The 72,089-nt window shown below is 37.5% G+C and overlaps 2 pseudogenes; one reads left to right on the forward strand and one right to left on the reverse strand.

Moving 5' to 3' along the window:
• Window positions 1-11,209: 11,209 nt before the first annotated feature.
• LOC128779358 (non-histone chromosomal protein HMG-14 pseudogene) lies at window positions 11,210-31,812 on the reverse strand (annotated as a pseudogene).
• A 138-nt stretch (window positions 31,813-31,950) lies between these two features.
• On the forward strand, window positions 31,951-45,677 carry LOC112322881 (glutathione S-transferase Mu 1 pseudogene; annotated as a pseudogene).
• The last annotated feature ends 26,412 nt before the right edge of the window (window positions 45,678-72,089 follow it).

Below are 72,089 nucleotides of genomic sequence, written 5' to 3' on the forward strand. Positions count from 1 at the left end.
GAGAAAAAAAATGAGACAACTGTAATAGCATAATCAATACTTATACTTGAAAAATATACATGGTCTAGTGGCTAGTCATATACCAAAAATCACCCAGAATATTACAATGCTTCCCAGGGTACCTTGAGTATAAAAGTGTCTCTGGCACATAATAGTCACTAAATAAATATTTCTTAAATAAACAAAGTGCTAAAATGGGAACACAGACGTAATCTTGGGGAAGTGGAAGTACTAAGCCTAACTGAGAGACTTGGAAGTGTGCTTTAAAATGGAAGCAGTGTTGGAATGGACTTCTAAAGTTAGGCTGGAATTTCACAACATAAGAGATGAAGAAGAACAACAACAGCAGTAGAATTCTGAGTGAAGGTACCACTATGTGCAAAAGGTCTGGATATTTAAAAGTGCATGGGCATTAAAACAGGAGCAAAGATTTCATCAGAACTGGACCATCAGATAAGATGAGGTTACCTGGTGAGGGGTCTCGAATAGCATGGAGACTGGATTTTTAGTTGAAATGCACCATTGAATTATTTGCACATGATTAGGCGCTGCACTGGTCACAGGGAATAGGGATTAAATCTGTCTAACTCAGCAAGAGGGTGGCCCTCACAACCACTATATTTCCTTTCATTTGAGTTTCCTCCAGGCCATCTGGGCTACTCTGAAACTCCCATCAGCATAAGGTTCCCTTTCATATACTAACAATATGGAAGTGTGCTCAGACCTATTGTATTGGATTGTGCTTCAGATCTTATCATTGTTATGTTAGGGAAATAAAGGCTGGAGCATGGCAATCTCTTGCTTATAATTAAGAATGATCTCTGTAGACTGCTGAGTACATTGCAAACCCCTTAACATAGTTACTCCCACCCAAACTTTTGATGTCTCATTCTCAACCATAGCCCCTGTGTATGTTAAGTCTGTATATCGCTTCTTTTTTTCAATGATGAAAAAAATAAGTGTCAAGGGAAAATGTATTTCACAAATCAAAATCCTTCTCACATCTCACAAAAATAAGTAGTTATTTTTTCCTACCCTGGTTTATTATAAACAGGGGCTTCTATCATGGTTTTTCTATTGACAAATCTAGAGGCCTTTTATTACAAGCTGAACCACATAAGTGAGGACCGATGAGTAATTGTGTCCTCTGTTTCCTGGACTCTGGACAGTCATTCATAAGTATGAATAAAACAAGGTGCATACAGAGAGCCCAGATGCAGATGTAAGGGTGAGTCCTTTCAAAAGAAGAAAATCCTGTCTTCTGGGCAGGGTATAGGCACCCAGAACTCCCCTGAGCTCCAGTCTTTTTCTTTTATTAGAAGAAACAGTACATTTCTGGTTTAATCTCTCTAATTAAATAGCAACTCCTTCCACAGCTCTGGAGGTGGTTAAATCCGAAAGCAATAAAACCCCGGATTCCTTCACTCAAAGAATCTCCCTAGTTATCTGTCTTCTAGGTCACATATCACAGGAGAGACCCTTAGGGCTGAATTTTTAAAAGACAACTGGGCTTTTTCCTGTGAAGATGACAGGTGTGTTATGTATTACATTGGACAATGACATAAGAATTTCCAGCATGAAAGATTCCTCCTACCCCGTCCTACCCTCTTGAAGTGATCAAAGGCTTAAAGAATATTCATGCCCAATCCCTTAATGGTGCTGAAATACATGTGGAGGAGATACTTAGGAGATTTTTTTTAAAAGGGCTGTGAGTAAAGTTCGCATTGTCGAAGCTCAGTAAAGCTTGCATTTTGGATGGTGTCTTGAAATGAAGAAAAAACTTCAGGATTGATTGGGTCTGCAATTGCCAGGAAGTTGAAACTTTTCCTAAGTTCTCTTGGATTGTTCATGGACCTTCACTTCAGATCCGCCCTTATTACATTGCTCCTTACAGTTTTTCCTGCCTTCTGACAGCAGGTTAGGACTTCCTTTTACATGCTCTTACATTCGCCAGTGTCCTTGCCTAGTACGCAGGTAGGCTTTAAACTTCTTGAAGGCAGAAACTCTGTCTTGTCTGCCAGCATCAAACACATGAAATGTGGTGAGTACTTGAATTTTCCTTGACAAATGAAATATTAAATAAGTTGATGGTATCCATAATGATTTAGGTAGGGTTTTTTTTTATTATTATTATTAACTATCGTTATTTCTAACATGGTATGAGAGGAGAACTCAGTTCTACTCCACACATAAAAAGTTCAAAAGATTGGCTGGTATTCATGGAAGGCAGGCTAAAAAAATTTTTTTAGGATTTTGAGTGGTCCCAGCTTTTTTTGTCTGCCTACAATCCTATGATTGCCATAATTGAGGGAATTAAAAAAAAAAACTTTAAAAGATGCATATTTGGAATTTCTGTCTTTATTTCTGTATTTTAAGAAGTTTAAAAAATTGTATAGATTTCCATATCTCGAGATAAAGCTTCTACTGCACCTAAAATTTTTCCTATTGTCATTAATAATTAAATTTTCTGGCTACAGGAAGATTCCACTTTTTTTGTGGTTATATCCGGTTAAGTGGAATTATCCCCCAGAGAACCTTCTGCACCTTTTGAATCTCTGTCAACACACTTGATGATCAAAATTTTAGAGCTAGAAACAATTTAGAGAAAATGTATTTAAAATATCCAATTTTAGAGATGAGCAAAATGAAAAACATAGATGCCATCTAGTTGACTAAAGTTCACAAAGTTACTTCTAGCTAAGCCACTACTGAAACTCAATGCCCCACGATGTCCAGTGGTTAGGAAGCTGTGGAGAGTTTAATGAGTCTGAACCAGATGCACTTGGATAAAATGCTTCCGTTACACTAAGGCCAAAGTCTCCAATGTGGTCCCCAAGCCCTATGTCCCCAGGCCTCCCCCTCTTCTCACCCTCCTCCCATCTCTTGTTACATTTTGTGTCCCTGTCATGCTGGTTTTCCACTGTCATTGGAGAAATCTTAATCACTAGTCACCCAGACCAGCAAACATGCTCTGGGCAGAAACCGCCCTCAATGCCTTTCCTGAGCTACTCAATGCTCAGTCATCAATTAGGCTTCAATATACGAATCAGTTTCTCAGTAAGGTATTCCATTAACTCTGTTGTTTCCAAACACTTTCATATTGTGGTATGTCTAGAAAATGATAAAAAGAAACAAGACACTGAAGTAAAATGAGAAGCTGCTTAGAGTAGGGACAATTGTTTCTGGATCTCCATCCAGCCTGAGTCCTACCCAGTCACACTGAGGGCAACGGAATCAAACTTTGGGCACAGCTGTGACTAATGTGTACCCCACCCTGCAGAGGCAGGCAATATGGCTAACCCCTCATCTCTTTCTAGCAGGTGCAAACCAAACCATCCTGTCTTAGTACATCTCGTACCTCTTAACGTGTTATAGAGTCAGGACTTTTCCTTTAGGCCGTTAGTCTCATAGAGGCAAGGCCAGTGTACTGTGTACTGTTTTAGATCTAGAAACCTTACATTCTTAGTATTTGTTGACTAGGTTAACAATAGCTCCAAATACCCAGGCCCCCCCAATGAATACATGGAAGAGGTGGAATATAAACCCAGGGATGTCTAGATTTAGAAACAATGTATTTAAAACTGTACTATGTTTCCTCTGCAAAAACATTTATCAACATTATGTGGCAAACAATAAAATACAGTTTCAATACAAAAATTTTTAAAGATGGCTATCCTTCAGTTACTTTGGAATTTTGCATAACCAGGAAATCCCATCTGTGAATATCTATAGCCCTCAATATACACTTGTAGCAGTCAGTTTTGCTTTCTCCTGTGTCCCAGGTCATGTGCTCTGCCACACATCTTCAAAAATGTGTGTTGTGAATAACTCACTAGGCGTGCACTTCTGTCCACCAGTAATTGGACTTTATTTATATTTTTATTGTTTAAAGATTTCATTTATTTATTTGTAGAGAGAGGGGAAGAGAGGAGAAAGAGAGGGAGAGAAACATCAATGTGTGGTTGCCTCTCATGCGCCCCCCTCCTGGGGACTTGGCCCACAACCCAGGCATGTGCCCTGACTGGGAATCAAACTGGTGACCCTTTGGTTCACAGGCTGTCACTCAATCCACTGAGCCACAGCAGCCAGGGCAGTAATTGGACTTTATTAATATAAGTCACCACTAGGAGACACTCACTTTATTGGAGCTTACTCCCAGAGCTATTTCTTAGCCCTGTTATAAAGTATGGAAAGTTTACTCTTTTTGCACCCTCTCCATCCCTACTTTTTTGCACCATTTCTGTTGAGGACAGGTCTTCTCTGGAGCCTAAACCACATTGTTCCCATCCGTCCTACCTGTACTCTCTTGCTCTCTAAACCCTGCTATGAGTACACAAAGAAACCTCTATGTCGGGGTATAGATGGCTGATTGACATAAAACATACAGTATTTTTAAAGGACACATGAAAAAGATGATGGTTAATACAAAGATGTAAAATAGACTGAGATCTATTATGGACTTGGGCTCAGTGTGGACACCAGTTTGGGGATTCATTTTGAGGCTCAGGGTTGTCTCCCTAATGCCTGTCAAATCAAACGGCACCAGCGGCTGGCCGCCAGGGGCCACGTCAGTGCTGTGCTTATCCTGGAGATAATAAAACACCTAACCCACATTCCCTAGACTCTTTGACAACGTGCAGACTCATTGTTTTTCCTTCTTTGTCTTGCTCACTTTCAAATTCCCTTTTACAGTTCAATTAAGCTCCTTTTGGACTCTGAGGAGTTAAAGAGCTTCTCTAAAGAATCATGACAGAAATGAGGACGAGAAGAAAAAAATTCCTTTGAAGAAAACTTTTTCTGCCTTCTTTTATCCCATAGAATCCCAGCTGTATCCATACTCTCTGTCTATATATACACATGTAGGAAAAGGGTGAAGATGGATATTAGCATGGGCACAAAAATATTCCCTGGGGAAATAAGGTAACTTTAATAAAGGCTGTTATGTTTGGGGATGAGCATATGTGTGTGAGAGAGAAAACAAAACAACCCAGAAACAGGAGAGATAAAAAAAAATTAAGACAAAGAAAAAAGAAGAGAAGAAAGGGAGATGAAGGAGGGATGGAAGGAACGAGGGAAGAATGGGGGAGAGGAGGCAGAGGGAGAGGTCAGCACCAGCTCCCCAGAGATTCCCCTAATGGTGAATTTATAATAAGAAGATAAGTCTGCTAAATGATTTACCGCTAATCCCATAGAAAGAGCAGGAGGAGGTGAAGGAACAAAGGTTTACAGTCCCTTTGGAGATTTGTTTCATCTGCACATCAGCCTGCAATTAATGGCCATTTAGCTGTTGTTCTCCTGCTGGACACTGGTGGATTGATTCAGTAAATAAAAGTGACAGAGTGGTGTCCCGTGGAGGCAGGCAGCAGAGTCCCTGCACCTGTTATTTGTGAATCTCCACTTGCCAGGTCGTTGACCTTTAGAAGCTGGTGAAAATTAATAAGTGAAAGCACAAAGCTGCTTGTTTTTAAAAAATGTGGCCGAAGGGCCCAGGCAGCAGTTAGGCTGTCCTTCTTAGGAACTGGCCAGTAGCCTCTGAAAAGATATCGCTTCTCCATTTTCAGACCAACAGCATCATGGGAGGTGAGACTGCTTGCTAGTCAAGCGCCTCCCAGCCACTCTCACCATGTGGTCCAAGAAGGACCAGCGAAGTGAAAATTGTGGAGATCCTTTGAAGTGGAAAGCCACAGTGCATCCTGCCAGTTGGGCTTTGGCCTGCCCTGTTCTTCCCGAGGCTGTTGGGGGGCAACAGGGGAGGGTGGTGAGTGGCCCATCCAAACTGGGCTGGCGCATCCGAGCAGCTGTGCTTGGCATGGCTATCTGGTGAGCAACAGCTGCAGTGGGTAACTGATCATTTGCAAATAGTTAATGACAGATTTGTCCTTTGTGTTCACTGCCATAGAGGGGAGGGAAAAAATGGCTTCTGCTACTGCGATCGCTGCTGTTACTAAGGTTGTATTGAAAGTGATAGGAAGGTCAAGCAAAGTTAACAGGGTTTGCGCTTCCTTGGGGCAGGCTGCCTTCAGACCCTAGGCTGTGGGCAGACCACGGTGGTCAAGGAACATGAGACCTGTACAGCCTGAATCTGGATGCACCAGCCCAGTGTACTTTTACTTTCTTCTTTATTTCTCTTACACCCATTTTTTGTAACCTGGCTTTTTGTTATGTGTTTTTCAGTAAATTGCAGTCATTTAGCAAGCATAATTAGCCTTTGTTTGCTATGCAGATGAGGAAAAACCTGGATTTGGTTGAGCTACTGAGCATTAAATAGTGCACTCAATTCACCTATGAGTGTTATTTGTGGGATTATAAAAGACACCTGCCCTAACATGCCCCTAAATAGAATTGTGCGTTATCAATGCACTCATTTGAGTTAAGGCATCTCAGATTTAAAGAGTACTCCTCAATTTTGTTTAACTGTTATTCTATTACAGTTGTCCCGGTTCCCCCCGCCCCCCACCTTTGCTCTCCTCTGCCCAGCCCACCCCTGCTCCCACAGTCCATCTCCACACTGCTGTCCATGTCTATGGGCCATCCATACGTGGTCTTTGACTAGTCCCTTCCCCTTCTTTCCACCATTGTCTCCCTTTAAATACCTAATTCCACTGGGGCATAACTCACTTGTTTTGTTGTAATACACCTAATCTATCACCAGGTGCTAGAGACCCTGTACCCAGACATGTGCTGAATCTGGCCACTTCCGTTTCCACTGCTTTAAACGAGCGAGTGGAGCCGTCCTTGTGTCTTGCCTTTATTTCACATTATATCCCCAACGGGTCTCACGTTTTCCTTAATTATCCCTTGTCATCTTTCTCCACCAGAAACCAGAGTCATCTTTGAAATCAAATCATGCCACCTGCTGAAAACTCTCCAGCAGTTTTTCCAAGCACTTAGAATAACATCCAAATTACTTACCTTGACCTGCAGCCCTGAATGTACACCCTCCATCTCCACACACTCACTATTTTGTAGCCTCTCACAGGTTTTCTGGCTTTTGCTTTAACATGAGAAGCGTGGTCCTACCTCAGCAACTTCGATCTTGCTGCTTCCTTTTCCCCTGGAACTCTTCCCAAGATCTCTACTTGGCTGATGCTTTTACATTGTGGTCTCATCTCCAACTTCATCCTAGAGAACAGGCCTTCCCCAACTACCCTGTGTAAAGTAGACTTTTTTCCTCCCTGCAGTCACTCTTACAATGCCCTGGTTCTCTGCATATCTGTCACTGAGAAAAATACTCTCTATATAGTGGGGTTCAGTATGTCCTATTTGAATACAGAAACTAAGATAATTAGGAAAATTACTTATTAGTGTTTAAGAAAACTGACACTGAAGGATGGAGGAAAGAATTAATTCTTCTGATAGAAAGTAACCATGGGAAAGGGAAAGAGGAAGATGTAGGATATGGAATTTACGAGGAGCTGGGTGTTCAGGGGGCCTGGCCATGCACTACAGGGACAGGGAGAAGCCCTGGAAGTCCAGGGGCCTTTGGGACAGATACGTGAGGTATGAAAGGGCATAAAAAGCGAGAAGTCAGAGGAAATAACATGTGAGAGAGAAATAGGAACTAACTTTCTTTTCAGAGTTTTAAAGTTTTCTTTAAAGTTTTAAAATTTAAAGAAGTTATAAAGTACTACAGGTTTGGTTTTTTTTTTCAGCGAGAGTTATTTAATGTGTACTGGATATGAGTGTAGGGCAATTAGTCAGTCGTTACTAAGCCAGGATAAACACTCTCCAGGGTCTTAACATTGTGAAAATATCCAAGTTGTTCTCCAGACTTCTTCAGTTCCCCAATTCCTATGTTCATTAATGTCATTAGCAGCCAACAGTTTAAAAAGGCACAGGCTCATAAACCTCGTCCCAAGCCAAGAAGGAAGGGACCATTTCGTGGCCTACAAGTAGCTCAACTGCATCATCTGCCCCAAAGTGCCCTTGAAGGTGGGATCCGGTTTCCTAGTTCGCTGATGCCAGATGGGTTATGGAACCCCAGAGAACGTGAGAAGTATCTCTGTGAGCCACAGAGCCTAATACCTGGTAATTATCAAGGCCAACTCAAGAATATTTATAGGTAGAAAAGTAATTTCTTAAAAACCCAAATCAGTTGAGGGCTGAACCGGTATGAAAACTGAGTAGGCAGTTACCTGTGCAATGCAATATCTTCTATGTAATAAATTCTTCAACCTTACCATCGCCACAGACACAGTGACACGCCACACCCTCACACCCACACATTTCCACATCAAATAGCCTTTGTGATCGTATCACGAGTCCCGTAGGGATCCTGGGAATCTGGAGGTTTGTATTTGGCTCTAGAATGTTCAAAGGCTTTATCAACCTCAGGTCATCAGGGAGTTGTTTTGAAAGTAGCTGAGGTGTAGACACAGTGAACCAACGCAGGGGGATGAGATCCAATAATTTTCCAGGAGGAAATATATTCCAAAGTATGGCAGGAAATAAACAGTCCTAAAGTTTCTTTCATAAGTCACGAGGTGTAGGGGGGGTTGCTAAAAATGGGCATTTCTACCAAGTTTCCAGATGATGCGGATGCTATTGTTTTCTAGGTTCCAGCCTTTAAAAATCACTTGGCCCTAGTCCCTCTCCCTAATTTGACAAATGAACTAACTTAAGTCTAGAAAAATTTAAAGGTTCTGAAAAGATTTAAGTATTTGCAGAATAAAAGTATTTTTTCTGCAAATATTTATCAACCACTCACTGGTGCCAAATGTTCCTGCTACCTGTCGCATTAGCAGAATGTGGCACGGTGACAGTCCAGAGTATTGAGGGGATATTGTACTTGTGCCAAGTGCCCTTACGGTCATGTTCAGAGGACTTTTGCACATCTTTCAGGTTAAGGAGGAGCGATCTGGCACCCAGTGACTGACCCCAGTGGCCGGGCATCCTCCCACTGAACCATCTGCCAAGAGGCATGGCCGGGCCCTGCCTGCTCTGGCTCTACAGCATTCTCCTTTCTTGGATGCCTTCTTCTCAGGCAGGGAATTTGGCTGGCAAAGAAACTTTGTTTAAGTTTCTCTTTGTAAACACCGGCCTTCCTTTTTATTATAGCAAACTTGTTCAGAAAATTCTGTTAAAAGCTGAGAATGTGACTCAGATCCCCAGGTGTGTGACTACTTCCTTCCATGAAGGTAACTGTGGAATGACTTGCCCAGCAGCTGGACAACCTGGGGTGCTCGAATTGGCCCCTGGTAAGGAGAACACTAAGGCAAGGTTTTGGTCAGGAGAGCTTATGCCCAACTAGGGAGATTGCTTCTAAACAGGCTTCACTGTGCGGTCTCCTATTAGGATGATTCCAGACAACAGGTCAATTATTTCTCACTCAGATGCCGAAACCAGTGGAAAGGAGAGATCAAAGGGTTACAGCAAGAGGTTAATGACTGAAATAAGTTTAACAAATACAGGGGGGAAAATTGTTCTCTTTACACAGCATGGAGTCAACCCCTAAGAGTCACTTGAAGAATAGGTCACAGAGTCAAATACTGCAGAGCTGTGCTGTAGAAGGGCTTGGCAACTTTATATGAATAATGGTGTTTATATAATATGATGGGTTTGAGCTGGAAGCCAAGGGCTATAGAGATCAACAGTAAGTACTGACCCCACCACCCGTGAAAGAGTCTTATTGCTTTTTGACCCAAGTGGGAAGCTCAGTGTCCATGCAGGCTTATTTCCAGATCTGCATTAATCTTCTCTCATTATCCCAGCTTCCTTTCTGATTAGCCAGGGGTCAAAGAACCTGGACTTGTACATGCTGACTATCTGGCCTACTGACATGCATGGCAGGGGCAGAGCCGTCTTCAGACCTGAGTTAGGAAAAGCCCCTCTTCGATGTCCTCATGGGCTTTAACTCCAGTGACAAATTGCAGGGTCAAGATCCGCTGACTGGAAGGAGGTGAGGTTCTTTACAAAAGTCTTCCAGAGCAAATGCGTTTGCATGACAATCTGACATAACTGCTCACATACTTGTGTGCAGAGAGAGGGACTGGAGTGTGTGTGTGGTACTGGGGCTGGAGGGTGAAGAGACAGTCTGGTGAAGGATACTTTGGCAGAGAAAAGAATCCCTTTTACAAGACTCAGGGGATGTCAAAGGTGATGCAGCTTTTGTTTTTGAAAAACAGGAGGCCTACACGTCTAGAGTGTTGTCCTCAGAAAATGTGAACCGCAGAGCATGTACACTTCTAACGAGCCTACATTGTTGCACTGTAGCCTTCAGAGCTGCTAACGCATTCTCTTCAAATGTTACTTATTACAAAAATGTTTCAACATTTTCTATAAAAAATCATGATTAAATGAAAACATTTGTTTATTCTGTCTCTGTCTCTTAAAATGGGGATGAACTTGGACAAGTCACTTAACTTCTGTGTGCCTCAATTTCATGATTTGTAAAATTAGAATAAAATGGTACCTATCTCTGAGACATCATTGGGAGAATCAAACAAATTAACATACAGGCCTACCTTGCTTTATTGTGCTTTGCTTTTTTGCACTTCTCTGATGTTGCATGTATTACAAGTTGGAGACAAAGCCGTCCACCGGCAAAAGGGTTGTGAATTGTTTTATTTTAACACATTTTGAGCTTGCTTTATCGCAGGGGTTGGGAATTGAATCCACAATATCCCTGAGATATGCCTGTATATTAAAAGCTTCAAATAGTGCCTGTGATAGGGTAAAAATAAGTAAATAAAACTTTAAAAATTAGCCAATATTGAGACTTTAAAAAAAATGCAGGCAGTTAAATTGAGCAGTACATTTTTTGGTGCAATACAGTTGGTGAGACAGGTGCCATGAGACAAACTTTTGGAGTTCATATGGCAAGAATCATTCTCTACCACTTTCCCCACTATTTTCATCAAGAGGCTCTTTGGTCAAACTTATACATTACAACAAGGGTGAAAAATTCTCTAGCCTGGGGGAAAGTACCTCCCAACTTTATAAATTTACACTGATACCCCCTTCACATTCATTTAGAAAACAGCTTAATGGAGTGTTCAAAATTTGTAACATTTCCCCATGCCCCTTAGATAAATAATAACCTTAAAATTCAGCAGAAAACAAGTTGTTTTTTATCTTTGGATTTGTTTTCCTTGAAAAGCCACTGAAAGTTATACTGACCCAGTATTTTAAAGCTTATTTATTACGTAAAGAGGACCCAAAGTCAGAGTGTCTGTTTTGTGCAGGAGAGTCAAAAGGATGTCCTCTATCTTTAAAAAGTATCACTAAAACAGAGGGCTGAATCAAATTTTCGGCTATCCAGGCTACTGAACACCCTTAGGAAATAAGAGCAATTTAAAACCAATGTAAAAATCTTATAAACAGTCAGGTATTTTATATATATGTACATACATGGTTAAAAGACAGAACTAAAAATAAGCAACTTAGATGAAATTTGGCTGGCATTGTGATATACTCTGACCTAATATCCTGAAATAATAACTTCAAATCCAAACTGATAGAATAGCATGAGTAATATCATTTTCTCCCAATTAACTCAACTTAGCACTAAATAAGGGTGGGTCTCTTCTATAAAATTTTAAATACTTCCTCTTGACCACCTGCACACATTTCCCTGATTTGTGTTTACTTGATTTTAATGTTTTTGTTTGTTTGTTTCATTTCCTTGTGTGTTTTTATTTGCTAATAGAGAGGGATGAGAAGTATGAAATGGGAAATTGCTCCAAAATGCCCCAAATCACATTCCTTCTGCACACCTCTGAGTCCACTCAGTGGGAGAAACAATTGCTGAGGTCAGAAATTGATTCGTATTTTCCCGAAACCCTCCTCTTTTGAAGACTAACACATGAAAATCTCACAAACAAACCTCTCACAATGTTTTCTCTTCAAAACCTTTTCATAAGTGAGACTAATTTTTATTTTGAAGATAAGTACACAGACATTTCAATTTGTATACAATTCTTAACATGTGTACCAAAAATGTAAAGTCATGTAGTTGTGACCCTTACCTGAAGTTATTCCAGTGACCTGCTGGCTTAAAATTTGGAGACTAATTTTCTTAATAGAATATCAAGCACCAATCCCTGAAAATGTTGATATGCTGTTACATCAAAGGCTGACTAATTCATAGTTATAACATCACATATACTACACAATCACATTTTCAATCTTTCACACACATTAACGCAGTTGCTAGGAAGACTGGACCACTACAACAAAGATGGGAAGAGTGTACCGAAGTCTGACAAGGAGAGCCAACATCCAGGAGTGGTTCTCCTTAGGAAACAATTCTACCAAGAACATGAGAAGAGAAGTAATTTAAAACGTTCAAGATACAGTGAATGCACGACTAACTCCAAATTGCCGTTTAGTGTGCTTGTGTTACGGGATACACCGACTGCCCCTATCCGTGAAGTGCTAAGCTGATACTCAAGACAAGCAAAGCCTCCCATGTTCAATCCCCCACTATGTTCCGGTTGTACCAAATAATAAACAACCAGCAACTGAAGGCACCTCTTAAAAAAGCATTTACACTTTAGAAAATGGGATGAGTTGTAATTCCCTCCTTCTTAAAGACGTTTCTAGAGCTACTAAAAGACTTGCATTTACAAAATAGATGATATAAAGCTTCCTCTGGATTGTACAGGAAGGGAGACAGGGACCACTGATAAGACATGCTATAGGATACTGATCAGACTTGACTGCTTTTTCTCCTGCTTCACCTGCAGCTGAACTTTTCCCATGTTAGTTTCTCAGTTTTCTGCAGGTAGATCTTTCGGTTCCTGGTTCTCCATGACGTCCTGCTTCCCCTTTGCCCCCCTTCTCCCTTTTGTTTGCATGTTGTTGTCTGAATATTTATCCTTTCCTGCTGCCTTTTTTTGGCTTGGTTTCCACTTCTGCAGGAGCAGGTTTAGCTGACAGCCTCACTGATCTCTTGTCTCCCCCTTCGCTGCCCCCATGATGGAGCTGACCTTCCTCTTGGGCACCACGGCTGGGGCTGGTGTGTGCAGATTGCCTGAGGGCCACAGCACACTCAGAACCTTTGCAAACCTGACCTGCCTGGCTGCTGCCACTACAGAAGTTTTAAAACATTATTCGGGCACAGAACTTTTCGGAAAGAGATTACTAAATTTTATGGTTTGTAGTATTCTTCACGATAAATAAACTCAGTATCCTAGAACCAAGCAAAGAAACAAGCTATGTGAAACAACATAAAAAAAAAAAAAAACACTAATGACTTTTCCCAATTTAAAGAAATGTCAATGGCAAACATATAAATAGAATGCAATCATATGAATAATAATAAATAACTATCATGGGTACTGAACTTTTCATCAAAGTTTTGTTTTAGTGTTCTGACATATTCTAACATTTAAATATTTCTAAAACTTTCAACATATGTGTAAACAGAGATGAATTAAAGTGCTTTGGGGGTGGGTGGGTGTTTAAAAGATGAAAGAGTTACACACAGAGCCAGTGAAGTGATTCACTGAATTAGTACCTAACCTGCACTACATGTCTGAAGGAAAATGATAGAAAAAAAAAGCAAAAGAGAGAGAGAGGAAGGAAGGAAGGAAGGAAGGAAGGAAGGAAGGAAGGAAGGAAGGAAGGAAGGAATCCAAGATGCTATTAAAATGTCTTTCCAAAATCCAACACCAAAAAATCATTTACAGAGTTATCAGAGGCCAAGGATGCCACCAAAAGCTAGCATTTACATACCTAATGTTTACATTTACTCTTCTGAACTTCTAGTTTACTCCTGTTTCGGTGAGCTAGTTTCTTATGAAGCAGATTCGCGTGGAGAAATTAGGAAAAGAAATGGAGAACAAGGAACAGAATACTCTCTGCTACCCCCACGTTATTTTGCCCTCTGTATAAATAAAGCAAGGAAAGTGGTCGTGAAAGAAGTGAACATGAGGAGGCCTGAATGTGAGCCTTGACTCTGCGTTCACAGGTTCTGCAGTTCTCAATGAGTAATGTGACTTCTCTGGGTCTTATTTTAATTTTGTCCCACATGGGGGTTTGGAACCTACTGTAATTTCCTTTTCACATTGTAATTATGAAATATTTTAAGAATATGGAAGTGTGCCAAATGATATTACAATCATATGTCTACTATAAATATTTAACAAATACTAATTTTTGTTACATAATTTGTACATCATATAATTGGTCAATTGCAACTTTACAACTCAGAGATTTGTTAGCAAATTTAAATAGTTTAGAATATTTTCATTACCCTCAAAAGACCCCTTGAATGCCTTTCACAGTCAATCCCCATTCCCAGATTTGCTACATCTGGGCACCTCATATATGAAATCATCACTAAGTGGCCTTTTGTATTTGGCTTTTTCTCTTAACACAGAAAACAGCAAACTGGCCCACAGGTAAATCCTTTATAACCCCTATTTTGTAAATAAAGTTATACTGCTTGTTCATTCACGTAATATCTATGACTACTTTCCCACCACAAGGTCAGAGCTGAGTGGTTGCAAGAAAAATTTTATAGACTGCTAAACCTAAACAATTTAGGGGTTTTATCTGGCCCTTCAGGAAGTTTCGCTTATTCCAGATTTGACATGTCTTTAGTTTTATCCCACTGTAGTATGTTTCAGTACCTCCTCCCTTTATTGCTGTTGAATAGTATTTCAGCATACTCGCATACCACATACCACATACCACATTTCACATACCACACACCACATACCACATACCAGGTTTCACATACCACGTTTCACATACCATGTTTCACATACCACATACCACATACCACGTTTCACATACCATGTACCACATACCACATACCACGTTTCGCATACCACATTTCACATACCACACACCACATACCACATACCACGTTTCACATACCACGTTTCACATACCACTTTTTATCTACCCATTCACCACTTCATGGCATTGTTTTCAGTTCTTGACTGTTATGAATAACGCTGCTATAAGCATTTGAATATGTGTCTTTTTGTAGACCTATGTTTTTATTTTCTGGAATTGATACCTAGGGATGGAATTGACGGTCATATGATAATGACCATCACTATGGTCATTCAATATGACCGATTGATGGTCATATGAAATATAATTCATATTTAACTTTTTAGGAAAGTCTGAAATCATATTTCAAAGTGGCTGTTCAATTTAACTTTCCTTCCAGGAATGTAGGAGGGTTACAGTTTTTCCACATCCTCATCAATACTCGTTGCCTGTCTTTTTATTTTAGCTATTCTAGGAGACACAAAGGGGCACAATCACTGTAATTTTAATTTGCATTTCCCAATGACAAATTATATGGAACATTTATTTCCTGGGCTTATGGGCCTTTTGTCTATCTTCCTTTGTGAAGTGTTTATTCAATTGCCTATTCAAATTCAAATTCTGGACACAGTCCTTTATTGGATTTACGATTTGTAAATATTTTCTCTGAATCTAACATATGCTTTCAATTTCTTAATAATGTCTTTTGAAATGCAGTTTTTAATTCTGATGGAGTTTAATTTTTAATGAATTGTGCTTTGGGTGTTGTGGTTAAGAAATTTTTTCTAACACAAGGTCATGAAGATTTTTACTAAGTATTATTTTAAAACATTCATTGTGTTAGCTCTTATATTTAATTCTATTATCCACTATAATTTATTTTTGTGTATAATGTGAATTAAGTATTTAAATTCATTTAGCATGTGGATACGTAATTTAACTAACAAAACTTGATAATAAGACTATCTTTTCTCCATTGAATTGGCTTGGTATCTATGTCAAAGGTCAATTAACTGTAAGTGTAAGACTTAATTTACACACTCTCAGGTCCTCTCTAGGTCTATGCGCACGCCAATGCACACTATCATGCTTATGGTACTTTTATAGTAAGTTTTCACGTTGAAAAATATGTTTTTTTAACGTAGTTCTTGTTCAGCGTTGTTTTAACTATTTTATGTCCTTTGTATTTACATGTAATTTTAGGATCAACTTACCAATTTCTGCCAAAAAACCAAGGAAACAAAACAAAAGATTGACTGTATCTATAGATTAATTTTGGGAGACGTGCCATCCTACTGACAGTGAGTCCTCAGATACACGAACGTAGAGTGTTTCTCCATCCATTTAGACTTTAATCTCCTTCAGCAATGTTTTATACTTTCAGTGTGCAAATCTTACATGTCTTTCATTAAATTCATTCCTAAGTCTTTCATTCTGTTCGATGTTATTGAAAAGTGAAGTAACTCACCTTCATTTTCTTATCGCAATTGTAATATCATGTTGAGCATTTTTTTAATCTGTATTGAGAAGGGATTTTGATATATAGGTTCTTATTTTAATACTGTTTTTGGCCTTGGTTTAAGAATAATATTGACTTCATAGAACAAATGTGAAGTTGTTTTCTCATAATTTTTCTGAAAGAGTTTCAGAAAGATGGCTTTTATTTCATTTTTAAATATTTGACAGAATTAATTAATGAAGCCATCAGTGCTTGGGCTTTTATTTGTGAAAATATTTTAATTACTATTTAATTTAAGTACTTGTTTAAGTCAGTTCAGATTTTCAGATTCTTCTTGGTTCAATATTTGTTAATTTGTTTCTTTCCAGAATTTCCTCATCTAAGTCATCTACTCTGTCAACATAAACTTGGTCATAGTATTCCTTTATGGTGCTCTTCGTTTTTACAGGGTTTGTGCTGGTGTCCTCTTTTTCTCTCCTAATGAGAGCAATTTAACTTTTTCCCTTGTGCTGTCTCGTTAAATGTGTCATAATTATGATCTTCTCAAATGTATAAATCTATATACTTTGGTATATATATCAAGTATATACTTAGTTCCCTATAGCCTTGTCCATAAAATTTTTCTTAATCTTTTATATTTTGGCCATTTTGGTAACATGAAGTATTATCAATGTGATTTAATATGTTTTTTTCTTATACATGAGGTTGAGTGTTTCCCAGGTTGAAGAATTGTTATTTCTTGTTTAGTGAACTATTTTTATGTTTTTTTCCAAATGAAATTGTTGACAGATTTTTATCTGATATTTAGAAGCCTTGGTACACAAAGGTATAAGCCCACTGTGATGTAAGTTGCAAATATCTTCTACTTTTTGTTTTTTTCTTTTGGACTTGTATATGGTGCTTCAGCCATACGGTTTCCCATTACAAAAAGGTAGTCAAATCTCTCTCTCTTTTTTATTACCTTCTTGCTTTGTTTGAGTCATAATATTTTCCGGGGTTGCAGATCATGATAGAATTTTCTTATTTTTTTCTAAACTTCCTTCATATTTAGTTACATTTAGACTTCTGATTTATTTAAAATATATATTAGTACATAGTGTGATGTTTGGATGTGATTTTATTTTATTTTAGATGATTAGTCAATTGTCCAATTTTAAGTTGTTGATTTGAGATGGCTACTTTATCATATACCAAATTATTAAAAGCACAAGTCTATTTCTATGTCTAAACTCCTTCCATTTACCTCTCCTGCCAGCTGATAGCTGAACAAATACTGTACTTTTTATTTTGTGGAGGCTCTATGATATAATTTGATTTTTATCTGATCATAGTACTTGATCTTTAAGGGATTATCTGGCTATACATAGGGAGTGCATATATATATGTATATATGTGTATATGTACATATATACCCCTTATGTATATATACTCTATCTTTCTAATATGTATATATATATAATCTATGTATAAAATCTACAAATCTATTATAGATTTAATATAAATCTAATGTAAAACCTGCAAATCTAAAATATATAAAATCTAATATGTAGATATAAAATCAACGTCTCTGTAGAGATCAAGTTGAACCCCCCAAAAACCGACTAAAACTAATTAAGTCTTTTTTTGGTACAGCTGAATGATAATATACAAAGACAAGCTTTTATTCCATTATTTTCAAAAATAGTTTGTTTCAGCAGTGTTTAAGTTTTCTTTATGAGTTTTGCACATTTACTGTTAACTTTTCTCCTTCATATTTCACTAAAATGTTTTGGAGCTAAGATCTGTGTGTTGAATTTTGTCAAGTACTTGTAAGAACGTATCATGATCATTATATTATTTTCTCCATAAACCTATTATATTAAATTATATTATGTGTTTTGTAATATTGAAAAAGTATTACATTCCTGGAATTGATCTGAGTTTGTTCACATATATTTTTAATAGGTATTATCTCTGCTTATATTTTCTTTAATATTTTGCAGCAATATTGATATTTCAAATTTGATAAGTTTTATTTTGTGTTCATTATCAATAATGATTTTGCATCTACAGCATATTGGTTTGATAAAATAATTTAGAAGTTTTCATTAATTTTTCTCTTTGGATTATCTGATATTTGTAGAATTGATAGAATTGCCCTGTGAAAGTTTCTGAAACTTATTTGTGAGCAATGTCTTTTACAGTATAATTCCTTAAATTGTTTTCTGAGTAGGTTTGTAGGTTTAGATAATTTGTACTGCTAGTTTCTCGAAATTATATTTTTCTAGAAAGTTATCACATCATCTAGATTTTCAAATGTATAGAGTTACTGATAATTTTTATGAAGAGTTCCACTTTTGTATGTTACTTGATGTTTTCTTATTTTTAATTACTATATCATCTTCTTTTTTGTTATTTAAACTAGTTTTATATTTGACTGATTTTTAAATGTCATCTTTTTATGTATTTATCAAATCTAAGCTTTATATTTTTCTGCTCATAATTTCTCTGCTTTTTTATTACTATTTTCCTTCTGCTTCCTTTTGTTTTACTATTTTGTTCTTTTAAATTTATGAGTTGGATATTTAATTTATTTTTATTTATTGTTACATCTATTTAATGCTACAAGTTTTCTTCTAAGGATTGCTCTAGCAATATCCCATAGGTTTTAACATGTCTTTTTTATTATCATTATTTTCCAGAAATTCTGAAATTTTGTTTTGATTTTCCTTTTATTGTTCCCAGAGAATTTAGCAGAAATTTTATACAGTTCTAGTAGAAGGACATATACAATTTTCTATTATTATTATATTTTCTGATTGCAATTTTTGTTTCCATGTTTAATTTATTCTGTTTTTTTTTCTCTGTGGTCTAATATATAGGAGACCTTATTTGTAAACATTTTTATATATACTGAAAAGGAGGTGTATCTACTTTTTTGATTTCTAGGTTTGACATATATTTAAAAAATATAGTAATTAAATTAAATGAAAAATGATTTCACATAGGAATATGTATTGATATAATTCAAAACACTAACAGATTAAAAGAGAATGATTTTAAGATGACTTCAAGAAATATAGAAAACCATAGGAAATGGAGAAGCCAAAGAACTCATATGTGCAACCCATGGACATGAACTAAGGCAGGGGGAATGTTGATGGGAGGGGGGTGCAAAGCAGAGAGGGATAAAGGGGAGAAAAAATGGGACAATTGTAATAGCATAATCAATAAAATATACTTAAAAAAGAAATATAGAAAACCATATGATAAAATCCAAATGCTTTCATGTAAAACAACACATCCCTCAATACAGCAAGAAATGAGGAAACACGTAAAAGGATATTTAGTCTTTTCACCTATTTCAGACACAACTTGTTTAGTCGCTTCCAAATTTGTCATAATTCTGTATTTGAGCTTTCAATAGTGTATATTTGATATAATAATGTCTTCTTTAGTGTAACCACTTCACTCTCACTTTTCTCTATTGATTATTGAAGTATAGAATTCAAAGTGAGAAGGTCACTCAGAAATTTGAAGCTTGATTCTAATACAAATTCTATTGTCATGTAATCGCTGTCTCTTGCCAATAATCTCTATTATACATGATATGTTTTCAGGATTTTTATTTTGCTTTTTTAAAAAATTTTTAGTCTATAATGCCACTATGATACATGAGGCAAAAACACTTGGTATCCACCAAAATCTATTCTTTCCTGCTTTTATAGCAATAATACCATGGCTGGAAACCTGAATAGGTATCCCTATTTCCCAGCCTCCCTTGCAGTTAAATGTGACTAAGGGACAATTTTCTCTACGGTAAAACAGCTTTTAAGAAAGGATGTATGCCTTCCTCATGACCCTTCCCATTCCACTGGCTAGTTATGGATGGCAATAAGTCTTCCCGAAGGTGGAGCTACAAAACGGTGGGAATAGGGTTCTATAAACATAAAGAGGGCTACTCATAAACCAAGAGCACCTGTCCTGGATGGTTTGGTGAGGGAGAAATAAGATCCAAAAGAACTTAAGCCACAATATTTTAGAATCTATGTATAGAACAATTTAATCTATTTTAATAAAATGATTTTATAACTGAATTATTTTTATTTATCCTACCCAGAACTCAATGTAATCTTTATTCTGAAAACCCATGTTGTTATTTGGTTTTTTAAAAATTGTAAACCACTATATTTTCAAACACCTCTCCTAGTCTGTTCTATGAGATATTTTAGAACATCTTCAACTTCTTCTTTTTCTTCTCCAGGTCTTTTAACTATTTGTTTTCGTTTGAGAATCCTGAAAAGCAGAGTCTGAAACAAAGAGGAAATTGTAACTTGTTTCTTATAGAATGATCCCAGTAGGACTGAGGAGATTGGACAAAGAAGTATTATGGACCAAAATACAACCCCCCCCCCCCGCAACTCCACCAAATTCCTATGTTGAAGCGCTAACTCCAGTACCTCAAAATGTGACTGTGTTTAGAGATATGGTCTTTAAAAAGGTAATTATGGTAAAATGAGGTAATATGGGTAGGCCCTAACCTAATATGACTGGTATTCTTGTAAAAAAAGAAGATTAAGACAGAGATACTACTATTATTTCCCTTCCTTCCTTCTTTCCTTCCTTCCTTCCTTCCTTCCTTCCTTCCTTCCTTCCTTCCCTCCTTCCTTCCCTCCTTCCTTCCTTCCTTCCTTCCTTCCCTCCTTCCTTCCTTCCTTCCTTCCTTTCTCCCTCCCTTTCATTTTCTTTTTCTAAGACTGCCATAACAAAATACTGCAGACTGGTTGGCTTAAACAATTTGGGAGGCTAAAAGTTCAAGATCAAGATGTTGGTGCATTTGGCCTTTCTGGAAACCTGTCTTCTTGGCTTGCAGATGGGTTCCAGCTCTGTCCTCACATAGTCTTTCTTCTGTGTGCACAAGTTCCTTTCTTTTGTGTCCCAATTTTCTCTGCTTCTACTGCCAAGGAGAAAGGCCTTTGAAGAAACCAACTCTACTGACACCTTGACTTTAAACTTGCTGCCTCTCTCTCCATAGTCCAGAATGGCCTATACACCTCAACTGCCAGATTTGTTACAGGTTCTTATATTTTTATAAGACCCCCATATGGACATGCATATACTTTGGTTATTTTCTCTTTTTAATCTGTCTCATATCAATTTGTCTTGTGTAATTTTTTCAACTACATAGAAGGGTAGAGGAGAGTTATTTTTCTTCCCCCATCCCATTAAAGGCACTGACAAATATCTAAGAACTTCCCACACAGCACACAATTCATGCACTATTTATATTAATACCATTTCACCCATACAAACTTAACGTAGTGAGGGCTAAGTATGTCTTTTGATTTCACAACTCCTCTCGTATACTTCATAGGTAGTAATATATCAAATCAAACTAATTATTTCTAGCACCTCTATTTTTTAAAAGATTAAAAAAATATTATGATTTTCCAAGAACCCTCTGGAATATTTAAAGGACAGTTTTTGATAAAATAGATATCATTTAGGATTTATCTCTGAGAGCAAAATATCAAAAGTTGTCAGGAGATTCAAACACGATTGATACAGAATCATGGGTTGTAGTGCAATCATATTTTACCGCCCATTTATCCAAAGTGACAATAAGTTATTGAAAACGAGATCATGCAATTTCTAAATAATTTTAGTCTTTCCTGAGTGAGAAATCTCTGTTTAATTAAATTATGAAGGATATAAGAAAATAAATATAAACCATGGGAAGTTATTCTCATAAAACACAGAATTTTTGTAACCTAGTCAGGTTACATAACGTGTCCTTTGTGGCCTCTTTTAAAGACAGACCAACTTCAAAATTATTTATTTTAACAGGGAAAAGATTCTAGTTTTACATTAGTGTAATACTCGAGATAAAGCTATTTTGACTTTCTATGTCTATATATATTCCTTCTAATACAGCTTTTCAAAGTGTCAAAGTAAAAATATTCATTATAAGACCTAGATAAATATGCAAACATATACGTGCAGCCACTGTCCAACAAATAAAAACATATAGAACTAAAAATTATGCTTTGTACTTAATGTTTTAGTATTCTATCCTTTATTACTTTTAGGTACAAACTGAAAGTCCATTAATTACCTAAATCTAGCAACAGTTCGAGTGTTTTAGTTGCCTAACAGTCTTCAAAATTATCAAGCTATATTTACAAAACATAATTGCTATTGAAATAAAATTTTTTAGAATGATGATTAATTTTGTTTCAAAATATACATTTTTAATAATCTTAAACATTTGACAGAAGTATTCCTAGCTTATTCAATTAGCAAACCTACATAAATTTAGAAAGAAAAGCCAAAGTAATAAAATAAGGCTTTTTGCCCTGGCTAGGTTGCTCAGTTGGTTAGAACAGTGTCCCAATATAGATACACCAAGTTTGTGGGTTTATTCCCTGGTCACGGCATATACAACAATCAACCAATGAATGCATGAGTAAGTAGAACAACAAATCTCTCTCTCTTTCTCCTTCTCTCTTTCCTTTCCTCCCTTCCTCTAAAATCAATAAATACAAATATATTTTAAAATTTTTTTTGTATATTATACTTAACATTGAAAATAAGAGCAGATACAACTGCTATTAAGCCAAACATATTAAACTAGTCTGATTTGCCAAAAATTTACCTAAACTTGTTACCTGAACCCTTAAAACATTGGTGAGTTATAGGAATAACTTTTCCTTTCCACATTTAAGAATATTAGAGGTTTAATTTATTTTCTGGAATGTTCAGGAATATTTAACTAACATTAGTGCTATTTGCTTCTACACTAATTGGAATAGGATTACTTTAAAAGACTATATGAAAATTTGGGAATACCTTTAGAAATAGTAAAATATCATCCACTCACACCACCAGAGGTAAAGTTCACAAGTGACAGACATATAAACATACAGAGACACAGAGAGAGAAAGCCTATAACTTCCATTCTAAAATGTAGCCATGGGTCAAGCATAAATATACAAATACTAAGTTATTAATCCAAATATACACTTCTTGGTGGGCATAACATTTTTAATGTACTTGAGCTCAAAATAAACAAACAGAAAATCAGAAAAGGCTAACAAACCAGGCTCTCTTTTTCACAATAGAGATAAGATCTTTAAAACCATCCATCTAATTTCAGAGATTGCCACATGATCAGACAATGAGGACAAAAAATGCTGGTACCATAAATCAAGTGGGAAATCACAAGGAATCGAAGTCAATTCCTTATCCTGAGGCAGACGAAGAAAAGTCAGGAGGATGGGATAAAGAGCTGGGTTCCCAGCGAAGCGCCCAGATCACCAGGCAGGGACAGAGACAGAGAAAAGGGGCGCCGCGATAACCTCGTTACCTGGGCTCAGCAAGTAGTGATCTGCAGCCCAGGACCAAGCCTCCCTGAGTCATGACACCAAATCAATGAAAGACAAATTGTAACAGACCAATAAGGAGATCATTTTATTCAGGCTCTTACAATAGCGAGAATATTCTTTAATGAGAAACTCTTCAAAGAAAAGAAAGGGTGTCCTTATGGGAATCAGGGAAAAAAACAGAGATAGGTCTTATCTCTGACTATGTAAGAATGGGGCAGTCCTTTACAGTTAGCCATTTCTTAGAAGAGAAGAAAAAGCGCAAATTCTCCTTGACTGCTGGTCTTTTCTGGAAATAGGAGTAAGTTGAAATTCAACATTGTCAGAGTTTTCTTTATTTCGTCATGTAATAGTAAACTTTTGATTGTGTGCCTTTCTTCAGTGAGGTTACTTTTTAAAAGCCTGTACACCATGGTATATTAAAGTTGCATGACACAGAAGTTTCCTATCTGTAATCAACTTGGATCCAGGGGTTTCATTCACCAAAGAACAATTTAAGGTTAACATATTGGCTTTTGTTTATTCACTGAAAAGTCAGTATGAACTCAAACCAAAAGCAATGCAGTGCAATGTCTTGGGGGTTTAATTTCTTATCTTAATTTTTTTTTCTCCTTTTCCTTCTTTTTCCTTCTTCTTTCTCGTCCTCCACCTCCTCCTTTAACATCAATGCCTAAGATAAGATATAAAATGCAAATTTTCATGTGCCTTTTTGAATCATTTTGTATAGCGTTCTCTAATAGAAATATTCTGCCGATGGTATTCCTTGGGAAAGATTTAATAAGGGGTGCTTTTGGAATCAGCACCAATTGAAGGGAAAGAAGAACGCAGGATTGGGAGGAGGATACAAGCTGTGCACTCCCAGCAGACTCGACTCCTCCTGTGGGGGGTTCTGGAGGGGGCATGACCTGTGGGATTTGTCCAGAGTTGGGTCACAAAGCCAGGCCTTCATACCCATATGCCCAGCCAAGAAAGGGAGCTTAAGTTTGGGAAAAGTTTCTCTCTTCAGCTGAGATAATCCCCAAAGGCTACTAATAGATGAGGGTATCTGCTATAGCTAAGAAATAAATCTTATTTGTCAGAGGATCTCAGTAACCCAGTGCAGAGTCCACAAAGTATTTTCCTGAAATGATGGGGAGAATTTGGAGCCCTGGGATTTATGCAAGGGATTCAGTTCTAAGTTAATCACTCTATTCGGTCAAAGCTCCTATATTCTTGCCCTGATCTCAGAGTGTTAGAATCCCTGCCTGTAACTGTTAAATTCTGTAGTTTATTATAAATCTTAGGGGTGTCAGCCTCTTCGTAATGCTTTTGGCTTGATTTCTCTCTTCAATTTTAGCACCTCAAAATTTCTCTTTCTTGAGAGCTCAGCTCTAAATTTGTTCTTTCATAGTTATTTTATAGTGTCTTTCAGATCATTTTATTACTTTGTGTTTAGAGTTCTAAAACTCTAATGTGCTCTATAGAATCTGTATCACTGACTGTTTTGGGTGTGGATTGTATTTGTTGCCTATGACTCATTTCCTGTATCTTTATCCAGAGAGGGTCCTGTTTTCATCAGTTCAGTCCACCCAAAGGATCAGTGTTTCCTTAACCTGCTAAAGTTTACCATGAAATGGTAAACTTTAATAAAGTTTATTGTGAAACGCTATTCACATTTCCTTTTCTTCAAAGGATTCCTTCAGAAGAAATATGCCTCACAATGTTTAGGAGACACTATTTTTTAGACATTTTAGTAGTAAAACCAGAATTGAACAATTGTATGTTTGACCTTGAGACATGCCATTATGGTTAAATTGTAAATGTCCACAACATCAACTTTTGAAGTTAAAAAAAGGTCATTATCCCAAAACCAAGTTAGTCTCAAGTCATAATCAGATTTATTATCAGTTATTCTTTGCATATACTATTATATGTGACACCTGTCTTAGCCAATAAAATCCATAATCCTGGAGAGCAGATAATGTATTTTCAATTTTCTTTGGCCTCACCCACATTATTTGGGACAAAGCCGAAAATATATAGGTATTTAGTCCTTATGGAGTCACAGAAGGATGTGGAGAGGAGAGAGGGAGGATGCCAGAGGAGGAGGTTGCCAGGTTCACTGGCAAGCATCTTGGCAACATCTCACCTGGGGAGGCAGCATGACGCAGTAGATTTTGAATCAGACAAACATGAGTTTTCATCCCAGCTCTGTTGTGCACTAACTGTGTAACCTTGGGCAAGTACTTAAAGTTCCTTAACCTTACTTTTCTTTTTCACCTGATAAATGCAATTAATAATAATACCGAACCCACAGGGGTTTTGTGATGAGTATAAATGATCTTTTATTATCCCAACAAAACAGGGATTGCAAAAAATATACACAAAACATGTTTCCTTCCCTTACAGCAGAATTGCTCCAAGTGCGTTCCTAATTGCTGAATCAAATCAAATGATGCTAAAAATGCACACTCTTTGACAGACCACTTTGCATCAAAATATCTGTGAATTGGGCCTGGGGAATCTGCCACACCCACCAAAATGAAACCCCAGCCGCATCAAAAACAAGGAGAGCTAGAATAAAAGTTTTCCTGCCTTCGTTTAAAAAAAAGTGGAAGAGAACATGGGGCACTTGAGATGTGCAGGAAAACAGCAGCAGAGGCGAACAGGAGGCCCGTGACCAGTGATCATCTCTGCAGGACCTGAGAAAAGGACCGAATGGCTGAGCCCCTGCTGTTGCTTGGCTCACTTGCTAAAGAGCCCTGTCCAAGGCTAAAGCCTGATCTTCAGCAAGCTCAGGAACATTTAGAAATGAATATGATTGGTGTTCCAATAAACTTTAGACAATTGTGTTCTATTGTGTTATTCGGGCTTTCTGAAAAATTTATTTAGTGGAAAAATTCTTTATGGATGAAAGACTGGGACAAATGATAAACACTGCTGCAGACAGAAAACCAAGTTCTTTTCTGGAATGTGAAAGGAAAAAAAAGTTTGTATTTCTCCTTTGTAAATAATGTGAACCTATCTAAATCATTCTGTCTGGGAGTGATGCTGCTTTTGTCTCACCTTTAAATATTCAAGGCAATATTTTTCATCGTGGAATGTCAGCCCTGCTGAGCTTACCTCTTCCACGACTACTTTTTAACAGTAGGCTACAGTACACATAACATCACAGCTTTCCTTCAAACTACAGTAGGCTATAACAATGCATGCGTATGTTAGGGTGCTAGCGTCAAGCTGAGCCCTAAACCCTGTCTCCAAGACAAAGAATAATGATTCCCGAACATCAAAAAGGGGAGAAACAGGTTCCCAATTTCTAATGTGTTAATAGCAGACTCACAGATTCTAATAATTCAGTAGCAAGAAATGTGATAACTTAGTCAACACAAAGCTGTATCTAATATTATTAAAAGCTAGCAGATATTCTTACTCTGCACACAGCTCAAGACAGGTGCAAATGAAGACTCAGAAACAAAGAACCAGCCCCTGTTCCTTGGGGCTCTGTCTTGCCTGATTAATCAGTGGAGATCCGGCCCTCACTGACAATTGCCAAGAACCCAGTAGCAGCACAAATCAGCCCATTGAAACATAGAAGAAGCAATAATCAGACTTAGGAGGCTGGTTTCTTCTAAGCCTGTGGGCAGTGACAATAAGGATGGTTTTGCCATGCTGAGAGGCAAATAACTGGTTGCCCACCCCCTACCATACTCTCCATATGTGTTCAGATCACTAATGAAAATGAGTCCAGAGGCTTCCCGTGGGTCAACATTTTGCACATCAGAAAAACACTATACAATTCAGCTTGAGCGACAAGTCTCAGACACCACACAGGGCTGCTGGAATAGGAGTAGAAGCTTGCAGGTCAAGAGAGGCATGAATTCTTAATGCCCCATGAGCCCAAGAATGGAATAGCAGGGGCAGTCTCATATTCAATTATTTATCAAGTTCTTATGAAAATAAACCCAATATCTAGACTAGTTGGTGCATCTGAGAGAGTAGTAGCATGTATATCAATAAATAATATGGACAGTTCAGCTCCCCACAAAACTTTCCTTTTCTTATATTTTAAAGATAAAACCTGACTCATCTGGCAGCGTACAATATATGGTGCCATATATTTCTGTTCTATAAATAATGCCCCAAGCCACAGATATACATGGGGTGTAAAATCACCACCTAGATATGAAGAAACTTTATATATTCATCTAGATTAATTTTTAAATAACAATAACAACTGCAGTTGAATGGATGCATATACAGTAGTCCCCCTTCATCTGCACTTTTGATTTCCTTGGTTTCAGTTACCTGGGGTCAACTAAAGTCTGAAAACATTAAATGGAACATTCACATTGTGTAACGGAGTGACCCACCATCCGTACAGTCTCCCACAAACCCACCTCCACCACTATGTAAAAATTATGGTTGTCTCCACTTAGCACCCAAACAGTTAGATTTAGAGCTAACAAAACTCCCAGACATGAAGACAAATTCTCAAAAGTAGTTACTGTTATTAATCACATTAATAATACTATTTGATTCTCCTTAAATGCTCATTTTTCTCCATTTTCACAAATGAATTATTAAAATCCAGTCTGATTTTCTCAGGCACCATTTTATCAAAACAACACATTATTTTGCAGAGTTAATGAAGAGTAGCACTTGCAACAGATGAATAGGGCAAGTGCAACAAATGGGAATGGACAAGCTGGTTTAAACAAAAAATAGGAATTGTCCCAATCTCATTTTTATCCTGGTGAATCTTAATTAGACTTACGGTAAGCTGCATTAGTGCTAATAAGGATTAATGTCAGAGTGATAAGCAGAGCATACAAATCAATAAATGCTGCCATATCAATATATGAACAGAGACACAAATAGCTATTCCAGTTCTTAACAGTGAACTCATTATAGAGTTAAATATTTGCTCTGTGGATTTGAAATACCTTGATAAGCAGGAGACGTTGTACTTGCAGAGAGAGAAGTACAGTGAAACTTGACAGATAAATGTAAACCTTAAGTGATTTACAAACTTGCCTGTAAGGGTTATTTCACAATTCTGCCACAGTTTGGAGTTCTTGTCCTTAGGTATCTGGGCATAAAATAATAATCAATGAATCAGTCTAGTGAGTTTTTATTAGTTATTACTATGGAACTGGGTATTGAGTTTTGTCCCCCTGCAAAGGGGTACAATAGTCACTTGAGGAGCTCACAGTAATGTTAAGGAAAAATAAAAGAAAACATGAAATAATTATAAAGTAACATGTATCCGTTAGAATTAATTTTGGATTCAAGTAAAAAGAGGTAAAAAAAAAAAAGTAGTGGGTTATATAAGAGAGATGTTTCTCTTAAAAAGAAGTCAGTTTGGGGCTATGATTTACATGTGGTGGAAGGATCCCAGATGTAGCCTGCAGCTTCCTGGTCCAGAATGGGTTCGGTTGCAGTTAATAGATGGTGGGAGGAAATGGAAAGGTATGCCTCCTCACTTCGAGGGAGCTCTGAAGTCACATACACCACTTCTACTCAAACACGTGTTTTATTTTCATAAATTTCAATTTATGATTTATTTCTTTCATGCATCCTGCTTTTGATACTATATCTAAAAATTCATCGCCAAACCTAAGGTCATGTACCAGGGGAACGCTGGCCTCAAATAATGAGTACTGAGAGGCTTTACCTTTAATTTTCTGGAAGAGATCACTTAGAATTGGTACTGTTTCTTAAATATTTGCAAGAACTCATCAGCAAGACCGTCTGGATTTTATAATTTATTTTTGAATGTTTCTATTATTATAAATTCAATTTCTCTAATAGACATATAATAATCAGGCTAATTTCCTTCTTTCTGATTCATTTGTTTATTTTACTTTGCTTACTTTAGTCTCTTAAAGTGGAAGCACAGGCTACTGAGTTTAGATCTTCTTTTCCAATATGAGCATTTAATTTTAACAACAGTTTAAATTTTTATTATAGTATCTTTAATGTTAACATATTTGTCACTGCTTTTAGTATTGTATCCTTATATTTTCTTTCTTTCATTGTTTCTCTTGATAAGATAACTTTAAATCTTAGTGCTGTAACTTTGATTATCCTGTCTTTCTCTCTGTTTGTTTTATTTGGTTGTTATTTTATTTTGCTTTAGGATTTTGACAGTTTTATTATATACATTTATTCTCTTAGGTTTTATAATACCTCAATTTATGGTTTGAAGTTGTTTCATTTTTGAAAATTCTCAGCTATTTTCAATCTTTGCTATGATCTATCTCCTTTCCTCCTCGTACTGAAATTGAATACATATTAAACCTTTACATTGTATATTTTATGCTTTATTACAGTGTTGCCATTGTTTTTTAATCTCTGTACTTTATTTTGGATAGTTATAGCTGACCTAGCTTCCACCTCACTAATTCTCTCTTCTTTTGTATCTAATACTCCACTAATCCTATCATCATTCTAGTTTCTACATTTAGTTTCAGTTGTTTTTTATTTTTTTCACTTCTAGACTATCCATTTTGATCTTTCTATGGTCTCAATTTCTCTGACAAAATTCTTGGTCTAGGCTTTTATTTTCTTGCTCATGCCAAGCGTAGTCATCTTAAAAATCATGTCTAATAACTCCATTATTTAAAAGCAATAACTCTCTATTGCTTTTTTTTTCCCTCCTGGATTATGATAACATTGTTCATCTCCTCTAACATTGATTATTTTTGACTTAGAGCCAGGCATTACTGATGAAAATACTGGAAGATAAGTTAAGGTGTAAGATACCTGTCTCTAGATACCTCCTGAGTATTTAGATTTATATGTTTTTTTCATCTGCAGATGGCTAAGGAATTGTGTAATGCTGGTTAACCTGAGTAAACTCAGAGATATTTTTCTAACCTGGATTTCAGTTCTCAGGAGGGATTATTTCTGCTCCATATTCATCTTCGCACACAGGCCCATGACCTGCCATTCCACAGTGGAGGCCCTGGACCCTAGCGTTGGGCCCCTAGACCCTCAAGTTCATCAAAAGCCCTCAGCCTTCAATTTTCCTCCCTTAGGTATTGACTATTACCTTGAAAAGCAGTGACTTCAAACATTTCTGTTTTCTTGCCAGATTTTCTTTGTCTCCTAGATCCTGGCCTTTCATTCTTCACTCTTTTGACAGTTTTCTTATGCCTTTAAATGCATGTTTTACAAATATTTTATCAAGTTTTATAGTACCTAGTGAAAACATTGGGCTAAATTACTTATGCCACCATGACTGGAAGCAGAATTTGACTCATTAAATATTAATACATAAAGTTCTTTTTCTTCCTAAATTGCTGAGTGTTGAGTTGAGTGTTTTGTTTTTAGCTTTTATCATACAATGCAACAGCCCGAGCACCTCTCTGTTTTCCCATTCTCTTCTCCCACTCGAATCTCATGTTAATGTCATCTGAAAATTTAGTTGCAGGTTTTATTGAACAAATCAATACTAAAACGGCTAAATTTATTTAAATATAAGTTATACCAACATTTTGACCATTTCTTTCTGTTGCTTGCTTTTCCCTTATAGTTTTATTTTTCTACAGTAAGATATTAGTTATACTTAGAGTATGAGAGGTGAGGATCAGTGCCAACATTTCAGTTTTTTCTCCCTTTAACTAATTTTATAATATCCTTATATTGAACAATAACTTAGGGGATGTGAGTGCCTAGGTTTAAATCTTTATTTAAACACAGAATTTTTGTCTAGCTTCTTATATTAGGTGTTACTGAGAAGGGGAAGGGTCATCGAGGAACAAGTATAAAGGATCCATGGACAAAGCCAAAAGGGTAGGATTGAAGGTGATGGGGTGGGAAAGGTTAGGGGAGCAAAGTGGAGACGACTGTGCTCGAACAATAAAAAATAAATACATAAATAAATAAATGTGAAATCGTGTGACTATGATTTTATATATATATAAAGTATATATATCTATATATATAGTCAGATCCCTTTTTATTTTTTCTTGACCTTGAGGTTCCAAAATGGCTGAATGTGTTTTTCATTTATCATAGGCCATTTGGAAGTCCCTGTCAGTGAACTCATATCTTAGTTCAGTTTTTGGTAGTTTTCAATTGTTATTTTTTTCTTTCTTTATGAATGTACTAGATTAATATTGGCATTAAATCATATATCCTTAATTCTTTTCCTCATATTTTCTTCTCTATTTCCACTTAATTCATTTTGGTTGTACCCTTTGATCTTGTCTACGAGTTACATGATTTGGGTTTTTCTCGTTCTATTGTGCTGTTCCTATTCCATTGTGCTCTTCGACCCATCTACGTAGGGTGGATTTATTAAACATTAATAATAGTATTTATTATAATTAAAAGGTATTTAACTCTTTTTTAAATTACTTTTTCTTGATTTGTATATGTTCTTACCTTAATTACCACTCTATATATCTGCCACATCTCATGCCAAATTTTATTCATTTTAAAACCTTGCCAGGGCCCTGCCCCTCCTCTGGGACAAACCATACTTTTCAAGCCCAGCCTGGAAAAAGTTCCACTACTCAAAGTGCCAAAGACAGCACCATAGCCATGAGTTTGGGTTACAGGGACATCCGCAGGCTGGTTCACAGCATTGGTGCACTCTCGGAGTACACAGACTGAAACTCTGAGAAGTACAGGATGGGGGATGCTCAGATTATGACAGGAGCCAGTGGCTGAGTGAGAAATTCAGTCTGGGTCTGGACTCCCCCAGCCTTCCCTTCTTAAGTGACGCAGCTCACAAGCTCACCCAGAGCAATACCATCCTTCCTTCCATTGCTCACAATCACAGCCTTTGGGGGGAGAAGGAAGAGAAGATTCTCACGAACACTTTGGAGGACGAGGTTATGGACATTCGAATGTACAACATCAGGATCTGCTACACCCCTGACTTTGAGTAACTGAAGCCTGAGTTTTTTGAAGGTGTTCCCTGAAGAGATGAAGTTCTTCTCGCAGTTCCTGGGGAAGAGGTTTCTGTTTGCAGGAGACAAGCTGATCCCTGTGGATTTCCTATGACATCCTGGATGTGCTGCGTATGTTCAAGCCCCACTGTTTCAGGTTTCTGTTCCCAAACCTGAACGACTTCTTGGTCCACTTTGAGAGCCTGAAGAAGACCTCTGCCTACGTGGTCCAGCCACTGCTTACCCAACACGTGTGTACTCAAAGGCTTCCATGTGGGACAACAGGTAGGGCCTGTAAGTCCAGGAGATGGGAAGCCAGAGAACAGCTGGACATTTCTGCATTCTTAGAAACATCTGTTTTGCTTCTTCTTCCTTCTCTTAACAACCATCCCTCCCTACCTCCTCACCAGATGCCTTATTCGCCCCTTATCTGACTCATAACCCCCTTTTCATCCAGGCCCTCTGTAGTTGCCATTCCCCGAATTTCTTCAGCAATGTTCCTACCCTTCCCACATTGATCCTCTTGCACTAAAGACAATGAGACCAACCTTCCCCTCACTAGTTGCTCTGCTTTGAGGAACCCAACCAGACCTGTAGAGCTCAGCCCTGAACTCCCACCACTGCCCTGAAGACCAGTATTGCCCCGTGTTCAGGCCCTGCTCCCCCAGCATGGTCCCTGCCCAGTCCTGACTGACACCTAGTAAAGCCGAATCACACCTGCTTATCTTATTATTCCCTCTTGGCCACTGGACTCAGGACTGAGTGTGTTGGGGGTCTGGGAGGTGTTCATTTTCCCTCTGTTGTCTGCAATGGCTGAGTTGTGTCTGCAGTGGCTGATGTATGTGTCAGGTAGAGGCGGGGAGGGGGACAGGTGAGATTATGAGGTCTCTTGCTCATTTTTGTCTCTCTTCCTGTACTTTTTGCCTCAGTCTGGGGTTTCTATGGAAGAGGGTGCCTCCTGTACCTTGGTCCCTCCTTAATTTCAGCATTCATGGAACTCCTTCTGTGGGCTTGTAGTACTCTGTGTCATGGTTGAGGGGCTTTCCAGTGTGGGGAAGGGGGTTGAGCCATCCGCTGCTGGTGTGGGATCCTAGAGGCCTACCTTTTGTCACCCATTCCCAGAAGTGTTCCCTGCTGTAGATGCCTTTCCTCTGTGCCCTTACAACATATCTCAATAAAACACATTCTACTATAAAAAAATAATAATCCATGCATGGTTGTTCATCTGGCTCCTTTACTTGTGTGTGGGATTTTCTCTTAATTTTCTATTTCAATGCATCTGTTGTTTTTGGCTATCTTTTGGTTCCTCTGCATGAGCTCATACATGCATTTAAGCAATTCTTGTAGAATGACATCAGCCACTTCCTTGTGCGGTTCACATGGCACATAGAACAGAACCCACTGGCAAGGCAAATGGTCCTATTTGAGTGGCAGAATATTGGGGAAAGAATTGAAAATGTTATTATATTGGTGGTCCTTTAAGGTTCACGGCTTCTCATTCATTTCAGGGGATCTTATCACACAGGGCATGGCCCCACTGCTGTATCCCGAGGCCCTTGCAGACGTCATGAAATCTTGTTGAAACTGCATTTCTCTCAGGTATTGACTATGCTTTGGACCTGGTCAGCCTGACTGCAACCACTACGAGACCCCCACCTCTGAGAGTTGAGTGTTAGGCCCCTCATATTCATGACCTCTACTGCATATAGGCATGAAGTCTGTTAGCTTTGATCTTGTCTTTACTATTCTTACTGTCCTGAAAATGCCTTCAAGAACCTAGGCTATTTTCTTTAACGAAATCCCATCTTCTCTGTTTCTGCACCCCCAGCACTTAACCATTTTGCCCTGTATGTACGCATGATCCTTTCTCTGCCAAAATGCTTTTGCCTCTTCCTGCACATTGGGTGAGCTTGTATATTTAGCTAACTTGCAACCAGACTCATGAATCTAGGTTGTTCTCTGATGCATAGCTTTATTCATTCCCACAGAGTTTTGAAGCATATGACTTGTAAAGTCTTGTAACTTCTTGTTTATTATAAAATTGTGCCATTAGGCATTTCATATTTTTGATGTGGTAAATATTTGTAAAATGTCTGGCTGGTATTCAATTTAGGGACTCTACCCTAATTAATCTCACAAGATCTTAATACATTAGCCGACACTTTCATCTTTCAGAAAGGCAAGGCAATGATAGGGGAACTACAGCTCCCACCGTCATTATGCATAATGTGGAGAAATAAGCTTGTGAAGTGGAAATGATAGTAACCTTGGGAAAAAGGTGACCATGACATATTTCCGAGTCTGATAGCTGGGGAGGAAATACAGAGTTAACCTTAGACGTACAAAGGCAAAATGCAAATCATTCAGTAAGATAGCAGTTTTGCTTGTCTTTAATTAAAATAAAAACAAAACCTCATGAAAGTAACACATTTCTCATGAACAGATTTATGATTGCTCCATAATAATCCAGAAGAGCCCCTTGTTAAGTGATACTGGTAAGAAGAAGGAATTGGGAGAAGCCTATGAGGACAATGAAGTTCCACCGGCAAAAAGAGTTAAGATTTTAAGAAAATATATGCTCTGCATGGCAAAGAAAAAACCAAGATAATTTATAAGAGGGTAGCTTGTATCTGTCTGACACGTGCTGATATATGAGGCTGAATGGTTTCGAAATGTGCACCAAATAGTGTTGAAAAGATTAAACTAAAAATGAGATTAAAGTTGGAGATGCAAATTACTGGATCTTCAAAATTTGATTTTAAAAACATGTTCAGAATAAGAACAGTTTAAAAAAATAATCAGCCATCCAAAAAGACACATGAAAAGATAAAACAGATCAGATAAATATAAATTTAATTACATAAAGGTGAGATATCATTGAATTGATCTTTTTTCTAACCATAACTTTAAAATCACTTTTTTAAAGCATATCTTTCTAATTTTTTTTTTATTTTAATCTCTATCCTTGATTATTTTTGCCTTTTGGTTTTTATTTCAATTAGATTTTTTTTTGATTCCGTGTATTTATTAAGAGATGACCAATTCTTTCCAAGGTAGATACTAATTTATATTTGATCATTTACAATTCTTGTGTTTTAACTTCAGTTATCCTTTTGAAAATTCCTTTTAAGGGAAGGCTCAGTGCTGGAGTTAGCGTGCAACTCACAGGATCGCTGTGCTCTACCTCTGCTTTACAGTTTTAATCTCACAGAGCTTCGCTACTCATCTATGGTTTCTTTTAGCATTGCCCCTTCCTTTTCATTTTCACCTCCTTCCAACACAATAAATGCTGAGATTTTTAAAGGGCCATGTCTTTTTGACTATCATAGTGTTATTGTGGTATCACAAAATTCTATTCGGTCACGTACTTGAGAAGTACTCTTAATATGTCAAAATAGATGGATTTGGCTTTTTCATGTTTAGAGAAAGAGAAATGTGCAGGAAACTATTTTATAACTTTGGCTGACTGGGCTCTCACTATTTAGGATTTCTTCAAGGAGACGCTTTGCCATTTGTGAGGTGATCTGGCCAGAGCTCAGCTGAAATATCTTTGTCAGCAGAGTCTTTATTCATCCTTCCACAGTATTTTGGACATCCTGGGAAAGTCAAACTGAAGAGGTTTATTTGATCAATGGTTCCTACTCAAAACTGTGTAATAAAATATACTTTGATGTCATCTTTTACCAAATTTTCTTTTTGGAAACTTCCATCATAACACATTTTAAGAAAGGCAAGTTGGGCGTCATGCATGACAAGACTCTTTCTCTCTTGCCTGATTAAAATGAGAGAAAGAGAGAACCCTGAGGAGTATTTTTAATACATTTTCCCCTGACACTGCATAAATCTAAGAACATTTCTATGCTAATCAAGTCAAAATAGGAATTATTAGTGACTGGAGAGCCCCAACATGGCTGTTATTTTCCCATCAACATATGATAACAGCTCTGCCGCTAAATTAAGGAGCTGAATATTATATGAGCTCCAACAGGTTGCAGTACACGACAGGTTTAAGCAATATTAAAATCTGGAAACCCTGCCCCACCTATTACATATTTATTTGGTATTACAAGTTGTAAATGTTTAAAAATACACAAAGACACAGTGTGGGTAAATTGTTAATGTTTAATGAAATTATTCATGATCTACAAAGAGTCAAATAACTCAACAAACACCATGAAGGTTAATGCATGCAAATGAATCGGAAGAGTCCAGCAATGAGAAGAAGATAGTGTGTCCTTTCCTAGGGAGATCATGAAATGGAATTAAAGTAACCTGATTTTCATGGCCAAGTGATATCTCTGGGGATAAAAGGAAGCAACTTTCACTGCAGACCTACTAGCCGCTAATCGAGATCCAATGTCAGGTCTCCATCTCACAGACTGGAGCCCACTGATTCCTGTACGGTTCTCATTTTAATACTGTTTAAGATAGAAACCTGGGCCCTGTTTAAAATCTATATGTTTAGTGTGTGTTGTAGCCATTTATCTTACAACTTATTAAGTCACTTAATGGCTGGGAAGCCCTATGAAATATAATTTCAGACAATGGGAAATTCAAGAAAAAGTCAACAAAAAAAAAAAGCTGAGGTTATGGGTCTGGTGGGGAGATTTTTATTTTGATTTTTACGGTTTCTACTGTTCTTACTTATCCCAGATCATAGTACTGCAGGTCTAAGTTTGCACTTCCCATCTTTTAACACCACAATGCCCACGCAGGGAAAACCTCGTCTGCAGTGAATGGGTAAGTGGAAGAGTTTCCCTGGCAGATTCAATTTGCATCTACAATTAAAATGCTATTTTCAAGTTCCTATCCTCAGCAGCAATAGCAGAATTGCTCTGATGTTTACAAAGCCTCAGGAACTGAGACGGTTGAAACAATTGTGAATAAAGTTTCAGCCACTGCCCTATGCAAAGCCCAATATTTATAACAAAAAAGAAGATTATTAGAAAAATATCTGTTGATAATACAACATTACGCCCATCCCTGGACACTCTAATTGCTAGGCTTTCATCTTCTCAATATCTATTCACCTACTATCTATCCATCAATCTGTGCATTCTAATAGTCAGAACTCTTGTTTTTTTAATTAAAAAACAATACTTTTAGATGTGTATGTGAAACTTTGTTTTCTTTCTAGAATCAAACAGTTATGTTGGATTTGTAGGTACAGTCCATAGATTGGACTATAATTATATATGGACCAATATGTGGACTATAACTTTCCATAATGGAAAGACCTATCCCTATCCATTGATGACTTCTTCAGTTCCCTATGTAATATATTAATAAATAAACAAATATATATAAAATCCCGGGATCCGGAAAAATTTGACTTTGGATTTACTTGCAGAAATTAAATACTACACTACAAAGTAGCCAATTTACCAAATCCCTTAGAACCTGGGGTTCCTGATGTACAAAGTAGAGGTAACAATACTACTGAGGTTACAAGGTTGTATCAACTAAATTACTGACAGGTACAGGGACTGGTTTCTAAGGGTCATACAATAAACGGTGGGTACCTATATGCACTAACATTTTGGTGATAGTACTGCTATGGTTTTGAAAATTAGTCAGACTTCTTGGTGACTCAGCAGCAAGCAGTTAGTTCCACAAACTCCAAGTAGAAAGAGGTTGGCAATCATGACGGTCATTTTTTAAAATCTCAGAAATTTTCCTAATCCTTAATATTTAAACCAAAATCATTCTGTACAGTCAGGTGAATACTCAGAATAAAGTTTTTAAAAACGTGGCCCTGGCTGGTGTAGCTCAGTGGATTGAGCATGGGCTGCGAACCAAAGGGTTGCAGGTTTGATTCCCAGTCAGGGCACATGCCTGGGTTGGGGGTCAGGTCCCCAGTAGGGCCCATATGAGAGGCAACCACACATTGATGTTTCTCTTCCTCTCTTTTTCTCTCCCTTCCCCCCCTCTCTAGGAGTGAGTGAATAAAATCTTTAAAAAAAATTGTTTTTAATGTTGCAAAGCATAACCCTGGCCTGTCACAGACCATGTCTATACTGTTCCCCTCTATACTTGATTTCCTAGCAGAATCTGAGGTACAGAGGAAGTACTGGAAAATATTTTTAGTATAAATTAATTGAATTGAGAATTTTTATTCAAGAATTACTCAACCGAGGATATGTTCTGTTTTTAGTTAATATTCAGAGTATGAATCAGAATGAGATTAAAGTGCAATCTTTTGTGGGGCTCATACATAAACACAGGGAGTGATTAAAAACTTCCACGGGGGCCAGCAACACCTATGAGATAAATTTTTGAAAAGTTAACCTAGCATTCAAAGTTCTTTACAATTTATCTTTTACTAAATTTTTAATCCTTATCTCCATTGTACCAAAACCACTGCATACTATTTCATCAGACCCTCTGTGACTTTTCGCCATATTTGACTTAGTACACAGGACACTCTTCTTAATTCACATATATAAAGAAATCGCTCTCATATTTCAAAGTCCAGATAAAATATCTTACGTACTGTGAATACTTCCTAAGTTCCTGCTGAAACTCTCTCCTTTGTTATCCCATTATCATTTTTGTTCCTATCTCTAATGTATTTGTTATCACATTTTATTATAAATAGCTTTATTTATGATTTTCTTGGAACACAGTCATAAAGTCCTTAAGGGTAGTGCCTTTATTGATATGTTCATGTTTGTATGGCCTATACTTATCATATTAGCTGGTATTTAATTTTAGTTAATAAAGTTTGTTGATTTTTTAATTAGATTTAGAAAGAAGGGGCAAGTAGAGAACAACAATGACATAATTAACATTTCACACTTCTAAGTAGCTAAATAATATTCTGGTTGCTTGCAGGATGATTCAAGTTCAATTTCCTTCAATTAAATTGTGAGTATGGTAGTGAGTAAATTACCACTCTATCATAATTTTCAGCAACAATCCGAAGGGGTTAAAACGTAAATCAAGGCATCCATCACACTCGAGGCTGCTGATGGTAAAATACCCTGCACCTCCGGATTTCTTACAGGAATAGATGTGTCCTTGTCTTTCCCTTCACTGAAGAATTTTGTGTAGTTTTGCCCTGAAGAATATCCTTAGCGGTAGAATGTCATTAAAATTAAAAATAGTGATGAAAGAAATGAGCAGAAATAAACAATGAGCATTTCACACACTAAAAACAGTGACATAAGGCAGAAAACAATGGAAAAATGAAAACTACATGTAATGATGACTGGTTGACAGATTGCCATCATTTTATTCTCTGGGGTTTTGTCACAACCTTTAGTAAGGAGGTAACGTTGAACAGCTGGTGGACAACCAGTGTGGAACCTCAATGAAGCTGAGCATGTGCAATAAATGAGGGATGAGCTTGGGGCTGTGGCTCATCTTCTCACACATACCTAAGAAAATGAAATGACCCAAGAATAGTATTAAATAATAACAGTTGCCTTCTAGGAAAACATCTGAGTCACAATATACAGGTCTTTCTCTGGCACCAAATAGAATGAAAATGAACTGAAAAAATGCCACTCTTGCTGTTGTCATCCAGAAGCTGTATGACCTTGAGAATTTAACCTCACTGAGCCTTAGTTTCCTTACCTGTAAAATATGGAAAATAATAACTCAAAATAGTAAGTTCTACTTCTATAGACATTAAGATATTATTGGCCTGTGCTCTGCAAACTGTTATATAGGGATATATAGTGCAATCTAATAGCAAGCATTGTTTCTTTTTTTCTTATAAGTAAGTCAGTAATTACCCACTCTGTTGCTGGAATCTATCTATCTATCTATCTATCTATCTATCTATCTATCTATCTATCATCTATCTATCCACCTCTCCATCTATGTTTGAAGAAGAAGAGTCTCCTTTATTAAAAATTCCTCACATTAATTATTGGCCTGAACTGTCTTTCTATTAGTAGCCTCAATTTTACCCCAGTCTTTAGTGATTGATAGATCTGATGTTTTCTAGACATCATCACCCATCATCAGTGTGTGGTACTAAACCTTTAGTTACTGGCTTTCTGTCCCTTGGAGAGAAGCAGTGATGTGTAGCATTTCCCAGTCTTAGGTGTAAACATTCCTAGCACAGCTGATTTCAAGCTACTAACATGACTACACACTCAGAGTTGGGAGAATTGTGCACAATCATTTCTTACCAGCTGGGAAGAATGTGTTCTAGCTCACAACTGCCTCATATTCAGTATAAGCTAATTTCTTCAAGTGTCGATAAAAAATGGTGATTTTTTCTTAACTTGCTGTCTTAACAAACTTGCTTAACTTAACAAACACACTCATTTAGGCTCTTACTAGTAAATACTGAAAATAAAAATGGAAACTAGTGAGAATAATAATTCAAACATGTGCCAAGTTCCAAGAAGTGTGAAGGCAGTCGTGTGTGAGTTGCATTCAAATGTAAGTTAAGGCTAAATTTTGCTGAAATACCTGGAGCCAGATGCCCCGCAGAGCTACCCAATGGATGAAGACTGGCTTCATTTTTGCTCCTTGTCCATTGCATACCTCCAGCACTCCTACTTAGAACAACCTTCATAGTATCATCAGTGAGTGGTCTGAAAAGGAGAGTTCTGCCTGACAGCTCAGCAGGTTTTACTCCGAAAGCCTCGGGAGGCAGGAAAGCCTTCTCAGAGCAGAGCGGCCCTCCTTTGCCTGAGCAGCGATGGGCCTCACCTTTAGGCTGCTTTTCCTTATCTGGGCCATGCTGTTTTCCACCGAGTAGCTCCCCAGATTCACTAACCTTCTCTTCCAGGTGAAGAAGAGAGTTTCCTATACAGAATCCACATAATTCTGCTCCAGAATCGAAGGAATCCTGCCTTCTGATGGCATCTTTGACTTTTATCACAGACTGTTTACTTTCAACCTGGAAATCTCTCGCTCATTCCTGTTTGATTTCCTTTTGCTCTGTTTTCTTTTGAAATGTGAAGAAACATTTTCATGAAACATATTCAAAAGCTAATTATATATTTAGGTTCGAGCCTGGTATACTCCCTGCAGTGCCTTCTTTGGCAGGCACCTTCATTGCTGTGGTCTCTTTGCATAATATCATTTTCCCAGGGGCATAAGCTGTGGGTGCTGGTACCTCAAATCCTTAAAGATAGCAATTCTTTGGAAGCCCCCACTATTATTGTCCTTCTCTTTTTTTTTCAGGGCAGATATGACTGATATAACATGCATTTGTGAGTACCCAGAGCTGTCTTGATCTGACTTTTGAGTTCCTTTCCTTGTCAAGCTGAGCAATTCCAGCTCTTCCCACCATGTGTTCCTCTTAGAGGCTGCTAAGCACCATCATATTAGACAAAAAAGAAAACAACGCTAGACTACATTTCCCCCCTCAAGAGCAATTGAAAATTTGCTTTATGCAAATAGCATTTTTGTGTTCAGGGCTAATTGGCAAATATATTCCCCAAATAATACTGTTAGTTCAGACTCTAGAGAGTAGAGCAGAGGAATGGCACACACCTTCTCCAGAAACCCAAAGACTAAATGGCAATAGGCTTTACTAAGATAATTCTGCTCAATGGAAGGCCTTCAGGCTCACTTCCCAGAGAACAGCAACTGGAGATGAGTCATCGCCCAGCTCTGCCAAGAGAACAGCAACCGCATCCTCTTTTACGGTCCAGAAATGAAGCTAACCACCTTGGTGCAGGATGCTAAAAGTCACAATGGGCATAACTTTCACAGAAAAGTGTTAAGTATACCATTGAATTTACCTATCTCTTATTGAAAGATGTGAAAAAAGATAGTGTTTCTTTAGGACAGCCCAGAATAAGGGTGACCTTTAAACCTGATGGCTTGTTTTTAACTTTTGGGTTCTGTTTCTTAACTTAGATATAATTAAAAAGTTAAGGTAAAAAATTTTAGATCAATTTTCTTTGCAACTTATATTTCCATAATTTTACTTTAATTATTTAATACTTACATATTTATTCTGTCCAGTGTATTTTTAAATTCTGGACTGCAGAGTTATGTTCACGTTTTCTCATTGAATCTTTGCAGTAAACCCTGAGAGGAGACTCGGGCAAGCACTAATAAGCACAACTCTGTACACAAAGGTAGCCTAGAATCAAAATCCCCAATGCTAAACTCAAGGTCTAAGTGTCTCTCTAAGTATTCAAACTATAACTTGTTTTTAGGTGTTTTATTCTCTATTTAACATTTTGATTTTGCTGCCCGCCACCATTTTGAAGATTGTTTTAAAGCTGTCTAGTACTGACTTGATTATCTAGATAAAATTTCTGTACATTTATTTGACTTTAAATTTGAAGCAATCTTTTTCTCCTAGAGCTGGTAAAATGCACAATATACATATCAAATGCAAAGGGCCCAGGGGACAGTGAGCTTTTAGAGAAATGTGAAAAACTAGCAGTCACAGGAGTTGTGAGTCTTCGGGGAGCACATTTGTCAACCAGATCTAGTGAAAACCTAGAGTGTGGGAAAAAAACAAGAAAAGGAAGAGGGTGTGTTTTCTTGTTTTCTCTCCACTACAGTCAAAAAATGGAAAGGCTAGTCCCTCTACAAAGTGATATGGAGAATATTGGTAAATACATTAAAATGTTTATCCTGTTAATCATTAAAGGGGGGATTTAAACACCAATAAAATAACATTTATACCTTTCAAACAGATGTTCTTTAGAAGAAAGGACTATGTTCAGTATCTTTCAGACCTTGAAGAGAATTTATACTACTAAGGAATCATATATTTATTAATATAGAAGAGAATCTGGTAAGAAAGAAGTTCTACCTAGTAATTTCATATAGATTTTCAATCAATATTTTTGAAAGATGTGCAAATTATCCTAGTACCTTTCTATTCATTGGCCACTTAGTCATCTCAGAAAAATTTTGTGCTTGTATATATTTGGGAACATGATGCATATGCAAAACAATAAAATGAATGCACAAAACCATATGTAATAATGACGCATAAGGAATATATAGGCAATAATGTTCAAAGCTACTGGGAAAGGAACATGGGGATATTTGAGATAGAGTGCACAGGCAACTTGAGTGAATAGAAAGTATGAGAATGGAGAGGAGATAAAGAACATTTTTCTTCTAACTTACTTAGGTCCCCTCATATGCTACATCTAATGTGTTTTTGGTGACATTCCCAAAATTCATGAAAACATGAGCATCTAGATTTTTCTACTTTAGATGATGTAAATCAGGACCTTGAGTCATTTTATAAAGAGAAAGCTAATTCATTTTATCTTCAGTCACTGAATCTCCTGTTGCAAATTAACTGCGTGCCTTTTCACCTATCCTTCGATTAAAAATATGCATGGTAAGGGTTGTGCTTAGAGGATATTGGAATGGCCTTTTACTCCTAAAAGAGCCCAATGAGTTCTAAGTGACTATTGCCACAGCAAATCATTTGTGTTTAAATTTACTTTTCACACAGCACTTGATTGTGTTTGCACGCTTTTCTTACCAAAAGTACGTTCCTCACTACTTCCTTCAAATATACTGTAGGTTATGTAATAAAATTAAAGACAGCTGCCCAATAGGATGTACAGGAGAGAGTACAGGGCATTTCTATTCCCCAGAAGGCTGTGGATATCAAGAGCAAGGCATTCTTCCCTGAAATTCTACTGTTATAATTACCAACATGAAGATTTTTGTTTCGAAGATTTTTGTTTCGAAGATTTCACGTCTTCAAATTAATATACTTAAATTTGTAGTTTGTTTTGTTTTCTTATATTTTCTGAATCCTCCAAATGACAAACTCATAAAAAAACAATGGCAGAAGCTATACTGTATAGAAAATGAGTCTATTCTTCAAACTTGCAGGTACAATTTTAAATCGTCCTGAGGTACAGACCCAATCCACTGTCATTTTTCATGAATTTCAAAAGCCTCTAGCTTGTTTACCAGCAGCTTTTATATAATCTCTACTCCTAGACCATTTGTATCATCTGTCTAAGGAAACGGTATTCTTCAAGATAAGAGTGATCTCCTCCACCTACAACCAAAGGCTTTGTGAGGCTAGAATTGCTTATAATACCTTTTATTTTGGAAATTCATTTTTTCCCTTCATTTTGGTAAGAACTATGTATTCTCAACACAATGATTTTTCTACTCAGCTGCATTCAATGTTGACAGAATCTATTGTCTATAGGTACTCAGATCCTCAGAGATATATGAGAACAACTTCATGTAGTAGTTCAACTTTGCCATAGTAATGTCTTTTATCTATAATTAATATTATGAAATTCTGAATCACCTTATACCTATTATATCTTAAATCCATGGGTAACTATCATGCAATCTGCGTGGATATCAATGTCTACTTTTTTCCCTTCTGGAATTACATTTTTGTGTCATCTATAGAAAATCTGTCCATTTTTATGAGCTTTCTTGTTCTGTCTGCTCATAATCCAAGAGACGGCGGAACCATTGTGTCCTCTACCTCATAGAACTGTGTAGGTTACTTATTGTTATATGACAAACTAAATGGCTAAATATGATGCCAATATATTGTTTTGTTTTTGAGTCTGCAATTTGGGCAGAATTCAGTGGGATGGGTCATCTCTGCTCTGCATGGCATCAGGTGGACTGTTTGACTGAGGCTGATGCATCCATTTCCAAATGGTTCACCTGCTTGCCTGGAAAGTTGGTGTTGGCTGTCAGCTAAGAGCTAGGCTGGAGGTCTTGGTTCTTTTAAAAACAAGCTTCTCCATGGGGCTGCTGGAGCTTCCTTGCAGCACTGCATGGTCAACCCCACCATGTTTTTCGGCATTGCTACTGACGGTGGGCCCTTGGGCTGTGTCTCCTTCCAGCTGTTTGCAGACAAAGTTCCAAAGACAGCAGAAAACTTTCATGCTCTGAGCACTGGGGAAAAGGGATTTGCTTATAAAGGTTCCTGCTTTCACAGAATTATTCAAGGATTTACGTGCCAGGTTGGTGACTCACACTCCACAATGGCATAGGCGGCATGTCCATCACAGGGAGAAATTTCATTATGAGAATTCAATCCTGAAGCACACAAGTCTTGGCATCTTGTCCAAGACAAATGCTGGACATAACACAAATGGTCCCCAGTTTTTCATCTGCACTGCCAAGACTGAGTGGCTGGATGGCAAGCATGTGGTCTTCAGCCAGGTGAAAGACGGCATGGATGTTGTGACAGCCTTGGAGCACTACAGGTCTGGGAATGGCAAGACCTGCAAGAAGATCACCATTGTGACTGCAGACAACTTTCATACGTATGACTTGTGTTTTATCTTACCCACCAGAGCATTCCTTCTGTAGCTCAGGAGGGCACCCCTTCACCCTCATCTGCTTTCTCTAATCTTTGTGCTCTCTCCGCAGTTCATTGGGTCCCATAGTTTCCCTAACCCTTCCAAGTCCAACTGAGTTACAGAGTGACATTTATGATTATGAAATAAAAACCAAACAAAAAAATGTTGTCCTTTCATTGTACTTTTTAGTCCATTTTAGCCATTTACTTAGAATATTGGCAGAACTTCTGTGGGCCAAATCATAATTCACTCCATCAAATACAATCCATTCAATGCTAATATCTTGAAGATTGGTTCTTCTTTACTTTGGGCCCCAGTGAGGTTACTGTGAGACAATACTAATATTCTTAGAAACTCTACTGCTTAAGTACAGGGAATACTCTGAAGAGTATTACACGCCCTATTAAGGCAAATCTTTAAATCTTTCTGAGGTCTAAAATATTAGATCATAGAGTCATGTCACAGAAACATTTAGCTTAGGCCACCCTATTCTGGTAGCCCACAAGGATTTGGTGTTAGCCCTAAAGCCTTTTGTTACTTTAAAAGTCTATTTTTTGGTAGAACTCAGAAATAACAAACATCCCTATTTCAAACTCTTAATCTCCTGGGTTCCTTTAGATTTCCTCTAAATTCTGCTCAATAACTTAACAGGCATTTCAATTCTCTCCTCATATTTTATCATATACTGCTAGAAGAAGTCAGTCAGCAACTTCTACATTCGGTCTTGAAAGTCTATCCAGTGAAATCCATGAGTTCATTAGATCTTCTCTCTATTTCCCACATTGTCACAGGCAATGGTGTTGACAAATGTTTGACCACTTCATAAAGGCAAGCCTCTTTTCTCTGGTCCACATGTTTTAGATTTCTGTTACATTGGCACTCCATTTTCAGGAACCAATTCTGCTCCAGTTTTCTACTGCTGAGTAAGAAACAATCCCAAAAGTTAATGACTTCAAACTGCAGTGATTTCATTTTATCTTGTCATTCTGTGGCTCAGGAACTAGCACAGGGCTCAGCTGACATTTAGCTGACAGCCAGGCTGACCTGATGGGGACTAATGGCTTCATTCCCGTGCTTAGCACAAGAGTGGGGATAGCTAGAAGAATGGGCTGGCCTGAGTCTCTCTCCCAAGATATGACTACCCAGAGATATGTAGTCTCAGGGCATCTCTAAGCATTTCTTTTCGGCCAGGTAGTTGGGCTTCTCACTTGGTGGCTCTGGACTCTAAGAGTGTTCTCAGAAACAGGAAGCTACCTGTAGTTTAAGAACTGGAGTCAGAAACTGTCGCAATGTCACTTGTGCTGTATTCTCTTGGTGAAGCAGTCATGGAGATGGCCCAGATCCAAAGGCAGATTCAACGGGGGCAGTATCCAAATCCATGGCTATCTTCAGTCTACCACAGGGAATACACAATACCAACATTATTTCAAGAGTAGGTTTTTCACCTTGGGTTTATTTAGCTTGTACAATCAGCCACAAGCCTAAAAATAAAGGTAGTGGTCTGGATTATACAGATGCATATCTTTTTCTTGGAAATAATTTATAATATATTTTGATCCTTTTTCCTTTTCCTTTTCTTTTTTTTTTTTTTGAAAAATTGATGCAGTTTGGAGGTGGAAGAAAAAGCATAATTCCTAGGTGTTAACACTTAGAAATTTCTATTTTGTTCAGTTCTTGGACATCCACCAAAAATTTATCCGTAATAAGCTTTTTGTTCTTTGTCTCTTTCTCTTTGAAGCTCTCCATTAACTATAGGAAAACTTTACCAATCTTCCTGTTCTGAAGGTCAATATTCATTTTCTCTGATCATTTCATTTTTTATGCTTTCACCTCCTATTAGTTTCTACTAAGGCTGACAAACTTCATGTGGTATTCTTTGATGCAAGCTAAGAGACCTTTCTGTCTCTTCCAGGGACTATTAATCTGCTATCTCTTACCTTGACACCATCAAGACTGTTGTTTTTCTAGCTTAATTGGTTTTCTTAATTTACCTATATTTATTCCCTAAAAGATGGCAGGATTAGTTTTTCAATTTCTTCCAATTCTTTCATATTTCATAACATTTGCATTTATAGTATAGTAAAAAAGCTATATTTCTTTTTATTTCTAATATCTTCTAATAAGGCTCCAGTGGCTTTTACTCTGAGCTTGAGCATGATAATTCCATAGCTAAAACAAAAGAAACAAAAAAAAACTTCAAAGCAGAAAATTATATTTTTTCCTTGTTAAAAAAATAGTCTGCCTGACTGAAGCTTTATTTTCAGATGTTATTGGTTTCTTTCCTGTCTTGAACCATAGTTTATCAAATCTAGGAATTGTGTGGAATTCTTGACCCACTATAATCCAGAAATATATTTAGACTGGGCAAAATGCTTCAGAAGAAAATAAGACTATGACCTCTTCTGAACTCTGTCCTATTTGTAGAATAAAAGTAAAAAGCAGACACAGAAATGCTAAAACACTGACAGAAAGACTCTGAATCAAACTTCTCTACAGATATGGGGAGTCTACTTTTTGTCATCTATAGGTTACTCCAATGCAATCCAGTGTAATGTTATCAAGGTCTAGAATAAACTGTTTATGATTATTTTAACCAGGCTGGGAGAGTGGGATGGGAGAGAGAGAGAGAGAGAGAGAAAGAGAGAGAGAGGCTGGCTCACCTGTCTTTTGAAAAAAATCAATGTCTAAATTCCTTTTAAAAATTCTCATTGGACAATAATGGGAATGGAAAGGAAAAATCACTGTTCACCTGACTATTACATGTTATCTCTTTTCTCTAATATAACCACACACACACACACATACTTAAAACGGTGAAGTTACAAAATAGGTAATGTTGTCATCATAGTGACCATCAGCAGAAATGCACTGAAGCACGTGAAAGCACATAGTTGAAAGCTGTTGTCAGGCTAGAGATTAGGAGACATTTGTTGAGCATTTGCTCAGTGCCCGACCTTGCGTAGTCATGCTTCTTTGTGTTACCCCCATTACCGCGTGGCACTAGCAGCAGACTTTGCTGAATAAATAGCATAGATTATAAATGACAAAAAACTTATGAAAAGGAAACCAAGCAACATGTTTATTTTACAAAATACCCAACTAAAAGTAATACTATTAGTTTGGACTCCAAAGAAAAACCCTTTGGGAAATGAAAGAGTGTATCTCAGTTTTTGAAGCAAGACCAAGGCCGAGAGATAGTGCTCTTTTCATTATGCCACAAAGATATTCCTTCTTCTGGAACCTGCGAATTACCGTCTTCTCTCTCTGAGGAGCTACTAAGACAATGAATGGCCTTCAGAGGAAGTCGCTGCAACCCCTGGGAAGCTGTGTTTGTCTGGAGGCGGGAGCCTGGTTGAGGGAACTACTTCAGGCCCTTGTTAGTTTCAGTACAGTATTCTAAATCTTAGCTTTATTTCTACCTAAAAACTTACTTCTGCACATAAGCATACTTCTCTTTCATTGTATAAAGGGCTCAAATTGACTCTTATTCTTACAGCTGCCATAGGGGCTACAGCAAGAAATCTTAATGCCTTGCTTTAGAATGAAACATTGGCAAACTACGGCCCACAAACCAAACCTGCTGACTATTTCCGTGCAGCCCACCCGCTAAGAATGTTCTTTTTGAATATTTTTATATGGTTGACAAAAAATGAAAGGAAGAATATTTCACGAAAGTTGGGAATTATATGAAATTCAAATTTCAGTGCCACTCATAAATAAACGTATTTGGATCAAGTCCATGCTCATTTAGTCACCCGCAGTCTATGGCTGCCTGTGGTTGGTACAGCAGAGTTGTGTAGTGGGGACTGACCCATGCCGTCCACAAAGCCAGATTTGCATGTTCACTCCCTGGCCCGTTGCAGAAAAGTTTGCGGACCCTTGGAATACATGTTCAAGTTTGTTTATTTTTCCACTGAAAATTGTCTGAAAGTAATTCACACTGTTGAATTAGACAATGGAAGGACTTGATAAATTCCCCATTAGACTTGGGTTGAGTGTACTCTCAGACACAGAACTAATCCTTGTACTTACTTTGTGGACAGCTTCTACTGACAGTAAATTTGGAATAGATATATTTGCCAATCAAATGGAAAAAAACGGTTGAAATATAGAGCAGACTGCTATAAAATTTCCACTTGAATCTGTATACATTGACTAGAAGGACAAGGTCAATGAGGCTTGCAAATTCAGGGAGAAGAGACGTCAGTAGTTTTGCCATACATTTCCCAGAAACATTAATGTTGGTGGACAACGATAATATTTACTTTTTAAAAAGTATTTTGAAATCTGCTGATTTCAAGATGTTGTTCTACCAAGTTACAAAACCCCCCTGTTTGTAAGCATACTTTTACCCGATGTCATAAACGGAATGCTTTCTCTTTGTTCAAAAGTAACTTCTTTCTATTTCCAGGAAAGTTCCCTCCTCAAATCGTTCTTAATTCATCAGTGTTTGATCTTTAGAATTCTCTTATTTTCTACAGGACTGAGGTTATTACCCTAGCTTCCTGAGATAATTTTCCTATCATCAAATATGTCCACAGGATGCCCAGATGGCAAATAGGCACTGAAGTCACGTTGGAATTTTCAACTGACATCATATCAAACAATTTTGAAGGGGAAGCCTGCCAAGACAACTTGGAAAATAGCACTGCCAGGGACCCAGATAAAATCAAGGGGATATTTGTTAAGTAGAGAAAAAGTGAAGTAATAAGTTGGTACATTAACTACTTATGAAAAGAATGTTGTGATGTTAAGTTCAGTCTCATACAAATTACGAATAGTAAATCAGTCCTATTATTGTAAGATAAATCAAATTATTACCATATATTATTATTATATGGAAACAAGACACTGGGAACATTTTTACCCGGGCTGCTTTAGCTTATGCCTTATATTCCACCTGGAATATTCTCTGCCCTCTTCTTGTTTAAAAATACTGCATAGCCTTGGTGATCTAGCTGCATAATCCCCCTCCTTCCAAAGAGTTTCACAAACTGGTCCCCCCTTGAAGTTATACCATTTAATGTTTCTGTTACTCTTTTGTTCAATTTACATTGTTGATTCTTAGTATTTGTAAACAATTTTATGGTATTATTTAATTTTAAATATATAAAAATTCAATTCTTTTCTCAGTTATAACTTGATTGGGGTCAGGGCACCGCCTCAAACTTTCCTATAGCATTTAACTCTGGTTTTTTGCCAGTGAATGAATTAGAATAATGTGCTACTTTAATATATGTATGGAATACATGAGTTCAGAATTTGTACATAGGGCAAGAAAAATCCATAGTTTCAAACTTACACTTGTTAGAAAGTAAATATAGCATTGCCTTTGCTTAATTTTAGCAACAAATAAATTTTAAAAAGAAAAATATAGTATTATGATTGTGATTATATTATATTATTGTAAAATTTGTAGCAAGCAGCTTTGACATGGCTTCAAATGATCCCTGACTCTAAGTATTCATGTCCTATGCAATTCTTGAGTGTAAGCTAGACGTAGTGACTTGCTTCGAATGACCAGAGAATAATAAAAGTGATGTGATGTCTCTTCTGTGATTCAGTTATATAAGACTGTGATTTCCATTTTGCTGGTAGATCGTTCTCTTGCTGGCTTTAATAAAATAAGTGTCATGCTGTAGAAGCCCACATGGGAAGGAACTGACGGCAGCCTCTAGCCAATAGCCAGCAATGAACTGAAGCCCTCAGTCCAACACTCTGCAAATAATTGAATCTTCCCAACAGCCAGTTCAGTGAGCTTGGAAGTAGACCCTTCTGCAGGTGATCTGCAGGTGAGACCCCAGCTATTAACTGTGGGGTCATGAGGAGCCCCACAGCAGAGTATTCAGCTAATCTCTTCCTGGACTCCTGACCCAAAGAAACAGAAAGGATGCATGTGTATTCTTTTAAGCCATTAAGTTCTGAGATATTTTATTCATTAAATAATTTTACTTCTTTTGTACACATTTACATGGTTTCATTTCTATAAAATCAATAACTGAGACTTTAAGATCTTGATTTGTTGTCTATATTCTCTGCCTGGGCAATAGTAGTCAGCCATGTGTCCTGATTCTAATAGTAAAACTAAAAAGGGTTTATACCTGTTACCTCATTTCAAAAGTACAACAATGCTGTAAGGTAGATTGATAAGGGGGGGTGATGTCTATATTATTTCCATATTTAGAAGATCTCAACAATAATAAAGGGTTAAGCTATTTATAACAGAATGAACCATGTGTCTGTTACCTTGAAGGTGAAGGTGAAATTATATTTTAAGGTCTTTACAACATATGAGCAGTCACCTCCTTCACAGATGTTTGTAGTTTCTCCTGCTTTTAATTTTTTAAAATTTAATCTTTATTGTATTTTTTACATTAACTTTTAGTCCCCTTATACCCCACTCTCCCCAGCAATCACCACACTGTTGTCCATGTCCATGAATCCTTTTTCCTCTTTGCTCAATCCCTCCACCCCCTAACCTCTCTCTGCCCACTAACTGTCTTCTGCTCTTTAATGGAAAAATCTACAAAGAGAAAATGACTATAATTATGGTTATATGTATGCCTCTGTGTGTGTATATATATGTGTGTGGAGCTGAAAGTATATCATTGTCATTTTACTTGAGAATATTGCATTCCCCCTAAGTGAAAACATCCAGCCTTCCACTTTGCAGGGAGCTAAAAGAATCAGACCATCTGTGGGATGCCCGGCTGGGTGAATTTGAAATACCCACAAATGATTTCTTCTCCTGAGACTAACCCAGTACTAGGGCAGATAAGGCTGAAATGTCTGCCCCTTAACTGGGTAACTGTATAAAATCACAGAGAACTTCCTGGGAACTCTTTGTAGTTTTCCTAGAATTTGTTTTCACACCTTTTTGTGTCACTGAGCAAATATTTATCACAAAGGAAAGTTATAGCAACTTGTTCCAATTAGTAAGAGATTCAACACGTGATGCCAAATTAGAGTAGCTTCCTAGAGACTAAATATGTTCAGTTAATAATATGTGTGTTTGCGCATTCTCAAACACTGCAAAAACAAAAGAGCATGATTTCAACTTAGGTATTTACAAGAAATGTCAGAAAAAGTTTTTAAACTGAAAAAAAACAGGTAGCATATATGTATATGTGTGAATATATGCATACATATGTAAATCCAGTTTGTTTTTTAATCAATCATTTATTAATCCACACATTATTCCTGTGGCTAATCATGATCAAGAAATAAGAAAGCTCTCTGGAATTATCAAGGGCTCCTTAAGTGCTCAGTAAAGAGGGTCAGGACAGGCGTGGCTCTGGTTGCACGAGATTTGGGTAGACACGAAGTGCTTTTCTTGGGTCCTACACTAAAGGGGCTCAAACCCGCCCTTATTCCCTTTCAGCATTACTCCTCAGAGAATGGGGAAGCAGCACTCTTTGACGCGGGAATACGGTTTCTAAAACAACATCCCCACTATACAGTGTTCCATTCAAAAGTTGTGCTTTTTTTTTTTTTTTTTTTTTTTTTTTTTTTGTCTTTTGTACATTCCTTGAGGGCAGGACCTAAATCACCTGCTTTTCTACATTGGCTTGTGCCCTGGAACTATTCATCCAGCAACTCTCTTACACCTTTCTCTAGTAATCAGAGAGCCTTTTAAAAAGATACTGGAGTCGAATGTCAGAGGGAGGTTCTCCAGGACTTAGAACAGGAGCCTTCGTGTTCACTGAGAATTTTCTACTTTACACCATACTCTGAAAGTATTTAAAATGATTCAATTCTGGATTGGAGATGAGTTACTTACTGTCTGAATCACGGTGATCCCTGCAGCTACATCTTTGTTTTATGGAAGTTGTTCCCTCAAACAATCGATTTTTGTCAATTGGCTCATAATTTGTTGTTCTGTGAAATTTAACTGTTTGGAATAATTTACTTTGGAATTTCTATCTAATAAAGTTATTTCCAGTTTACTTTGTGTTTAACTACAAGTGCATTAGTTAGGGGAGCCGACCTACTATGCAAACGACCCCCTAGAGGTGCTACTTTAACACAATAAAAGATTACCTCTTATTTAGGTAAAAGATTGGCATAGGCATTCCTTGTCTGCAGGTAGCCCTTTTCTGGGCTGTGAGGCCCAGGATTCTTATACCTCTTGACTCCACCTTCCCTATGGATTGGTGAGTCCTGTGCTAAATGTCTGTCAGTTGGTGTGAGAGGCTGGAAAGAAGACAAGACTCCATTCCACTCTTAGTCACAAAGTCATCCCTGGATGCAAAGGGTCTGAAAAATATCCCCAGCTGGGTGCCTGCCTCCTGCCACAAGTCACTATGAAAGGCAAAACAGGAGTGAGAAAGAGAAATATTTGGAGGTCAGCTAGCTAGCTTTATCTGCCATTCTCTATCACAAATAATTAAAGCTCGTAATTTCTGAATCTCTTAAAATTTGTCTTACAAACACTGATACTCAACTGTATACTTTCTTTTATGGAACGCTAATTGCTTTATGGTGGGTGGTTGTTTCTGCAGGAAAGAGCTACAGGGCAGAGACCAGGATTGCTATTTTACAGTCACTCAAGGCACCTAAAACAGTCCGGACTCAGTGAAGACACACTTTCTCTTCGGGATGGAGGAGCCCAACCCTATCCAATCCCCACTATTCAGACCATGCACCAGGGCTTTCATGCCAAAATGGCAGCTCTGAATATATTCTGGCTGTTATTCTATTCACTCTAGCTACAGAGTCACTCATACTCTCCTCCTAAACCTGGACTTTGCCTAGAGTGTGCTCCTGGTATCCTGGCCGCTGACTCCATGGTTCCTAAAGTTCCAGGACCACATTTGCCGTAAGCATTTGCTCAAGTTGTCAAAAGGACAGAAGTGACACAAAAAGTCTTTGCACTTGGCTGTTGTCGTGGCTTGGTTTCTCTTGTCTTTTAATAAAAGCTTGCATCCGTAAAGCAAAGGGAAAATTTCTGAATTATGACAATGTTACTAACAAACATACTTTGCATGTGTATAGGTTTGTAGAGTATCTTTTACTTTACAAAGTATGTTCATGATGTTTACTATATTTATTCTTTGAAATTATCTGTTGATAAAGACATCTTAGCCCGGTATGGACAAATCAGGTTTTCATATAAATGAGTGCTAAAATTAAAAGTAGAAGGGATGTTTTGGGGTTTACAATCCACATATTTTTTACCAAATGCTATGAAAGGTAAATTCTTTTACAAAGGAAAGTGTGTGTTTTAATTTTCATTACCTATTTGTATTTTGAAAAATTTTCTTTAAATTAATGAACCTGTGAGTGTGGAGACAATGGTTACTGTTTAGCATATCTACCACCTATTTTATTTTTCGCCTTTTCCCTTCGTGGGCACACAGCAAAGATATTCCTATAGTATTGCTTCAGCATTATCTCTCATCAGACCATTTCTGCAGTTGCAAGGAAGACATGAATAATACTACCATGAATGCATCCAGTGTTATTTATAACCCCAAATTTTATTCCTGCACTATAGGATGATCCATAGGTTTTTATTCTTGCCCTGAATGCTAAATGCAGGGGTGTGCCTGAAATATTTTAGAACCCTTTAGAATCGTATAGCTCCACATTATGAAATTTTCTTTCTCTTCAAATTGCAAATTTTTTTGCGTAATGAGTGCCAGGTGTTTACTCTTCCCGTGTGGCGTAAGACCTATCTTTAATGTCTTAAATTTAAACTGTTTGAGTTTTAAGAGAGCCTCAGCTTGTTAATTAGTCTTCCAGGATTCAGTGGTCAAGGCTGCATTCCCTCAAGCCCCGTCCTTCCACCCTTTTAGAGGCAGCAGCATTTTCCCCTCTCGGCCTTCGTTTCCCAGACTGAGAGTCCCTAATGCTTTAGCCTGTTCCTCTGAGGATGTGCTAGACACATAAATCAGGCATCCAAGGAAGCTACAAGAGGTAATTATTATTTGCATTTTGGGCATTTAAAAACTCAAAGCTCAGAGGTGAGGATACTTAATTCTAGCTACTTCACCAGATTATAAATTTCTCCTGGGAGCACAGCTCCTTCTGTTTGTTTTATCTACATCTGTACTCCTTAAGATGCCGGTGATACAACTGTACAAATAACCCCGACTCTAGGACTCTGAATAAGAAATATAATAGGATCCATCTATTTACTAATCTCCCTATAGTTTTTAGGGCTCTGTCAGGCTAAGGAAAGTAGACTGTGCAACTTGCACACCTTACACTCCTATTTTACAAAAACAAGGAGTCTGTTTAGATCACTGAGGTGAGAAATGTACTTATAATTTCTTTATTACAAAAGTATTTCTGTCGGAATTGTACAGACTCATGCCTAACTCCCTTGGGTGATGTTGGTACAATTCAGGTATACTGAAGAAAAATCATCTCCCCCTACCTGAATGGTTTCCTATGGCTTAGTTGCTACCAAAGGACAAAGCAGAAGTTTTTTTACAAGGTCTTTTTAAAGTTTAAACTAAATTTAAACCTTTTTTTTCCTTATTTGGCCTCAAAGTTACATTTTAATTACAGTGCAATAATTTGAGGAACATTGGTAATAGGGAAAACTTTTAGACCTTTTGCACTTTAGTGCAGTCAAGGGAAACCTCATTAGAGAGGATTTTCTTAGTTAGCAGGGCTGCGAGGTTAATGAGCTGTGAGTGATAATATATAGTAGTAATCCCTCCTGGCAGTAACAGGTTGTATTTTATACATTCCTTAATCTCAATAGGAAAAGAGGTGATGGGAGAGGGTGAAAAGGAAACCAATTTAAGGGGCTTGGGGATTTTCCAAAAATCCCACTCCTGGTATGAATCATAATTGAAAAATTCACATGTTCAAACCTTACAAGCTGAAAGATGGGTAAAAACCTTTCTCCATAAACTGATTTCAGTGCCCAGAATAATGCCCTGCTGTGAATCCCAAGCTGGATTGAATGATGTTTCCCAATATCTGGCAACATAGGGCTAAATTTATTTTACTGTCACAAGAAGGAGCCAGCTAACTTATACGACATAAATGTTGGATCAGCCTGACAGACGTAAGGTCTGGGAGAAGATGAAAGTAGATGAGGGTGGTGTTAGTAAGGGGATATCCTGAGCTGAATGTGATTTTGGGGTACAGTTATATGATTTAATGCCAGAGTGTGTTATCTCTGAAATGGACCAAGACTTCATCAGATGGTTGTTCATTGGCATGACTGTGGTCTTTAAAAAACATTTTGGATCATCCCATTGAGTACTTTGTTGTTGGGGAATTTCTACAAGTCAACTCAGTTCATGTTGTACGTTTAAAATGAAAAATTTCCTTTCTAAGCCAGGTTCAGAGCTCAGGTGGCTGAGCCACAAAGTCGTCCAATTTGTGTGACATTGCACACACCTCTTTGCAAAGAAAGAAACAAAAGGATGAATGAAGATTCCTACTTCTCCTTCTCCAGTTCTGCTTTTACAGTTTGGCATCCCTGAATTGCCATCAATACTTTCCACTGTTTCCAAAATAAAGTTCAGAATCTTATTCCTGACATTCAAGGTCATCCATGGTTTGGCATTATCTTATTCTTACATTTTGTTTTCCATTTCTTTCCCACACAAACTCTCTGTTAGAAACAAGCTGGAATGCTCATTTCTCCTAAACATGCAAAGCCCTTTGTCACAGTCACTTATTAGGACACTGCTACCCAGAATGTTCTATCTTACTGCTGGTTATTTTCCTCTTATTTTTTAGGATCTAGCTTAAAAAACATACAAACGTGTGCACATTCTCCATAAAAATCTTCCTTATAACTCTATTTAGAAAAAAGAGAAAAAACAGTTCCCCCTTCTTTATCTCATAAGATAATATTTTTGTGAATAAGTGTGAAAATATTTTAAAAACAAATTGAAAGTGCTTTATAATTCAAAGCTACTTCTTAACTTATAGGTACTGTAGTGCCTTTTTCATAAAACAAATAGTATCTTAACACTGAAAACAGAAAAAAAATCTCAGAATGTAAAAGCAAACTCATTTTCCTGTTTTTAAAAGAACTACATAAATGCATGGAGATTTAATTACTCATCAGTCCCCTGGACCATTTGCAAAGCCACTCTTAAAGAGGAAGATTTATGAAGCTGAGATATGTTTCAACCAGGTCACTAAAAAAAGAAGTCTTCTCTCTAGGCTGGGTACTAAGAATATTTGTCAGTGTTTCCATCCCTTGCCATTTGAAGCCCCTGTTTCAGCTCCACTGACAGAAAACTCCCTTTTTGTTTATATCTAAGAATAGGATTAAGAATCACTCTAACATATCCCTTTTCCAACTCATGGCCAGGCACCAGAGACACCAGGAACAATTTCTAGATTGAAATCCGTGCCTACTTTGTTTTACGCAGGATACCTGTGAGTGAGTATCAGGGCACATCCGGGTCCTCCAGCCCTGCACACCAAATACTGTCACTCAAGTCTCTGGATGCAGGGTCTGGCCCCAGGGTGCTGTGCTTCATTATCTTTGGAAGGTCTCAGGCTCAAAATCAATTACTTGTTTTCTACCATCCACTGGAAGTACCACTTCTCTTTCAACCCACACATACTGTTCTTTTTTTTTTTCTGTTTTATTGAGGTGACATTGGTTCCTTATAATACTCAACAGTTTATATTAACTCTGATTTCCTGTCTCCAATTGTTCCATTGATTTGGGACTTCTGGTGATTTCTTAGATGGTTAAGAACACCTATAGTGACTACTTCAGCAGGAGTTAGGTTGACTACTTACTCCTTTGATTTTACAACCTCTTATTTTTGTTCTCACTATTTTCTGGGATAAGATTTAATTAGAGAATACACTTTAATTATTCCTTTGGAAGGAAAATTATATGTCAATACAAAATATATGTAAACCATTTTTCTATGGTTATTAATGGGATACCATTTTAGAGATGAAACTCTTGGTGACTGGGGCAACTTCTGTATTTTTCCTCACAATCGTAATTTTGAGCCTTTTGTTGCTAAAGAATCAAATTTCAGTTTTTAGTATGCTTAAAATAAATACCATTATCTACATAAATCTTACACCTTTGATTTAGAAGTCAAAGTCCTTAAGAGAAGGACATATTGGCAATGGGATAGAATTCCTTTACCATTTTAGAGATGTCCTTAGAGAATTGTGTTATGTCCTCAAACTGTCTTGGATAAAGTAATTACCTAGAATTTTGTAAGCAAAAATTTACAAAATAAGTTCCAGAACTTTTCCTTGTGGTTAATGTTCATATGGTCTTGTTTCTTAACTAGATCAGTACTGGACTATGTACTGAGAACCCTGAACTGCCGAGCACAGTGAGGTGATGATGCCACACTCCCCAGAGCCCTAGAGGCTGGCAATCATGGACAAAAGAGAAGGGGAAGATGTCTAAAGCTGTCACAGGACCCTAAGTACTGTGTATACTCTTATCATTCTTTTCTGCAGATTCCTGTATCTGCTTCATACCTCTCATCAAAAGTAAAAACTGTCAATTATTCCTTATACAACTTTAGTTTTTACTTTTATTCATTAAGTTCTAACACTGGTCCTAATGCCCACGTTAACCTAAAGTATGAGAACAAATGTATGGAAAAGGAGAAGAATGTAAAGGGTGAGCCCATTGTGCTATTTGCTCTCGGTAAAATGCTTTAAGCCTTTTCCCTCCTGTAGTGGAATAAAACTGTTCCCAGAGTAGTCTTCTTGGAGGTAGAGAAAATGAAACTCTTAACGTTTCCCGGAAGTAATCCATTCCCAAACTCCATTGTATTTACGGTATCCAAATTACAAACATTAATGATTAATCTGTTCTCAAATTCCTTGATTTACTTCACTACTGTTGGATTTACTACACTTAGTTCTCTAAATTTATTCAATTTTATCCAATAATATTTAAAAATACTGCAAACACTATGTATAATGAATTGTTAATGTAGAAATGACTTGAGTCTTTTGTGATTTGATCCTCGTATATACTGAGTATCTAGTATGTTCTAAACCATCTGCCAGGCACTATAGGGGAGTAAAGGAAGTGTTAAATGTGCTCATTATCCTTAAACAAACAGGATGTAGTCAACACTATAGGTTTTAGAGGCACTTCCTCCTTCCCATGCTCTACTCACACAAATCCACGGTCAATTCTTGTCATCTCCAGAATATATTTCCATCCCTGCTATTGGTCTGCAACTCCATCATTGCCATGCGCATTCAAGCCACTATCATTTGAACCACTATCTTCCAAAGGAAATAGCCTCCTGAATGTCCTATCTCCTCCCGCACCCGCCTGCCTTCCCTGTTAGTTCAGAAACAGCAAGAATCACTTTTAGAAATGTCAAGTTAGATCTTGGCCTCCTACTGACTTAAATTTTCCAATGATATAAAATAAAGCCCCAAATCCCTTTTCTGGCCCCGTTCTTGTTGCTCTGACCTCACACCCTCTAGCACTGCACTCTCCACGAGCAGGGTCACTGGGAGCAGAGTCACTCCAGGTCAGGATCTCTGAAATGGGGCCCAGGGTTTAGTGCATTAACAAACCCTCCGGGTGATTCTGATACATGCTAGAAGTGGGGATAACTGTCCCACATCCTTTTTTCTCTTGCAGGTTTTCCGTGGCCCATAGGATTTCTTCCTGCTCTTTGAACCAGTGAATCCAGTTCTGTCATCAGGACCTTTAACTTTCTACCTGCCTGGAAAGTACCTACCCCTAACCTTTGCATAGCTTTCTCCTAGTCAATCAGGTTTCTGCCAAATACTAAACCTTCAGTGATGTTCCCCTGACCACAACATTTAATGCTGGCCTCCTTATCCTTTTCTTCCATATAGTTTCTTATTTTCTTAATAGTAATTATTACTATTTGAACTTGTTTCTTTGTTTATGTATGCATCATATAAATATATTAGACCTGAGATTCTGAGACAATAAATGCCATATTCTAAAGTGGGGTGCAAGGCTATCCACAGGAATTACAGAAGGAGGCCAACAAAAACTACTTTATACCTTTGAGAAATTATTCAATTCAAGTGTATAAAATAAGTTTTGGAGGCCTAAAAAAGGGCTGTGAAATAGAAAGTTTGAGCATGTAGGTGGCTGATGTGCTCTGAGTCTCACCCCCTTCATTAGATAAGAACAGACATGTTTCTTCATCTAAAATTATAGCAGAGGGCCCCACAGAATCACCTTCAAGAGTTACTATGTAACCATTACACTGTGAGGAACACTGGATTTTGTCTCAGAGAATCTCAAGTGTGAGACATGGACCAGTTACCTGTTCGGACAGTGAAGTAATAAGAAAAAAAAGTAGCTGGTTGCCTTGGGCATTCTATGCTCCGGAGGTCCTCACAGGGTACAGAAGATGCTTTGAACAACAAGCTGTGGGACATTGAATCAACATCAAGGAAGTCAGTTTCACCAACCCAGCCAGCCCAGAGAGAGTGGACCTAGCTCACATCATCAGTCATGCAAGGACTTTACACATATTTCTACTCTTCCCTTGCCAGCTCTGACACTGGAAGGATCAGCATAAGTTAAAGCTAGCCAACTGAAAAGGGAATGAGCTATTTGTAAGCCAGGGTCCTGCAAATGCCAACTATGCCACTCTTCTCTCATTACAAAGAACCTGCCCGTAGCCTGTTGGATTAAGAAAGAGGAGTAACCATAACATTGAACAAAATACAAGGTTTTTAGTCTTACTGTATCTAAACTTACTAGTTATTTAGAAAAGTTTTTGTATGTATGAGAATATATTATCTGACACAGAAAATTTTAATTCTTTCTTTCCAATTTGGATACCTTTTATTTCTTTTCTTTTCTAATTGCTCTGGCTAGGACTTCCAGTTTTATGTAATAAAATAGAAGTGGTGAGAGTGAGTATCCTGGTTTTGCTCTTGATCTTAAAGGAAAAACATTTAATTTTTCATTATTGAATGTGATGTTAGCTGTGGGCTGTGATATAATGTCTGTCCAGAAAAAGTCCAGCCATTGTTAATATAATGAGAGTGGTTACAGATGACACAGAAAAAGTCCAGCCATTGTTAATATAACGAGAGTGGTTACAGATGACATCGATGTAACCTGGCAGTCAAGGAGAGTGAGCTGGAATGTGCATGCAGAACAATGACGACTTCACTGTACTAGTCAGTAGGGGCAGCTAGATGCCCTTGAGTAAGCATGTGTACTGTGTGGCCGTCGCATTTGAAATGACTGAGTAGAGCAACGGATCTGCATCGAATTTTGCATTAAGCTCGAACATTCCTCCCTGGACATTATTTGGATGATTCAGAAGGTTGTAGCTATGGGCAACAGGTCATTGGCAGCTTCATCAGGACAATGCACTTGCTCCTGCTTCACATCTTGTGCAGAGTTTTTTGGTGAAACATCAAATCACCAAGGGGACTCAGCCCCACTACAGATTTGGTGTCCTGAGACTTCTGGCTTTTCCCAAAACTAAAATCATCTTTGGAAGGGAAGAGATTTCAGATTATCAAAGAGATTCAGGAAAATATGGCAGGGTAGCTAAAGGTAATTCGGGGAACTGTGTGAGGTCCCAAGGTGCCTACTTTGAAGAGGGCTGAGGTGTCACTGTCCTATGTACAGTGTTTCTTGTATCTGTATCTTCTTCAATAAATGTCTCTATTTTTCATATTACATGGCTGGATAACTACTGGACAGACCTTGTATGTAGATTATCATTATTAATTTTTACACAGTTTCTTTATTTGTACAATTCAGAAAAATGTAAATGTTTTGATGATAGACACTATCTCTTACTTCTGTGCATCCCTCCCAGTAACTAATAGATGATTGTGCTTATGATCTATTTCATAGGATCCTGCTGAGTTGTGGTTGTTGTGTACACTGGGGGCTCAGGGTAGTGTTTGTGTTAAAGCCGTCACTCGAGGAGACAGATACAGCCCTCCCCTTGGAACTTGAGATCACCTTGAAGAGAACCAAAGGAGCTGTGTGCCCTACAAAAACTCTAACCACAGTCAGCAGTACCACCGTAAACTATTAGAACTTATTATTTTCAGTCAATACTGAGAATATCTATTTCTGGCTCATTGTAAAGGAGTTGGGTACTATTTAAAATTTTCTTTTTGTGTACTTGACTTGCTGGTATAGGGAAATAAGAGTTGAAATAAAAAAGAAAAATTGTATTGGTCACATAACCTCAAATGGGCTCTAAGATAGACAAGGACTGGTAAGGAGGGGTTCAGGTCATTTGTGTTATTTAGAATGAATTATTTAAATATCTCTGATAGAACCAGTTGAGGTAAACTTGGAAATAAAGTATAATATTACCATAGAGTTGTATTGTTGGTGACAAGAGCGCTAAAAAAAATAGGAAAAAAATAACTGCTGGTAATATTTTAAAGGGTAACCAGTGCTTGCGAGCAGCTGCAGTGAGACATTAGGTAATAGAGCACAGTAATGCTAACTGCTCTCCTGGTAAGAGTGGTAAATGAAATAAACCCCAGCACCCAGGGTATCATTAATCTATAGTGAATAATGGCAGTGGTGGTGTAAGGAGATTAAAAAGGGCATTGTAAACATTTGTCGCTGTATAATATACAAATTAAAAATGTGAGAACGCATGCAGCTGCATAATCTACAAATTAAAAAGTGTAATAGCATGGCATTAATTACTGGCTGATCAATTCCCCCATAATTGCTGGCATGTAGATGAACAATTATAGGTCCGGAATGTTATTTGAGAAAGAGACATTGACCTTGGAACTGTAAGGAATGATGCTCTGTTATACGGTGATACAGGATCCTATCAAATTCAGTTCCAGTATTTTATCAGCCGCCAGCTCAGTGCAGGGCTGTAATCACCACACCATTTCTTTCGATTATGGTGCCAGAGGGGTTACACATTGTTTTCTCTTTTTGAACAGAAACACCCAGTGACCTTCAGCCTTCTGAAAATGGGACCATCAGGCCTCATTTCCAAGTTCAAATGGTTTTAATAAAAATGAAAGAGCAGGAGATAATGCACTTTACCCTTCCAGGCCAGCAGAACAGTTTGGAAAGTTGGAAAGACAAACTTTGTTCAGATGTGAACATTCCAACTGGGATTATGGCTAAATGTTTCCAGACCAACCATTTTCAAGTTGACAGCTGATAGTTAAGTAACCAGAGACTCAAACAGTTGATTGATACTGGAAGTCAGAACACTTGCCTCCATTCTCTAGTCTCCTTAATAACAGACAATGCGGCAAAGCTGTGCTCTTGTTGACAGTTTGCTGTTATGATGACCAATAAGATAAGTGAGCTGAGATTCAGCACAGCAGTTGCTACACCAGACATGTTGCTTTGGCCAAAGCTAGCTCTGTTAGTGCCATCCTTGACACTGAATTACAACTTCATGTCCAGGAGTTCTCAGTCCCCTTCATTTATTCACTAATGTCTCAGACTGGATTTTGCTCACTGTCCTTCTATAGAAACTGTCTTTATCAAGGTTGACACGAATGACCAGACAGATGGACATTTCTCACACTGTAACCTCATCTGACCTGATTGTAGAATTTAACACTCCCTTCACCTAGAAACTCCTTGTTTAGCCTTTGTTGACCCTCTCGGATGCTGCCCCAGTTTTCTTTTCATTACTGACTTCAGTGGTAAAAAACAAAACGGTTTCAATTGCATTCCTTTTCTTCTCTTTCTCTCCGGTCTGTCCCAGTGCAGTTCTGGTATGTCTCAGAGCTAATCTCTGCTCCAGACCTCTTCTCAGGGCCTCCAAGTATACAGCCAAAAGCTTACTGAGGGTAGAAAATGGAGGGGCTTAGCCTCCCAGATCCTGCCTGTGCACGCTCACCTCTCCTCCTGTTCCCCCCGCTAATGACTGACAGGCTAAGCGTCCACTCCATGTTTTATGGCCTCAAACCCCTAAAGCCATGTCAGTTCTTATGGCCTATTTATATTATCCTTTAATTTTTTTCTCAATTCTTTCTCTATCATTCCACTGTTATTCTCTTCTTCATTTTTCCCCAGGATTTTTGTCATAGCCTCGTAAGTTTTGTTCCCCTCCACTCAAAGAACTGTCCCCCACCTCAACACACACCTTTCAGCTCAGTTTCTATAGGGCCATCACGGCCATCACTGGCCCACTCGTAGCTTTGCAATAGCTTTGATTTTTTACCGAGTAAAGCTAAGCCTTTCATCATAACCTATGATTCCTTTCATAACCTTGTCCCTTCTTAACTCTCCAAATGCATGTGGTACTAGTGCCTTCTAATTTTGCATGTTTTGTCCTACAATAATTAACAACAATAATAAACACTTTAAGCAAGGCCAGCTCTATGAAACCTCCCGGCCTTTGCACATGTATTGCCCTGCCCGGATTACTGCTCCCTCCCTAGATACTTCCATTAACCTATTTGTCAAAATGTACTCATTGTCTGAATGGTTGTACCCCCTCTCATGTGCCTTTGCAAATGTGGTTTCTATCAGAAACCTGACACCTGGTAGGCACTTGGTAATTTTTAGTTTATGAATTGTGCTGAAGTTGGTAAAACGGAAAGAAGTGCTTGAGTACGAGAAATAAAAAAAACAGAGTACTGCTCCACAGGGAGTATTTTGCTTATATTAAAGCGGTGACAGCAGAGATAAGGATAATAATATTAAATGTTAACATTAGTAAGACTGTAACCAGTAATAGTAACACACATGCTACACACTTCCTGTATACCCGATGTTGTGGAAATCGCAGGTGGGGGACACTAATCATCCCATTTGATCTTGACAACAGCCAAGGTAGCTGAAACTTTGAGAGTTAGAGAAAAATGAAAGCCTGTTCAGACTCACGTATTTAGAAAGCGGCGAAGCTGGGATTCAGGCCATGCCTGTCTAATGCCAGCTAGTTTATGAAGCATTACTGATCCCAACTACCTGCAGCCCCTTCCCAGTGCTACTTAAGTTACATTTTCATTAAATGGCTCATTTTTTATTGAAAATATACAATTAACAAGTTAGTTTGGATTTGCTTAGACCTAGAACATTTATCTCTGTATAGACATACACTTAGCCTGCAGATTAAAAAAAAAAACAACCTAAATACTTTGAAAAGGGACTGGCCTCCATGAAGCTTTGATTTTAAGTGTCTTAAACAATCACATATCACACATACACATCAAACAAATTTTCAGATAATATCAGGTCCCTCTCCCAAAGTAATATTCATCAATCGCTTCACCCAAACTATTCTGTCTATTCAATACAGTTATGGAGATTTAAAATACAAAATAGGTATTGATTCATTCTCTTACACAGAGACAATTTAAAAATAAGACCTCGGGAGGAAATTTTGAGTAAAACCATTTAAATAAAAAATAAAATCCTGGCATAGAGCTTGAGTTTGTTCTGAAAAGAAGCCATAAAACATATAAAATTAAAGAAGTAACTATTTTCAGAAACTTTTAATAGAATCTCCTCTTTGTGTTAATCAAAATAATTAGCATTTCTATTATTTCTTGGGAATCTCACTATAGAACACTTGGCTAAATAAAGGGATTCACTGGTTTTAAAAAGTGATTAGCATTTATATTATTATAGGGGCAACACACTAGAACATTATTTCCTATAAATTAGAATTCAGAGTTATGAAGGCTAGCATCTCTACCGTGATGCTAGAAATTTATGTAAGCTTACTCACCATGAAAAGGAATTCACTATGGAGTTCATAAGACTGGACCTACAGAAAAAGAGAAGACAAAGAAAAAACAGAAACCAAAATGAAATGAGAGTGTTTTTTTTTAATGTTCAACAATAAGATTTAGTTGGGTGACATTGGTTAATAACATTATATAGGTTTCAAGTGTAGATTTCTATGGTACATGATTAGTATATTGCATTCTGTGCTTTCAAATATCAAAATGAACTTGCTCTAAAGTGGTGATACTAGGTAGTCAGTGACCCCTCAGCATGAGCTCAGAGTCTAGTCCAGTGGGACCAGTTTCACACTCTTCTTTCTGTTCTGGATAAACTCAGACAGCTAGGAAACCTAAAAGAATAGGAGGAAGAGTGTCAGTTTTCCAGTTTTTTATTGGCTAGCATATGGAAAATATTTTAAAGAGGGAAAAAAAAGCCCTCAATTTTAGAAAAACAATGTTTTTTTTTAACAAAGCAATAACAATTTGGTTATTATTGTAGTGAAATTTTTTTTCACAAAAGTTCGTTTCTTTGAATGCAGGAACTCAGTCTGAATGGTGCAGCGTGCACACAGCTTCTATCGGGAGAAGGGCAGTGCTTCATTCCCACAGCATCCTTCCGCCGCTGGGCAGGCACGGCCCGCAGTGGGTTTGCCACGGGTCGGCCTGTAGTGTGTGGGCTCTTGACTTCATGTAGGAAAGATTTCAGAACACAAGCTCAGGTAATTTTGATAGTAGTTTATTAAGGCTGGGGCAGTGAAACACAGGAAGGACTTAGGATAGAAGTAAGAGGAGAGAGCCTAGGTGGTACCCTGCTTTGGGTCCCTAAAAAAGTTATAGGAAAAGTATGAGCTGAGATGGGGCTGCTTTTAGCTCACTAGGAAACCAGAGAAAACAGGGGCACTTGAGACAGGATCAGGGGTAAATCCAGGTTGAGTTGTCACTGCCCACTGCCCTCCTGGTTGCAAGTCTCCTTGGGACCCTTAGAGTTTAGGAGGAAATAAAAAGTTCATGTCCAAGAAGGGGCGTGGGCATGCTCCTGAGTGAGCCTGCACTGAGTCTGGGGCTTGAGGGCTTTTTATCTTTTTTCTTTCTGTGGGTGAGAATCTTAGGGGAGGGTTTCAGCAGAATATTCATCAACTTTCCAGGTGCATTTTTAATGTGGTGATGCATCAAAATGAGCACATAGGGAACTTTGGGAATATTTTTTGGTCTGCTACACTTTTACTTTTATCTCAAATCTGTCTAACTTTTAATAGGTTTTTGTTATTTGTTCCTGACTTCATCTGTCCTTGGGTTTAGCTGGCAAAATGACATTAATCGAATCTCTGTTCTCTAGCTCCCAGACCAGGGAGATTTAAGCTATGTATTCTTTGGTTAGGGAGGAGAGGTATAAACCACTCACTCTCAAGTGTCCTTGGTTAGGAGAGATGATAAGTTCTTGTGATTCACCAGCTGGCTGTTAAGTTGTTCAAATTGTTTGGCCTTGTTTAATTTTCTTGTCTCAGTTTCCCCATTCTACTTGCCCAGGAGTTTTCCTAGCTTCTTACTATCCTGCCTCAATTCTTTTGTTTTGTTTTCTAATGTATTAGAAACATTTACAAACCTGTCTATAAAGTTCCTCAGTAGCTTTCTATGTCTCCTTCCATTATTTGGGTCGCTAGGGAAAATTCCAACCTGTTCCTCTTCCTCTGCCCTTAACTCATAGGTAAATAAGAGGTGCATGGACAAAAATGGACCAGGGTCAAGATCATTAACTGAAACATGGTGTCAAAGTCGTGGTGTACACTCTGGGTCCTTCTCTCAGCTCCCCAACTTCAGGGCAACATTCAGTGAGCCTTGACTTCCTTTGAAAAAGTGGGTTAGTGCCACCTGCCAAAGATCTGGGAAAGGCAACTTAAAGCCGCTTAGGTTAGGCTAACAAACCATTCTCTACTTCTCTTCCACACTTTAAAAAAATCACTTTTTATTTTGAAATAATTTTAGACTCACAAGATGTTGCAAAAATATGAAAGTTCCCATTCATTCTTTACCTAGCTTCCCCAATGACAGCATCTCAAATAACCAGAGTACATTATTGAAATCAGGATGTTGAGAGTGGTACAATACTATTAACTAAATCACAGATCTCAATTGGAATTCACCAGGATTTACATGCACATGTATTTTTAGGGGGTGAGATGAATAATTCCATGAAATTTTATCACTTAACTGATTTGTATAATCATCACTGCTATCAGCAGACTTCAGTGTTCCATTTCCATTATGACAAAGAAACCACCTCTGGTTACCTCTTACTAGTCAAATCATCCTTTGACCCTCACTTCAGTAATCACTGATATAATATAGTTTATCCTTCCTTCCTCCCTTCAGCTTTCCTTTATTCCTTAAACTATTTCCTATTATGGAAGAATATCCTCAGTAAAACTTAGCTTCTCAAGTGCGGATGAAATGGCACCAGATATGTGCCAGGTTGGGGCAAAATGAAACCCACCTGCCCCTAAATTTGTGAAACCAGTCCTCACCCTCAGAGTGAGTTGAAAAAGTTAGAAAGCACTTCAGAAGACAAACTACCCCATTTCACATTTCGCATTCCATATTTCTAGGCTCACTTATTAGGGATGCACATAGCATGTGCTGGTGCTCTGTGACACTGGCAAGTGCTTTTAAATCTTCTAAATGTTTTTCTTTTTTTTAATGTGTGAAATGTGTTTTTTTCAAGGACATGAAAGTGAACTGAGGCCAAGTGGCAGTGGGTGTGTTGGCTATAAATATACTCAATATATAAGTACATGCATATTGAATTTTTCTTCACTAGGCTGACTACAAAATACCCACCTTGTTGACTGTGTTACCTGTTCTGTAAGAAGTTCACCGTGCTAAAAGAACCATAACTTTTGCATTTGCATGTTGTACTGTGACAGGGAAAAATGAGTTCATTTTTCCTAAAACATAAAACTAGAATTTTGTGAATATGAAACTGGATCAGATTAAGAGCTAAATATATAAAATATTTTGACTGTTAAAGAATAGATTTCAGCATATTATTTGATGTTAATTGTAAAGATGTTTCTGTTTTTCAACATGCTTATTGTATACCTAGTTTTATTGTTCCTTTAATCTTCTGAAAGACTATAACAGATAGGACAATTTTTCAAAATTTTTATGTAAAAATTATCCATTTGCATGTTATGCATTATGTATACACTGTCAATTATACATATATGTATAGAATGTTGAAATTTGTAATATTTAGACATTTAGTAAATAAACTGGTCTACCATGGTTACTTGACTCCTTATAAAGAGAAGGAAATAAGGCTCTTATTTCAGTAAAGCAGGTCTCAAAGAAGCTGTCTCCTCTTAAATAAGTAAAAGGATAAAAAATCAGTGAGGACAGCACTGTCCTTTGGAGAATGGACCTTGCCTTTAGGTTTTTTGTAATCTACAACTGATTTAATAAGATTTATTCTTTTTTATGATTTATGAAACACTACTTGTAGTTGAGAAATAATTCAGCATTATTCTGGACAGGATATGAAGAATGAATCTTTTCAGCCTTTAAAAGGAGCTTATTCTGCTATTCTTTTAGGCAAAGAAATAAGACTGCTAATCTTAGGCACTCTTCCCCTGCAGATGGTGCTGGTCGGATCTAGTTCTTTGGGATGAAAATGTGAATTTTATACCTTTATTACAGTAAAAGGGTTGAGCTGCCACTTAAAAAAAAGAGTATATGTTCCTAGGTAAATGGCAAACTGTTTGACTTCACTCTGGACTGCAACACTTGATGGAAGCATTTTTTTTCACTGTTGGCTATGAAAAATAAAGACTCAAAATGCATAAATTGTAGCAGATGCTTCCTTAACTTACCCTAGTGAAATAATTTTGATGGGTGGTTATGAATTTGTAAGTAATGTTTACTTCTGAAGTGCCATAATTGCTTTTGGAACTATTTGAGGCATTTTGAATTGTATCTGTTTTTATTGTAATATGAAATTGTATTGCCATTTTATGAAGTGGCATCTTTTTGATGCATGGAAGTTCTGGATACATTTGTTATCCATCATGAGGAAACCAGATAAGTAAATATTACAACTATAACTGAAATGCTTCTTTTTTACATGAATAAATGAAAACCATTTTGAATCTGAAGGCAGAAACACTCTGTCTGCAGACTGACAAATTGCATATTTGTTTGGTTTCAAAAAACTGGTATCTGGCTTCTGTGCTGTGACTATGGGAAATGTCTGTCACTTGCATGACAGACCCTGTGAGATGGAGGTGCTCTCTCCTTGGTGGAGGTGGAAGAAGCCACCTGAATATACCTTAAAGAAAAAAAAAGCCCTTGCTTATATATTTACTATTGAATGGAATAAGGCCACATCGTCTCTCCATCTGAAATGTCGTGACTTATCTATTCTGTTAAATCCCCAAACCTCCCTCACATTTCTGATTCTTTTCATAAACAGTTATTGAGCACATTACTTTGTACAAAACATTCGAAAGAATTTGTTTGTTGTTAAGATCCTTTGAGTACCCATGACTTAATTATGTGCTTAACCCGCCTTTAATGTGATTAATTATGTGATTAATCTGCCTTTAATGTAATCCCCAAACATTGACCATTTTTCATATATGTTTTAACCTAAAAATGTATAACCTGGATTTCTAAATGGCTAATGTGGTACAATTAACCTCTGAAGAGAGAACTCTCTCATGGAAAACAAGTCGAGCATTAAAAAATAAGCAAAATACATGTCTTTATCTTCTGATATGTACTTGATGTTAAAAGAGCTTTCCTAGGAGGCAAATATCAAAATAATTTGGGGATAAAGGTTATACCCAGACGCATGACTTGCTCTTGTTATGATTGTTTGGATAATATATGAAACCCATTATACAATGCAGACATTTTTGTTGGTCAGACAAGGCATGATGATTAGGCAGGTGATCAGTTGCAGGAATATGTAGAGTGAAGGTAACAAGTTTGAAGACAGACCATCTACACTAGTGCTTCTCAAACACTGATATACATATGAATTTCCTGGGGATAGTGATAAAATCCAAACTCCGTTTTAGGATTTGTAGGGTGGACCCCAAAGGCTGCAATTCTAGCAAGCTCCCAAGTGATGTCAATGGCACTAGCCCACTGACTGTACTCAGAGAAGGTAAGATAAGGTTACAAAGAACTTAAGGTCCATGTGTACATCTTCACCAGCCTAATGAACGGGGTGAAATAATGAGCTAATAAGTAAATGTGACAAAGTAGAAACTGTGTCCCATTGTCTTTGCTAAAATTCCAAAGTCTGATCACAGTCAGAGCTCGTCTCGGTGTATTGATGACAATATCAGATCCCTAGTCTTCAAGTGTAATAGCATTATCATTTTACTTTCTCTTAGGCATGGCTTTATTCATTTGTACAAAAACAAGAGATGAAAAAAGCCATTACTATTTCCAAAAGAGGGATCAAATAAATGATTACAAATGATAGACAAGTAAGAATAATCTAACTTCCAAACACAATCCTAAAATAATTATTAAAGGCTTAGCTTGTCAGTACCCAAGATAAGGCAGTCACAAAAGCAGGACCTCCTGAGCAAGGCCTGCACACAAGTCATGTTCCAATAGCCTAGTTTCTTCGGCAGTCGACATAGTAAGTCTAGATTTTCTCAAGATGCTGACAATGTCTCCCTCATTGAATTTAAAAGCAAAATGTAAAAAAAACAGAAATTAAATGGAAAGAAATTTATTTTACCAATTATTATTTTTAAAACTGTATTAATTTCAGACTGGTTAATTGATTAAG

The sequence above is a fragment of the Desmodus rotundus genome, chromosome 10, assembly GCF_022682495.2.
Source record: "Desmodus rotundus isolate HL8 chromosome 10, HLdesRot8A.1, whole genome shotgun sequence".
Taxonomy (NCBI): domain Eukaryota; kingdom Metazoa; phylum Chordata; class Mammalia; order Chiroptera; family Phyllostomidae; genus Desmodus; species Desmodus rotundus.